The 62,269-nt window shown below is 35.8% G+C and overlaps 2 protein-coding genes across 2 annotated transcripts; both read left to right on the top strand.

The window, feature by feature from the left end:
- The first annotated feature begins 6,367 nt into the window (after positions 1-6,367).
- LOC113096469 (probable signal peptidase complex subunit 2) lies at positions 6,368-10,994 on the top strand. Its single transcript, XM_026261873.1, has 5 exons — positions 6,368-6,482; positions 7,139-7,222; positions 7,315-7,475; positions 7,593-7,727; positions 9,793-10,994. Exons 1-5 carry the CDS (start codon positions 6,444-6,446, stop codon positions 9,977-9,979), a joined length of 606 nt encoding a protein of 201 aa, XP_026117658.1. The 5' UTR covers positions 6,368-6,443; the 3' UTR covers positions 9,980-10,994.
- A 7,776-nt stretch (positions 10,995-18,770) lies between these two features.
- Positions 18,771-48,667, top strand: abcg1 (ATP-binding cassette, sub-family G (WHITE), member 1). Its single transcript, XM_026261876.1, has 15 exons — positions 18,771-19,261; positions 20,706-20,949; positions 34,704-34,821; positions 37,967-38,099; positions 38,920-38,970; positions 39,940-40,085; positions 41,889-42,012; positions 42,117-42,231; positions 43,011-43,159; positions 43,436-43,537; positions 44,217-44,385; positions 44,464-44,564; positions 45,079-45,237; positions 45,390-45,508; positions 47,956-48,667. Exons 1-15 carry the CDS (start codon positions 19,199-19,201, stop codon positions 48,182-48,184), a joined length of 2,022 nt encoding a protein of 673 aa, XP_026117661.1. The 5' UTR covers positions 18,771-19,198; the 3' UTR covers positions 48,185-48,667.
- The last annotated feature ends 13,602 nt before the right edge of the window (positions 48,668-62,269 follow it).

The following is a 62,269-nucleotide window of genomic DNA, read 5'->3' as shown; positions in this document are numbered from 1 at the left end:
ACCACAACAACAATATAAAATAAAAAATAAAAAAAAACTTGATTTGGCAACCAGCAAAAGAAGTATGAGAATTTTCTTTAATACAATAGTTTTCTGTCATTTTATTTTTTTATAGTTTACCCATATTTCACTTGATGTTCACACTAATCTTAAGGGCTACTTTCATTTCAGAACCTTATCTACATTGAACAAAATTATAAACGCCACACTTTTGTTTTTCCTCCATTTTTCATCAGCTGAACTCCAAGATCTAAGACTTTTTCTATGTACACAAAAGGCCTATTTCTCTCAAATATTGTTCACAAATCTGTCTAAATCGGTGTTAGTGAGCACTTCTCCTTTGCTGAAATAATCCATCCTCCTCACAGGTGTGACGTATCAAAATGCTCATTAGACAGCATGATTATTGCACAGGTGTCCCTTAGGCTGGCCACAATAAAAGGACAACCTAAACCTGCAACCATATACAGTATTGTTCAAAATAATAGCAGTACAATGTGACTAACCAGAATAATCAAGGTTTTTCGTATATTTTTTTATTGCTACGTGCAAACAAGTTACCAGTAGGTTCAGTAGATTCTCAGAAAACAAATGAGACCCAGCATTCATGATATGCACGCTCTTAAGGCTGTGCAATTGGGCAATTAGTTGAATTAGTTGAAAGGGGTGTGTTAAAAAAAATAGCAGTGTGGCATTCAATCACTGAGGTCATCAATTTTGTGAAGAAACAGGTGTGAATCAGGTGGCCCCTATTTAAGGATGAAGCCAACACTTGTTGAACATGCATTTGAAAGCTGAGGAAAATGGGTCGTTCAAGACATTGTTCAGAAGAACAGCGTACTTTGATTAAAAAGTTGATTAGAGAGGGGAAAACCTATAAAGAGGTGCAAAAAATGATAGGCTAAAATGATCTCCAATGCCTTAAAATGGAGAGCAAAACCAGAGAGACATGGAAGAAAACGGAAGACAACCATCAAAATGGATAGAAGAATAACCAGAATGGCAAAGGCTCAGCCAATGATCACCTCCAGGATGATCAAAGACAGTCTGGAGTTACCTGTAAGTACTGTGACAGTTAGAAGACGTCTGTGTGAAGCTAATCTATTTTCAAGAATCCCCCGCAAAGTCCCTCTGTTAAAAAAAAGGCATGTGCAGAAGAGGTTACAATTTGCCAAAGAACACATCAACTGGCCTAAAGAGAAATGGAGGAACATTTTGTGGACTGATGAGAGTAAAATTGTTCTTTTTGGGTCCAAGGGCCACAGGCAGTTTGTGAGACGACCCCCAAACTCTGAATTCAAGCCACAGTACACAGTGAAGACAGGGAAGCATGGAGGTGCAAGCATCATGATATGGGCATGTTTCTCCTACTATGGTGTTGGGCCTATTTATCGCATACCAGGGATCATGGATCAGTTTGCATATGTTAAAATACTTGAAGAGGTCATGTTGCCCTATGCTGAAGAGGACATGCCCTTGAAATGGTTGTTTCAACAAGACAATGACCCAAAACACACTAGTAAACGGGCAAAGTCTTGGTTCCAAACCAACAAAATTAATGTTATGGAGTGGCCAGCCCAATCTCCAGACCTTAATCCAATTGAGAACTTGTGGGGTGATATCAAAAATGCTGTTTCTGAAGCAAAACCAAGAAATGTGAATGAATTGTGGAATGTTGTTAAAGAATCATGGAGTGGAATAACAGCTGAGAGGTGCCACAAGTTGGTTGACTCCATGCCACACAGATGTCAAGCAGTTTTAAAAAACTGTGGTCGTACAACTAAATATTAGTTTAGTGATTCACAGGATTGCTAAATCCCAGAAAAAAAAAATGTTTGTACAAAATAGTTGCGAGTTTGTACAGTCAAAGGTAGACACTGCTATTTTTTTGAACACACCCCTTTCAACTAATTGCCCAATTGCACAGCCTTAAGAGCGTGCATATCATGAATGCTGGGTCTTGTTTGTTTTCTGACAATCTACTGAACCTACTGGTAACTTGTTTGCCACGTAGCAATAAAAAATATACTAAAAACCTTGATTATTCTGGTTAGTCACATTGTACTGCTATTATTTTGAACAAAACTGTACGTCTGCATTAATCCAAACACATTTGAAAATGGCCTTTTCATTTTAAAACGCTCTCTGTCCACAATAGCATTTTCAACCATTTTCCAAAAGTGTCTCATCCACACAGGAACATCAGAAAATGTTAAATTCACTTTCTGCGCATTTGTAAAGCCTCAAAAAGGCTCACTACAGATTATACACATGGAACAGACATGAGACGTTTTCATGCAGTTTTTCTGCCAGGAAATTTGATTCATTTTGTTTACGAAAAGAATTCACTATTCACTGACGTGTCCAGGTTGCTCACACTCACGGTTGTATGGTTGTACACGGTGTTTACGGTTGTAGCCTCATGTTTTGCCGCAAATAGCAATCGTGAGTAAATTTGCTTTCATCTTTTGCAGGACTGTGATATGAACAGTATACAAATTAACACATCTATAGCAATAGTGTGAAAGTGCATAGTGTGCACGATTGCAGTATAAACACAGATATCTATTTGTATAATATGTGCATCAGATGACTAAACTTTTATCATCGTTTTCAAAATCCTCCGTTTTCACAGTCGACGATACAATGCGAAAACCATGTTTTAAAATTTATCCACTTTAGAGAGCGTTTTCAAGAAGCTCAGTTTTCCTCGACTAAAAACGCCATCTTGGTGTGGACGAAAGGCTAAAATGGACAGAACAAGATGTGTTTTCAAACAAAAACATATTAGCGTGGACACGGCCTCGTACATGCAGTTTTATCACACAGCACAATGCAGATTTGTGAAAAATATTTGAGAGAAACAAAAAAAAGTCTTAGACCTTTGACGTCAGCTCATGAAAAATGGGGGCAAAACAAAAGTGTTGCATTTATAATTTTGTTCATTGTATTAAGCTTTGTTTAGTAGAGAGACCACATGCATATGCACAGACATTTAATCTTTTATCTTTATTGCAAATAGATACATTTCTATACTGTATACTTTGTAATGTGCCAATGGGTGATTTCTGCAAATCAAGGAATCTTTCCTTTTTTTATTATTTTTTTTAAATGTTACTGTACTATTTTGGAAACATGACTTGCCTATATTGATACAGATGCAAAGATGTTAATAGGAGCTGTTTCTGATGGGCTTTCAAAGCACTTGGATTGTCTTCCACTGTTGAAAGGAATTGCTGGATTTGCAAGAGAATGTTGCATATGTTTGGACTCTGTGGAGATGTAAAGCACACATTATATTTATTTGAACAGTACTTTGTAGTAATGTCGTCTTTTTAAATATTGCATTTAAAAAAAAAAAAAAAAACAGGATTTTTTTTTTTTGTTTCACTCAACAAAACACTATGAGGATTATAACTTGACAGGAGTTTATGTAGCATTCTTTCAGAATTGTTTTGTTTTGTTTAAATATTTAAATATTTTGTTTTGTTTTGACTCATCTTATTAGGTGCTCAGGGGGGTTATATACTTTTTGTTTTTAAGTATGCCTTGCTTCCTTATTACAGACATTTAGTCTATTCTGAAAGTATTATCAACTTTTTTTTTTTTTTACTTTTTTTTTACTTGATGCATTTAGTAATTGTTCTTTTCATATTTTGTCATGTTTACCTTGAAGGATTCATTGAAGAAAATCAAGATAAAAATAATAATAATAAAAATATAATATTAATAAAGGAAGACAAAAGTTAAATGTGGTCTAGTGGTCTTCGCCTTTATTTCATAACTTGGAAAATATACATCTGCAAATAAAGATGCTAAATCTACCTGAATGAAATCACTCCCTACAGGAATTAGTAATCTTGGAAACCCTGGATCAGCGTGGGATTGGTGACTGTTGGGACCCAAAAAAAGTGCAACAGGATTAATGTCTGTTTAGCAGATAAGAAGGAAGTTTATTTATATGAACTAATAAAATGTGAGATATTTCTATAAAAGTTTGTAATCATGACTGGAAACGGACAGACATAAGTCATTAGGTCCTAAAGTGGGCGGCGTATGTCAGATGGGGTGATGACATATAAAATGTTTTAGAAATATAAAATATTGTATGTGATAACGTCCAGAATTGAGGCTTTTATGTTGGGCGCAGAAAATCAATAAGTTTAGTTTATGGTTCGTAGCTATTTTAAAGAGTGCGCCCTTAAAATAATTCTCAGTTTTTATTTCAAAACATAATTTATTTAGTCTCTCTGCCATTTTTATTCAGTCTATGTATTTTTTATTTATTTTTTATTATTAAGAACATTATATAGACAAAGAAAAAACAGTTACAATGTATAACAAATAAACAAAAAGTATAAGTAAAGAGGAAAAATATAATAATAATTAAAAAAAAAACTACTACAAGACGGGGTACAACTAATTACAGAAGATTACATCAAATGGAAAGATAAAAAGTCTTACAAATTTCAATTTTTTTAAAGCCTTCTTGTTAAACGAGTTAAATGACCTGAAGATTTACATTTATGTACATAAAATTTTGTTAATGAAATATGATTAAGTATATTTTGTTTTCCAGTAAATGCTCTTTTTCCAATTCACAATTCCAAACAAAACATGTTCCCAGAGTAAAGAAACAACGTTATCAATGTTCTCAGTCACAAATAGGGAAATAACTAGAGTAATGGCAAAACCAAAATAAATGCACAATAGTCTCTGGGTGCTGTTTGGAAAAAGAACAATTTGTATCGATATCTTTTTTGAATTTATTTAAGAAATACGTGATGGATAATAAAAAAAGAAACTTCTCTTATTAGTAATTAAGGATCTATTTGGAATCAGCCAAATTTTCTTCTAGTTAATATCAAAAACAAAGGTATTCCAATATACTGTGACATTTGGAATTGAAACATTTTCCTTGAGAAATAATAAACGTATTGATTTATTAGAAGAAGTGGATTAAAAAAAGCAATATTTCCCAAACATTGTAACAGTAGGGTCTGCAGAAGGTAAAATAGCGGGGTAGGGGATATGTTGAAATAGTCTAATAACTCCAGATGGTATGGCATTGAATACAATAGTAAATTCTTTAGAGGTAATGGGAATGTTAAAACAATTAAGAAATTCCTCATAGTTTAATATAAGGCCATTTGCATTAAATAATTGATTTACAGGCAAAATATCTGCCTCAAACCAGCGCTGGAAGAAAAGTGATCTGTTTATATATAGAATATTTCTGTTATTCCATATAAAGTATTTATGAAGAGAAAATTTATTTTTGTATAGAAGAGAGCAGGTGAGAAGGAGCTTCTTATGAAATTTAGCTAATTTAGTTGGTATATTTTCAACATCATAATTACAAAGCAACATAAAAATAAATCCACCAAATTTGGAGAAAATATATTAAAATATTATATTATTCTATATATTATAGAACGGGACGCTGGTGCTGGACCAATATGAGAAATCTGTTTCAAAGCTTCATGATACACTGGCCACAGACAAGAAGACAAAGTAACGTTTAGTAGAAATGGGCAGAACTGGCCTTCAGTGACTCCGCACATGCAGTAACGGTGGCTTTAGAGAGTGTTATCAGAGTTTAGCTCGCAGCTATTACGTTACATAAGGTCAGCACAGTGTTCTATTGCTTCTGTTAAAAAAATGGTCCAGTTTTCCTTTTTTTTTTTTTTAATGCAAGTTCAGTTTATTCTGGTGTTTCATTTTAATGCACTTAATAAAAATTAAGAAATTGTTACAACATGCATAGATAAGAAAAAAACTGTGTTCTTCTATATCAGACGATTTTAGGTAAATTTAAACACTCACTTTAAAGAAATAGTTGACCCAAAAATGTTATTTTTTATTTTATTTTTTATTTTTTCAACATTATAATTACAAAGCAACACACACACACACACAAAAAAAAAAAAAAAAAAATCCACCAAATTTGGAGAAAATATATTGTGGAATAAAGTTCCAGACTGAGGTTGGATTTTTGAGAAAGTGTTTAGCCCAAATAATTTTAAGAGTATTATTAAATGTGCGATTAATCTAACACTGAAACAACAATTTCCATAAGTATTCCAAACAACACATTTCTTGATATAATGCATGCTATTTTTATAATTAAATAATATTTTGTCAATACTTTTGAGAACGTGGTTATCAACATGGAGAGACTGAGCAGCATATGATAATCTGGAGATTCCAAGAGATAAATCTCTCTGCAGCCATAAATAAAATTTTCGTTGTGTTGATAATTAATTATTACGTCACCGTATCTAGCCAATCAGAGAGCTCGTCCTAGTCACTGTAACCCGCCCACTCGTCGTAGCCACTACCGTTAAGTCGCTCTGTTTCAAACCGATTTCGATTGGTCGGTTATTGTGCGATTTTAGCCAATCACACTTACCCAGGTCACAGCAAACCAACAGGAAGAAAAGATGGCGGCGAGGAACGGGAAGAATGGACTGCTTGAAAAAGTAAGAAATCTTTATTGGCTGCGCATTTTTGGAGATACGATTATATTTGTGCAACTATACCCATAACACAACACAACACAATTAATTATTGTTTATACAATACATTGGTTAAAAAGATCTTTCGCATCTCTTAATCGGATGTGATGTTGATGCGACCATCGCTCTTGTTTGGTGCCAAAACGTATAATTGTATAACGTTAAGTGGCTTCATTTTATTCATTGTGCATATAGTTTCTGTCACTTGTAGCAAATGTATTCTAACTAAAATAGTTGTTAATATGTCCTAACATCCATTAAACCTTAAACCATTTATTTTTAGAGTCTGACGTATAATGAAAGTAATGCCTTGCTGATGTTTGGTGCCAGATGTTATTTCTTGAGTTGCTCAGACTCATTCAATGATGGATACTTTGGGCTGATGACTTGATTAGTAACTCAAGTCATACTGCACTAGTTGCAACCATATGTTTCGGAGTCCAGCCAGTGAAGACACTGTAATAGAAAAGTATTTTTATATCATCACATTTGATATAAACTGGCCAATCAAATGACTATAATTTACTTGCAAATGTGAAAGTTTTAAAAGTAACTGTTTGACAATGAGATCTGCTAAAATCATGTGCATCAGCTAATCTCAATGAATTCCTTGATTTCAGTGGAGGATTGACGAAAAGCCTGTGAAGATCGACAAATGGGACGGTGCAGCGGTGAAGAACTCTCTAGATGATGCAGCTAAAAAGGTGTGCACCTGTTTATAAATGAAATTAAGGTAGAATAATAATTACAATTGTAGAATATTTTGTGCAAAATAACTTTTCTTTTTCAACCGTAGGTTCTGATAGAAAAATACGGCTACATTGAGAACTTCAACTTAGTCGATGGACGTCTGGTCATTTGCACGGTCTCCTGCCTTTTTGCCATTGTAGCTTTAATTTGGGACTACCTGCACCCGTTCCCAGAGTCCAAGCCTGTACTGGCCTGCTGCGTCGTTTCATATCCTTCACCGAGCAAACTCCCAACAGAGTGGAGATCAACAATTCAGATTGGAGGTTTGAGTGTAAATGAATGTAAACTGGGCATTGGTCGGTTTTCTCCTTAATAGATCCACACATACTTCATCATGATGGGGATTTTGACCCTCTACACCTCTTACAAAGAGAAGAACATCTTCCTCGTGGCCATGCAGAAGGACCCAGCTGGCATGGACCCGGATCACACCTGGCAGCTGTCCTCTAGCCTAAAAAGGTGAATTTAGCATGTTTTGTTTTCTCCTTTTATTTATTTTATCTTTCTTTTCCAAACCCGTGAGACCTCCGTTTATCTTTGGAACACAGTTTAAGATATTTTATATTTAGTCCGAGAGCTCTCAGTCCCTCCATTGAAGCTGTGTGTACGGTATACTGTCCATGTCCAGAAAGGTGAGGAAAAATATCATCAAAGTAGTCCATGTGACATCAGAGGGTCCGTTAGAATTTTTTGAAGCATCGAAAATACATTTTGGTCCAAAAATAGCAAAAACTGCAACTTTATTCAGCATTGTCTTCTCTTCCGGGTCTGTTCCAATTTTTTTTATATATATTTTAGTATTTATTAAGGTTTTTAAGGCATCTAATATTTGGATACTTAATTTCCACAATCTAAATCTTCTCAAAAATTAAACGTTTGTTGTCATTTAGAAGGGTGTAGGCCTTCTTGCACTTTATGCTGTTACATTATGAATTTGTATTCAGTGGCATAAAACGGTCTTTAAAATTACAATAATATCGGTTATCACAATTATTTCTGGGGCAACATATTGCACAACAAAAAGTTATCGTGACCGGCCTAATTGTAACAGCCTTTTAAAAGGTAATCAATTAAGTCTACTATTAAAGTTATTATTATAAATGAGAATTACATTCTATTGTACGGTGATATATTTTTGTCACCATTTCAAGATTAACCTAATTTTTTAAGTATTTGAAGTGTTGTAGTGAAGACCTTTGTATATTTGTGTGTACATGATATAACAATAGTTTTTTGTGTGTGTGTGTCTCATGAAGTCAGACACTGAAAGCACCACGAGCATCAGCATGTGTACTGGCATGTATGTTTAGTAAATGAAACTATCACCCATTTACTTTGGAGACATGCAGAACGTGTAGATTTCTCATTTAAATGGCAGTCTTTCCGCGCTTCAACTTTTATAGACACTACTTCACATCACAATTTGATACTTTATTCATGTAATCTTGATTTTATACAAATACAACAGATCAATAAAGAAGTTAATAATATCGAGTTACATTTTGGATACAGTATTTTCTGTTTTTGCTATGTTTCACTGATGTGCCTCTCAGAGAAGCACTTGTGTTTCTTGCTTGAATCTTCGTTTAATTCTTAACGAATCATCAGAGTCAATGATTCAATCCGTCCACCTATTTTATGCGCGTTTTGGATTATTGCATAAAAAAACACTGGATGGAAATGCCAAGATGCGCATAAACTTATGCACACAACCGAGTAGGATGAAATTTGTATCCAATAAGAAAAAATTTGCATTAACGATGGAAACACATTTACCAAATAAATTCCACCATGTGCATTGTAAAAAAAGTAATGTGTCTTTGCACTATGAGACAGGTTAACTTGACCAACCAGCGGACTGATCTCATTCACTGCATCTGTATGTTGTTTTGATCGTTCTGAAATGCCTGAGGAAACTTTGTCATCAAACTATTTTTGTATATTTACTGTCTTACACGACTGCTTTCCCAAACAGCAGCATCCACATCTAAAAGCAATGGCCGCATTCATTGTTATTGTTTATTGTAAAGTAATTTATTACATATGAAAATTATTATATTCACTGGTTCTCCTAGTTTTATTCGCAAATGTATTATGCGATATTCCAGTTTGCGCATTAGTTACATTTACTTTCACAACTTTAGATGGAAACATAGCTAATGACCCATTTATAAAGATTGTTATTTGTTTTGTTTCTAAATGAACCGATTATTTTGAACAAATTTGAATGAATGATTAAATGAATCACTCATGAAGACAGGGTTGGGCTGCCACCTACTGGTGGATTTAGACAGGCTTAATACATAGGAAGGGCAATAAAACACACTTGCACAAAATATTGCCAAAAATTATCCAAAAAGACTTTTTGTTTAATATTGCACACCCGTAGGTTGTAGAACAAATCCCTCACCATAAATCTTTAATGACAGTACTGTACGAAACACCTGTTCACTGTATAGCAGTGCCATTCTTCAGAAAAATAAATATCTAAATTGATTGCAACTAACTGACTTGTTTCCAATAGGTTTGATGACCAGTATACTTTAAGAATGTGTTTCACTGATGGGAAAACCAAGCAGTCCAGGGAGACAGAGTTTACGAAGTCAGTCGGGGCATTCTTCGACGAGAACGGGACGCTGGTGATGGACCACTATGAGAAATCTGTTTCAAAGCTTCATGATACACTGGCCACAGACAAGAAGACAAAGTAACGTTTAGTAGAAATGGGCAGAACTGGCCTTCAGTGACTCCGCACATGCAGTAACGGTGGCTTTAGTGAGTGTTATCAGAGTTTAGCTCGCAGCTATTACGTTACATAAGGTCAGCACAGTGTTCTATTGCTTCTGTTAAAGAAATGGTCCAGTTTTTTTTTTTTGTTTTTTTTTTTATGCAAGTTCAGTTTATTCTGGTGTCTCATTTTAATGCTCTTAATAAAAATGAAGACATTGTTACAACATGCATGACATTTTTTTTGTAATAAATGTATTTTTTCATAAAGAGCAGTTACCATGAAGTTTTTAGGTGTTGGGAGGATATTTATATTTAAAAGCAAAATAAGTCCCTCCTTACTTTGGTAGTACTTTTGGAGGTGCTCCACAATAGTGTGCCCACATATACATACATACATGCATACATACATACATACACACACACACACACACACACACATACACACACACACACACACACACACACACACACCTTCACATGTATATCAAATGTATCTTTTCAATCTGCACTTTTTTTCTATTCTGAATTAAACTTGTTTTTTAGGCTTTGAAGGACCGTGGGAATCAAAAAAGGGACTCTGTCAATCTGTTGTGTTGTTCCCATCTTGCTTTGTTACTTTTATGTTTGGCCATTTAAGCTTAAACCAGGGATAATAGTTTTATGTTCCATTTAGTTTCTATTTTTGGAGCATTGGATCAGTTTTGACCTGTTTTTCACACTCAGGAGTGAATGGACCTGAATTTCCTGGTTTTCTTTCTGTGTTCTGTCAACAAATATTTTCAAGTAGATTATCTAGAATTTATTTTGAAAGAACCGTACATCTGGATGCAGTCTGTTTCTCTACATTGTGAAATATTTGGCATGCTGAATTCCTTGAAGGATTTTAAGCATTTTTTCTAATGATATTCAGCTTTAGCTACCCATATTGTATGTGCCTGTTATCAAACAAACAAAAATTAAATAAAAAAATAAAGTGATAAGGCATTTTTACATATCTATTCAGATGTCAATCTTTAATTTTAAGAACCGATTTCTTTTTCTTCTTCTTTTGACCAACTTTACTCATTTCCCAATTAATGTTACTTTTTTTTACATTTATATTTCATAACAACATTATTGCTATAGTAGTCACACTTATAAAAATAGGAATGCACCATGTAAATGGTTTCAACCTTTAGATTAAGCCACAAAAGTGCAATTGTTAGCTCAGTAAAGATGACTGTTATTTATTTATGATGTTTTCTTTATTTGCTTGAAGTTACACAACTATCATCACCCAAACATGCTTTCAGATAAACATATAGAATAAATAATATAAATAAACATTCAGAATAAGGTGTTTGTGATGGATTATGTAAAAGTGTATGTACACTATAGGCAGAAACTATGAACATCATTTACACTTGTGGAATGGACAGTAAAGTGCATAGAAAATATTTCAGTGTGCAAATGGATTACTCTGTATTCTGGATGAACAAACAGTAGTGCAAGTAATAACAAGTTTACTGTTTTTTTACTGCAGTTCCTTGCAGTAAGCCACTGAGCAGTTCCCATACCAGACTGTGATGCAATTGGTCAGGATGCTCTCGATTGCACAACAGTTTACCAGGATGGCTGAAGACAGCTGGTTCTTTTTCAGTGTCCTGAGTAGTCCAGGACAGGTCCTCCGAGATGGTAGTTCCCAGGAACTTGAGGCTAGAGACATGTTCAACAACCATCCCGTTAATGTGGATGGGGTCGTGCATGCTTCCTTTCTTATTCCTGTAGTCCAGAATAAGCTCCTTTGTCTTGCTGCTGTTAAGGAGCAGGTGGTTTTCAGCCCACCATGTGGGCAGGTGCTGTACCTCCTCCCTGTCGGCAGTCTCATCATTGTCTCTGATGAGGCCATTCACTGTGGTGTCATCTGCAAAATTAATGATGGAGTTGGATCCATGCACAGGCTTGCAGTCATGGGTGTAAAGGGAGTAAAGGAATGGGCTCAGCACAGAGCCCTGTGGTACGCCGCTGTTGAGTGTGATGGTAGTGGAGCAGGTGTGGCCTGACCTAACATGCTGAGGTCTGTTAGTCAGTCCATAATCCAGTTGCAGAAGGAGGTGTTAATGTCCAGGTCTCCAAGTTTTGTGGTCAGCTTAGAGGGAATGACAGTGTTAAATGCTGAACTGAAGTCAACAAACAATACGTGTTGTTATGGTCCAGGTTTGTGAGTGCAGAGTGCAGCACTGTGCATACTGCATCATCTGTGCTCCTATTTTTATGGTAGGCAAATTGGTGTGGGTCCAGTGTGGGTGGGAAGCAGTCTTTAAGGTGTGCTAGGACCAGTCGCTCGAAGCACTTCATAGTGATGAGTGTGAGTGCTACAGGGTGGTAGTCATTTAAGCACATCGTGGAGGAGTGTTTCGGTACTGGCACAATGGATGTGGACTTGCTGGCACAGTTACTTGGGTGAGGGACAGGTCGAAAATATCTGTGAAGACCCCTGCAAGCTGCTTTGCACATGCCCTAAGCAAACAACCAGGAATGCCATCCTGGTCAGCAGGTTTACCCGCGTCGATCCTGCTCAGTGCCGTGTGGACATCTGTGGAGTTGAGTTTGAGGGTTTGGTGGTCTGCTGAGGGTGTGATTTTGGTGGCCGTCTCCTTGCTGTCGCTGTTGAAGCAAGCATAAAAGCCATTTAGCTTGTTAAGGAAGGAATGTCTGTGACCGTTGGAATGGAGTTCTGCACTTGTAGTTGGTGATGACCTGGATGCCCTGCCACATGCGTGTGGGGTCAGAGTTGGAAATGTGTTCCTCTAACTTCAGCTTGTAGCAGTACTTATCCTTTTTGATGCCCCTTTTCTGGTTTGCCCTGGATTTGTTGTAGGCCCAAGCCTCATCTAACCTGAAGGCAGTGTTGTGGGCTTTCAGCAGAAGTCGCACCTCCTTGTTCTTCTAATTAGGGTATGTTTTTATGTTTTTCTGTTGTAACACTGTCAATGGTGGTGTTGATGTAATTCAGTACAGAGGAGGTGTAGATATCAATGTCCGTGTGAGAGCCACAGGCAGCCTGAGAAGCAAACATTCTCCAGTCAGTGTGTTGAAACCTGTCCTGAAGTAAAGAGTCTGCTCCAGTTGGCCACACTTTGATGGTCCTCACTGATGGCTTCACACAGTTGATGAGGGGTGAATACTTAGGGGCAGGGCCGGCGCTAGCCACTCAAATGCTCCTCCCCAACCAACCACCCACCCACCCACTAACCAAAGAAATAACTACCATTCAGAACTTATATCTGTATCTGGGCTAGGTGCTGTTGCAAAGTCTGATCTGGTTGGTGGCTGGTGTTGTTGGCTACAACTGCTGGTTGATGGTTCTTCCTCCTGGCCTTGAGTTGCTCCTTGCATGTATTTTAGCATTGACCCTGCATTCAGAAATACAAGACAAAATATTCAGGGATTCTACTGAAATGCATTTTTTGATTGAACCATGAACCATCATACAAAAATATTGCACATATTAGTCTTTTATATAGGCCTCTTTGTCACTGAAACATTTAAAATTCAAAACTCTATTTTACCTTTAAAAGAGGTCTGATGAGGCACAATATAATAATTCTGTACATAAAATTCTGTACATTGTAGGGCTGGGAAAAGATTAATCGCGATTAATCACATCCAAAATAACAGTTTGTCTACATGATATATGTTTGTGTACTGTGTATAATTATTTTGTATATATAATTTATATATACAAAATAATTATACACAGTACACACACATATATCATGTAGACACAAACTTTTATTTTGGATGCTATTAATCGAGATTCATCTTTTCCCAGCCCTAATAATTTGACAACTCTGTGAATATGAAAATATACAAACACTGAGATTGTGTTTTTTTTTTTTTTTATAATTGCAGTTTCACCAACAGATGTCGCCCTTGGCCGAACCTCTTGAAAATGACCGCATGCCATAGTACAACAACGAAAAATCTTTATCTAAGCGGTCTAGTTTGGCAAAATCACATCACGTTCAGTTTCAGGGTTTTTCTAAAGTTCTAAAAGAGGCAGATAGACATTGTATTGAAGCGAAGAAATTACAATGGGGAACGTTCTGCACTAATAGCTATATGCACACGTGACACATCTGTAACGTACAGGGAAAATTAGCTTTATTTGTCATTCAAATATGAAGATGAGGACCCAAACAATTGGCCTTCCTTTCCTTCTCAAACAAACTGCATCTTTAACAGCCCAAGTTTCACAATTTTCCCGGACCCCGTTAAAATAAAAGACTCAACCAGATTTTTTGGTGTCCCCCCAAGAGCACTTGGTTCCCTACGCGCAGTGCGTGATGTGCGTGTGTGGAGCGCCGGCCCTGCTTAGGGGTGAGAAACAAAGAAAGGTGATCAGACTGTCCAAGTTGGGGAGGGGGGTTGCGATTGTAAGCTCCATCAATGTTTGTGTAAACGTGATCCAAAGTTTTGTCTCCTCTGGTGTGGCAGGAAACATGGTGATGGAATTTGGGGAGCACTGCAGTGATTCAAATCACCCGCAACAATAAAAGCAGCCTCTGGGTGAGCAGTCTGTTGTTTACTAATGGCCACGTGAAGTTTGTTCAAAGCAAGCTTTGCATTAGCATCTGGTGGAATATAGACTGTGGTTATTATGGTGGAAGTGAACTCTGCTTTCTTGCAATTGACCGCAAGCACACATTCAGATCTGCCTCCAACCACTCAGCAATGAAGAGAACCCTATCCGCATCCATATTTTTCAACAATGCTTTTCTCTCAAATGATAATAATTTGGAAAAAAAGAAACTTTGCAACACTAAATTCAACTCTGTGAGGACAGCATGTTAGATCATATGTAATACCGAATACAATACTGTGAATAAGATTTTTAGCAGATTTTAAAAACTGTATTTTTAGCAGTGACTCATAGGCCTTATAACACTTGTACCCTTTGAAAGTCAGTCTGTGCCCTAGACATTATTGTGACTGCAGAGCCTGTGTAAACAGATCTGTGGGGGTTTGTTCCATTGTGCTTCTAACACGCTGATGCACGTAGATGGATTGACTCCCATTTGGCCCCATTCAATAAAGTGGATCTGTGAGTGTGATCACGCGCACGTTCCTCTACAACACTGCAAACAATACAACGCAATAATTACTTGAACTAGGTGGAAATGTATTGTATATTTAGATTTTATAACCGATTCAAAGTCTGACACATTTACATAACTTACACATTCCTTTTTCCCCCCTTCAGCTGGTCTATGGAAGCCTGTTTCCACCACTGAATAGAAAATTACTACTATTAGTAAGAGCCTTATAATAGTTATAATAATAATAATTATTATTAATTGCAACTTTTTATCACAAAATTGTTTACATCTCACAATTCTGATACTCTTCCCCCCTCACAATTTATAACACAATTGCACATTATAAAGTCAGAATTATGACATAGAAACTCACAACTGTAAGAAAACAAGAATTGTGAGCTCACTTTTTCATTCAGAACTGGACTTTACAACTTGCAATTATGAGTTTATAAAAAAAAAGTGCAGAATTGTAAGGGGGGGGGGGTGAGATAAAAACAAAACACTAATATATAAATGTATTTTAATTCTGTGGAAGGTCGACCTCCCCATGTAGAATAAATAAATTTTATTATACACTTTTATTCTGTAACGCAGTCAAAACAATTAGTTAATGCATCTTTATTTGGACACATAACTGACATTCTGAAGAAAAGAAATAATTAAACCTTCAAAAACATGTATTTTATTTAATTGAAACACCATAAATTACAAGACAAAGCATTCAGCAATCCAGCTGCTTCATGACCGAACTGTTTAAAGACGTCCAACTTCCATTTGCCCTTTATGTATTGGATGAGATCGTTGCCCTGTTACGAGAAATGTGGGTCAGCGAACTCTTGTTACTCAATGCAGGTCATACTGTGGAAACCAAAGTGGAGCTGCTTTCTCCATTAATCCAGTAAGAGCAAATACCAGACAAATATACTGCATACAGTAACCGGTCTAATAATTAACAATGGGTCAATATAAATTCTGAGTGCATATTGGCAGACACTTTTGACAATCAAAATGTGAATATATTGGTCTTAGGTGATTGTTTAAGAAGGTGACATTTTTCAGCATAAGTCATTCTTGAGGTGCGGTCACATTTACCACGGTGCCTTGCTGACCAATAGAAAGCTGCTTGGTTTGAAAGTGACTCCATACATCTCCACATTATTGACAATTTACGGCCCTTCCTGCATGCCACATTTGGCTGATGTGACCGCACCATTTATGCAAACATTCGTAAATCAGCGAAGCATTTCTAATTTTCGGTGAAAGAGGTTCTTCACGCTGTCTTGGTAAGCAGGAGCTTCTTCATGAAGGTTAAAATCGCAAAGCACAGCACCTACAAAAGAATAAAAAATATTGAGAAATGTAAAGTTTAGAAAAATATTTTGGCAAGATTTATTTGTGTAATTTAGGCAGGGATAATTAAACACAACTGACAGAATATCTATCTATCTATCTATCTATCTATCTAGTCAGTTGACAGACTTACAGTTGAAGTCTATGGTCCAACAAGTGAATTTCTGCAGATATACTTTTGTTCTATTTACAGTATAACGTAATTCACATCTGTATACAATTCGCCATAAATCAATAAAATGAAATGTAATCTTTGCAAACACATTCACTGAAGAACATATGAGTACCTGTATCTTCGAGGGCAACCATGGTAGCCAATCATGTACTCCTGCGCGTAGCAGTGCTTCCTGCACAGCCCTCGGTATCCGCAAGTCCAGCCCTGTACATCTGTGTCATCAGCTTTCAGGAAAAGTTCAAACTGAGTTAAAAACATAAGCAAAGACACACTCCATGCTTGTCCAGCAGTCACAACTGCTGTCTTTGTCAGTGAGTAGTAAATAATGCTCTTAACCAGCAAATGCACATCAGCAGCCAAACATTTCTTGGAATAATACTACCAATCAAGACTAGTTGCAAGGTGATATTCTATTGTTTAAGTGCACTTGTACCTTCACCCGCTGTCAGCAGCAGCAGAGTTATAAGAATCAGTCCCAGTGCCCTCATGTTGTAGCTCAGCATCTCTTGCCGGACGACTGACCAGCTCTCACATTTATATCGTTCAGAAGCTCTGGTGGAGGGAGGGAGGAAGGGTGGCTGGGGGCCCTGTCAATGCTACTGTAAATAACATAGCTTTCATTCCAGTGATGAGATTGTCTGTATTTTCTGTCTAATCACGGCATGTTTTGAAAAGGACTTGGTTTGCCCATAAGCCTAAATATTAAATACAAGAAGTACTTTTATTGGTTTATAAAATAATAATAATAATAATAAAAAAAAAACTGATCCTAAGTGTGATATTGTTAAAAACTGAAATTTGAAAAAGCCTGGTTATAATGTGTAATGATGTAACGCTGCATTGTGGTTGCAGGTCTTTCTTTCACTTATATGTACAGTTGAACTGTTAATCTGGCTTTTAATTTTTGCCTGTGTAAGTGCAATTGTTTAGGAAATATTTTGGTAACACTTTTATTTAAGGTGTCCTTGTTACATGTACTTACTATTATGCATAATAACATGCAAGTAACCTTAAACCAAATAATTACCATAACCACGTAGTAAGTACATGAAGTTTATTAATGTTACTCAGCACTTACATGTATAATTACACTGGAACAAGGACACCTTAAAATAAAGTGTAACCAATATTCTTTATCTACTTCAATCACAATATTACATGAAGGTACAGATGTATTTTTAGAGATACATGCTATTAGAGTTTTTATTTATTTATTTATAAGCTTGTTTTACTGTAGGTATTTGTTGAATCTGGATTAATTGGATATATTGGTTTTATTTATTTATATATATATTTTTTATTCTGATTTGTAACACAGTAAGCTATATTTACTTTAATTAGTTATTTTATTTGTATTGTTTTGTACAAGTTATGGGTAATTTCCCCTTACTGTATGCTAATACCTGATTCGAATAACATAATTGTTAATGTAAAAAGTAGGCTACTTCCAGCACCATTATGTTTAGAATTACCTCTTTTAAGACTTGTGTGCGTTTGTGTGTGCGTGTGTGTGTGATAGAGAGAGAGAGTGTGTATGTGTGTTTCTGCAGTGGAAAATTATTGATAAACAGGTAGTTGTGCAACTATGTTTGGGCAGGAATGTTGTCAGCAAAAATGCACTATTCAGGACCCACTGCAGCAGCAACAGCAGCTCACATGCAATGCCTTGTGACTAGGACTCTTTCCCTACACACACACACACGTTTGTATCTAAATGGGGACATTACAAAGACTTTATATATTGTTTTTATATAAAGATAGTTACACAATTTTTGACTTAAAACCCACCCAAAACTTTCTGCATTTTTACAATTTCAGAAAACTTTGTTTTTACACCAGTTTTACAAATGAGGACATCCCCAAATGGAGGCTTTTGACGATTTTGTCAGGGTTTGCTCATTTCTGGGTACAAATGTATCCACAAAACATGGTTAAGCGGGCACACACACACACACTCAGACTTGTTTCAAAACAGTCAGAAGTGTTGGGTAAGATCTTACCTAACGGAACATTCTCCATTGTTATTGACCGATTCATTTATTCATTAATTCTAGAACATACTAAAATGGACATAGGATGATGATTATGATCTGCAAATAAATATCATTTTTCAGTAATCAGCCAGCAGAGGGAGTGTGCATTAAACATGTTCTCAGTGCATTCTGCACTGGTAGAATAAACATTTAAGCAGTGCATTTGCTATTACCAATATTTAACTTCGGCTCGGGGTAATGAATTGATACACTCAGTAATTTACAGTATCACATATAAGCTATAAATTATACACTATAACATATATATTTATGATTTATTTGCGTTCTAGTGACTATAGATGTGTCGCGCTTTATGAAAGCAGCTCATCTTTTTAAAACGCGCCGCGAGACCTAGCCGGGGCGTTCTGTTTCGTGAGTTCCATTTCATCGAAAAAAAACGTCCTGCTCTGATGCCGCTGCTGGACGGCCAGTGACGTCACCCTCTAAATACCGAGCGCAGGTAAACAATAACAGACGCGAGGAGAGCGTGGAGGACCAGACAAATGCCACATCTCACTGCACTGGCCAGAAGCGGAGTCTGTCGCAGCACATTCCACAGGAATGGCATGTCTTATGGCAGCCTTTTCAGTCAACAACACTACAGTGACCAACTCCATCATAATGGTAAGATTTAAACATTTGAAACAATTTATGACTTTTCATTTCGTTATCAGATTGAATATTTTTAAAATTATTCTTAATAAGCTGCATTAAAGAAAAATAAATCAATAAAAAAAGTATGTTTAAAACACGCATCAGTGATGTGTGTATTTCAGATGAACCAGAGTAACCCTCACTGACTCCATGACTTTAATCATCTAAAATGCTGTGCACTTATATACTTTCCGGTTGACATAGACTGCTTGACTTAGATTAAATGCATATATATATATATATATATATATATATATATATATATATATATATATATATATATATATATATATATATATATACATATATATATGTGTGTGTGTGTGTGCGTGTGTGTGTGTGTGTGTGTATGTATATATTCTCTTCAAAATTTAATGGCTTTACTAAATTCTTTCAAATGGAATTAACTATTAAAATTTCATGATGATGATGTGTATTCTTTATCCTTTTATATTACATAACACAGTTTTAATATGAAAACACATTATACTGCATTAAACTGACATTAGGGCAGTAGCCTACTGTTTTCCCAGGGCTTAGAATAAGCTTTGTCTGATAGTAACCTCATCTGTCTTCTGTAGCCAGAGGGAGACGGATTAGGTCGCCTCTCTTTATATTTAGCCTGCATTTCACTGATGAACTATTAATATAGGCTACTAAAGCAACATTCCTCAAATGTACAACTCTAGTTTGTTTTCATGAAACAATCAAGTGTATTTACTGGTTAAAACTGCTGCATGGAGTAATGTTACAAAAAAAAAAAAAAAATGTCTTGTACCATGTTACAGTGATATTATTACAGAGCGATAGCATGGTCATTCGATGGTGCATTCGATCATAGTTAAACCACTTTGCTTACAGTGATACAATGAGATGAATAATTCATAGTTTATAAATATTATAAAATAGGATTCCATTATATACGCTAAATTTGGGTCAGTGAGATTTTTCTTTTTATAAACAAGTCTCTTATGCTCATCAAGGCTACATTATATATAATATACTTTAAAATACTCTGCATTCCTGGGGCTGCAAAGCTTTTTAACTTTTCATTTATAAAAGAATCCTGAAAAAAGTATCACAGGTTGCAATCAATCAATCAATCAAAATATTACTGTTTTTATTGTTTTTGTTATTTTATTAAAAATAAATGCAGCCTTGATGAACATTAGCCACTTTTGAACAGTAGTAATAGCATACTATTTTATAATATCTACAAACTACTAATTATTTATCTCAGTAGTCATCTTTTCATGGTTTGTGTGTGTCATTTGAATCGACGTCTTTATTAACCTCTGATAGAAATGCCTGATGACTTCTGGACATCTAATTTTTGTCCTCAGTACAAACTCCTGGGATCTTTTCCCTCAAGGCTGCAGTGTGTTACATAAGTGCTCTGTCTTTTCTCCCTCAGAACACAAATGGACCTCCCGACCTCATGCTAGACCCTAGAACCATGTGCGTGTCCATTGATGAACTGATGTCCAGTCACGTTGCCAGTCAGCAGACGCCGCTGTTTCACGGACACCTGAAGAAAGTAGAGAACAATCTGACCGAAGCCCAGCGCTTTTCATATCTGCCCCGCAGACCCGCAGTCAATATTGAATTCAAAGATCTCTCGTACTCAGTTCCTGAAGGACCATGGTGGAGAAAAAAAGGTAATGTGTGACCTCCAAGCCTCAAAGCACTGTAAATATCATCTGAAGTTAAATATCATAAAAGTTAGAACCATTAAAGAATTACTATTCAGGTTTTACTACAGAATCCAAATTAGTTCAGAGAGACCCTTGTGAATAAGAAGTGCAATTAATAGTGCTGAATGTGCATTTGTAGTGTACTTCAAATCTTAAAATGAATAAAAAAAAAAAGTACTGCACATAATATGAAAATACAGTTTAACTGTACATTACTAGAGCACACTTTCATTACTGTTTCTTAACACATAAGTACACTTACATTTTATAGTAATGTTAATTAAAATAATAGCTTTGTCAGTATATTTAGTAGTACACTTTTAATTATATTTAATTATATTAAAAAAATAATACAAGTAGTGATGAAATTACAAATAAATATGTTCAAAAATAGTATTCTGAAGTTCAGCTAATAGCATTTAAATTAAACTGAAACTATAACACATTGTCATTTATTCGCAATTAACATGCAGTTGAGTGTCCAAAAACATCACATTCAGTTCACATCTAAGTTAATAATATATTTTTAAGAACATGCACTTTTTTAAACAAAAATGCAAACAGCAAATATATGTCTAGAACAGTGGTTCCCAACCTTTTTCAACTCGCGGCCCACACCACCACACACATGTTTGCGCGGCCCACTTAAAAAAAATTAACTGACCCCTCTATTGTTGGGTTAATAATTTAGTACTCAGACGCTAGATTGTTAACTGTATTTATTGAATGAACTAGGGCTGTGCGATATGGACAAAAAACAAAACAAAAACTATCGCGATTTCTTTGATCAATTTTGCGATTGTGACACACCGATATGCTTTTACAGTCATAAATGCATTCAGGATTAATTTGAAACATATTTCCAAAAGAAAACCAATTAGAGCTTTATCAAAAAGTTGTAACGTCTCTAGAACAGACATAAGTCAAAATTATCACTATAGTAAAGGTGTTATAATGTATAGACTTATGGCAAAAAAAAGGGACTTTTTTTTTTGTTGGCATGCATTGTTCATAGAGCTCATTAATTGTAGCGGTGCCTCAGGTGTTTGCAGTGTGTATACAGTATGTGTATGCGATCAGCAGCGAAAGCGCATAATATAATGCAAAAGCACATTAAGATAATGCACAAAACCAGATGTAGCTACTTACTCAGATACACGCTGCTCTGAGTGTGCGCACTTAAAACGTGTCTCCTCTCAGTTAAACTGCGTCCTGTGCACTTACAATTCTCTATTTGCTCATGTGTTAGATATTAATTATTTTCGCACGTCTTTTATTTCTTTTATAGTCTGTTCTGTTCTCGCGCTAGGCGCACTGCATTCTGATTGGATCGGATAGCATACTACGGGAGGTCCGGGCCGCGGAAAATCGTGCTATAAAGCGATTTAGAAATCGCGCCCTAGAATGGACTGGAAATGAACAGAAAATAATTGGCGTCCCACCTGCCATACCACCGCAACCCACTAGGGGGCCGCGGACCACAGGTTGAAAACCACTGGTCTAGAAAATAGCATACTACAAACTAATTCTTATGAGAAGGTCCATGTCTGTACTAATCAAACATCTTGCTGTATATTTTAATTTCATTTACTTTTAGGGTATTTGTTGGTTTCTATTGGAAATATTCTGGGAATTGGATTGATTTCAGTTTTGTTTTGTAAACAGCTTGGCAAGGGAATGCAAGTGAATTGTCTAGTGATAGAATTTTTCAAAGAGCATCTTTAGTCTTTGGCTTCAAATATGTCCTTTCAAATGGATGTTCTCCTGAAATGCCTCCATGCATATGTCAGAAGAGAATTCATTAATTAGGTGCTATGCTATGACATAACAGTCCAGCTGTCTCTTCTTACATTTACCTTAGGGAACAGGGCTTTACTTATGGGCAGTGATGTCTTCATTAGGCTCACCATCTGGATTATAATTTGATTTTTAAATATGGACACAACAAATTTTAATCAGCTGAAGCTTTGTCACTGGCTTTAAATCCTGAACTGTCAGTCCTGTGCAGAATAATGTAAAATCATATAAGTGCATCTCAATAAATTAGAATGTCATGGAAAAGTTCATTTATTTCAGTACTTCAACTCAAATTGTGAAGCTTGTGTATTAAATTAATTCAGTGCACACAGACTGAAGTAGTTTAAGTCTTTGGATCTTTTAATTGTGATGATTTTGGCTCACATTTACAAAAACACACCAATTCATCTCAACAAATTAGAATATGGTGACATGCCAATCAGCTGATCAACTCAAAGGTTTCTTGAGCCTTCAAAATGGTCTCTCAGTTTGGTTTACTAGGCTACACAATCATTGGTAAGACTGCTGATCTGACAGTTGTCTAGAAGACAATCATTGACACCCTTCACAAGGAGGGTAAGCCACAAACATTCATTGCCAAAGAAACTGGCTGTTCACAGAGTGCTGTATCCAAGCATGTTAACAGAGAGTTGAGTGGAAGGAAGAAGTGGAAGAAAATAATGCACAACCAACCGAGAGAACCACAGCCTTATGAGGATTGTCAAGCAAAATCGATTCAAGAATTTGAGTGAACTTCACAAGGAATGGACTGAGGCTGGGGTCAAGGCATCAAGAGCCTCCACACACAGACGTGTCAAGGAATTTGCTGAACCACAGACAACATCAGAGGTGTCTTACCTGGGCTAAGGAGAAGAACTGTACTGTTGCCAAGTGGTCCAAAGTCCTCTTTTCAGATGAGAGCAAGATTTGTATTTCATTTGGAAACCAAGGTCCTAGAGTCTGGAGGAAGGGTGGTGAAGCTTATAGCCCAAGCTGCTTGAAGTCCAGTGTTAAGTTTCCACAGTCTGTGATGATTTGGGGTGCAATGTCATCTGCTGGTGTTGGTCCATTGTGTTTTCTGAAAACCAAAGTCACTGCACCCATTCACCAAGAAATTTTGGAGCACTTCATGCTTTCTTCTGCTGACCAGCTTTTAGAAGATTCTGATTTAATTTTACAGAAGGATTTGACACCTGCCCACACTGGCAAAAGCACCAAAAGTTGTTTAAATTACCATGGCGTTGGTGTGCTTGACTGGACAGCAAACTCTGCAGACTTGAACCCCATAGAGAATCTATGGGATATTGTCAAGAAGAAAATGAGAAACAACAGACCAAACAATGCAGATAAGCTGAAGGCCACTGTCAAAGAAACCTGGGCTCCATTCCACCTCAACAGTGCCACAAACTGATCACCTCCATACCATGCCAAATTGAGACAGTAATAAAAGCAAAAGGAGCCCCTATCAAGTACTGAGTACATGTACTGTAAATTAACATACTTTCCCTTTCCAGAAGGCCAACAATTCACTAAAAAGTTTTTTTTTTTTGTATTGGTCTTATAAAGTATTCTAATTTGTTGAGATAATAGTGAATTGTTATTATTTATTTAATTATTTATTTTTTGTAAATGTGAGCCGACATCATCACAATTAAAAGAACCAAAGTCTTAAACTACTTCAGTCTGTGTGCATTTGATTTACTTAATACACAAGTTTCACAATTTGAGTTGAATTACTGAAATAAATGAACTTTTCCATGACATTCTAATTAATTGAGATGCACCTGTATAATATAATATAATATAATATAATATAATATAATATAATATAATATAATATAATATAATATAATATAATATAATATAATATAATATAATATAATTATAACATTGAGATTGGTTTCTTAAACTTAATTAATATAATTCTTAACAATATATTTATTGATTTCTCTATGAAATTTTATGGCCCTTTGCCACCAAAATAATAATAATATTAATAATTATGCTATTTTGACATGATATGGACTACTATAATATGGCAATTTTATGGTGGCCTCCATAAATTACATTTATGGTGGCCTCCAAAATCCTTACCTAACAGTGTAAGTTCTCAAGTATGCATGAGAAAAAAAATAGAATAATAATAAATAGAATTTTCATATCTGTTTAAATTATTCCTCTTGAAGTCAGTTTGGAGTTCATTCACATTGTACTGCATTGTGAATAATTACAGTCTAAAAGACAGTGCCTGAAGTACAGAAGCACATTTCAATTAAACTTCAATGCCACACTCCAGTATCGCTTCGTGTCATGAAATATACATTAGTCCAAGTCCCATAGCCAACAGACTCATTGTTCTGGTGGCTCACTCATCAGCATTCTTTTTTTTTTTTTTTGGCCTTTTCCAAAAAGTACAGCATGCTCAACAAACCGAAATACCTTCATATCATGCATACAACATCAGAGACAGGCAGCAAATGCTCCGAACTGGCAAACAGCCAGGCATGGATAAAAAGTTTTAGGAATGTACATAGGACCAAGTTGTTTTCATGCTGATTTTAAGCCTGACATGCTATCAACTGCTTTGTTTTACCAAAATCAAGAGAGCGATGGGCACCTTCAGCTTGTGCATTATCACTTGACTGAAATAGAAACCAGGCCTTTGAGTTGAGTCTAACAAATCTTTGTAATCCATACTTAGTTAAAAGAGAGAGTGAGCACAGGCACTGCCAGTAGCCCAGCTCTGCTCTCACAGCAGGTTATTATCGGTCAGTAAACTCCAGTAACCTCTGCTGAGAGCTGAGGGTGTATGCTGGAACAGGATGAAACCTCCAGCTGGGCACTTGTAAAGATAAGGCTGCTTATGAGCAATGCTTGTGGAGGAGGCATGTTGCTCTTTCACTAGGTAATTTATGAATATCAGAATATCTTGGATGTAAATTGGTAAACAGTACATTTTCCTGTCTTCATCATTTATACACAGCACATATTCCCAGGTTCTATATGCACTTCATAAGCAACATCTAATGTGAAGAACAAAATTGACACTTTATCAAGAAATATTCAAGTTAATCAATTTATTGTTTAGCTCCAACCCTGTATGTCACAAATAAAAATCTTGAATCTTGAATCTTGAATCTTGAATTGAACCAGCTAATCAAGGACTTAAATAGGCATACTTGAAACTTCCAGGCAGGTATGTCAAGGCAAGTTGGAGCTAAACTCTGCAGGACACAGGCACTCCAGGATAGAGTGTGTAGACCCTTGATTGATTTATTTAACTGTGCTATGTTAAATTTGAACCCATTACGTTTTTAATCACATTTTATTTTTATGTCTTTGCTGCTGACCTTCGATGATTCAAATCAACCCAAATAATAAGCATAAATGGTAACACTTTATTTTAAGGACCAATTCGCAATATTAACTAGTTACTTATTAGCATGCATGTTACTAACATATTGGCTTTTTCTGTTATGGATGGCATGACAATGGAATAGGGGATCCAAATGCAAGGGGGTTGTCAAATTAAGCAGGGTCAAACAACAACAAAACAACAATATCCCAGGGCAAACAATAGATTAATCCAAAGAACAGGCGATGGTCAGGGCAGGCAGCAAACAGACAGAACCCGGATTCATAACAGATAATTAGTACTTATTAGGCACATTAATTCCTTATTCTGCATGACTATATTTTATATCCCTTATTCAATTCAATTCAGTTAATTCAATTCAAGTTTATTTGTATAGCGCTTTTTACAATACAAATAGTTACAAAGCAACTTTACAAAAAATTATGTTTCTACAATATTTAGTAGTAGCTTTTGGTGGTGACTGTCAGTTTGTGCACGTTTGACATGATTTTTAGAAAAAATTAATACAAGACATAGTCAGCTAGACGATGAACATTATTAATATTATTAAATAATAATTATTATATGATGCAGTCACACATGTAGCAATATTTGTTAGTTCTGTTTGTTGATTCAGGGTTAGCAACATCTGAGGTCCTCTGAGGGGTCAGCATCATCTCTTCTCAGGTGTTCTGGATCCAGACTGGAGCTTGTGTAAATCCTAGTAACATCCCGTGGCAAAACATAGAAACAAAATAGAGACATCATTAGCATAGCTGCAGATCCAACAAAGTAAAATTAGTTTAACCCAAGCTAATGAATTAGAATGCACATTTGATCCGATGACACTACACTAACAATTTAAAAGATACATTATTCGAATGCTTGGCGAAAGAGATGCGTTTTTAATCTAGATTTAAACAGAGAGAGTGTGTCTGAACCCAGAACATTATCAGGAAGGCTATTCCAGAGTTTAGGAGCCAAATGTGAGACCCCATACCTTGATTTAACAATAACCTCATTAACTATTAATAATCAGCGAATTAGGATTGTATTTAGAGGAAACTCTTAGTTAATAGTGAATATTTGTTCCCTAATTTAAAGTGTTACAGCAAAAATGACTTTAGTTAAAAATCACATTTGCATTTTATTGCTGAAGTAAGAGTGTTGAACTTTCTTTTCCTGCATCCTATCTTCTGCAATTCAGAATGGCAGCACAGCTGAAAGGTTTGTTTGAGTTGCACCCTTTACTCAAATCACTTTGGTGTGAAAGCACTTTTACATTTACCAAAAATATAACTTTTTATATTAAAAACTTAACAAGTTAGCCTTGTCCAGATGAGAAAAAGTAAATCAAAAGTAATGTAATGCATTGCTTTCCATAAAAAGTAAGTAAATAATGCAGTTAGTTACTTTTTATATCACGATACAGGTGCATCACAGTAAGTAATTCAACTCAAATTGTGAAACTCATCTGTTAAGTAATTTCAAGGCACACTCGTGTATTAAGTAGTTTACTGAAGTAGTTTAAGTCTTTGGTTCTTTTAATTGTGATGATTTTAGCTCACATTTAACTAAAACCCACCAATTCTCAACAAATTAGAATACTTTAAAAGACCAATAAATACAAATTTTGTGAATTGTTGGCCTTCTGGAAAGTATGTCCATTTACTGTACATGTATCAGGTTTTACCATTTACTGTAGGTGATCAGTTTGTGGCACTGCTCTGGTGGTATGAAAGTGAAAGTGATGTGACATACAGCCAAGTATGGTGACCCATACTCGGAATTCGTGCTCTGCTTTTAACCCATCCAAAGTGCGCGCGCACACACACACACACACACACACACACACGGAGCAGTGGGCAGCCATTTATGCTGCGGCGACCGGGGAGCAGTTGGGGGTTCGGTGCCTTACTCAAGGGCACCTCAGTTGTGGTATTGAGGGTGTAGAGAGCACTGCACTCCCCCAACCTACAATTCCGGCCGGCCCGAGGCTCAAACTCACAACCCTCCTATTGCGAGTCCGACGCTCTAACCATTAGGCCACGACTTCCCCATGGAATGGAAGCCCAGGTTTCTTTGACAATGGCCTTCAGCTCATTTGCATTTTTTGTTCTCTTGTTTCTCATTTTCCTCTTGAAAATAGCCCATATATTCTCTATAGCCGTGTTTCCACCGCAGGAACTTTAGCCAGGAACTAGGGACTTTGGCCTGGTACTCTGTGTGTTTCCACCGCAGGAACCAGGAACTAAATAAAAAGTTCCGGGTAAAAAAAATGCCCCTTAGAAAGTCCCTGCTGGCGAGGTGGTACTTTTTCAAAGTTCCGGAACTTTCAGGGGCGGGACTTTGGCGCTAAACATCCTGATTGGTTGATTTCATGCAGCATTGGTTGAGTTCAACCACCATTTATTTGGATCAACATTTTCAAAATATTACTGTTATTGTGTCATGAAATGTAATTTTAAAAGTATTTCAGGCGAGAATATAGTTGTTTAAAACTCAAATCTGTGGTTTATTTATAAAGACAGCGCCTATTTAAAAATGTGTTTCACCGATCTTGTAGACGGTGAGCTCCACTCGATCAGCGGGAGCTCAGTCCTCATGTATCCGCAGAGAGCATCCTCTCCTGGGATAGACCTTCTGATATGTGCCGCTGGCTCTGATGTCTCTTCAGTGGTTAAACATAAAATAAAATTCAGCTGCGGGGTAAATCTATCAGGTTTTCTTTGGTCTGTATTCAATTTATCTATAGGTTAAAAATGAAAATAAAAAAGGCAAATTTATATAATATTTTGTTTCATTGTAATGGCTGCATATACACATATCCCTGAACTAAGTATTTCTGCAGCTGTTATTATGCTTAAATGAAAACCAAAGGAGGCAGTGGTATTTGATATCCTATTTCGTTTTATTGTAAATATACAGTAAGGAAAATTGCAGTAGCCAAGACGAGCTGACTGATGTTATCAAGTACGCTGCTGTTTATAGATTTACCGGAATTGCGTCGTCGCGGACATCACACTCCCGAGACGAATGCACAAAGTCTGAACTAACTACCGAGGATGCACGTCCAAAATCAGCTTACTTTTTGTTTTTTGTTTTTATCAGCGGTACTTTGTATTGAGAAACGCGCGCAGACCTACATCACCAGCCTATTTTCCTAATCTTCCTGGTACTTTACACCGCGGTGGAAACGCAGAAAGCAACAGGTCTGGGGGGAAAAAAGTTCCTGGGAAAAAAAGTTCCTGGTAAAAATGTTCCGGGTAATTTCGGTGGAAACGCGGCATATGGGGTTCAGGTCTGGTGAGTTTGCTGGCCAGTCAAGCACACCAACACCATGGTCATTTAACCAACTTTTGGTGATTTTGGCAATGTGTGGGCAAGTGAAATCAGCATCTTCAAAAAGTTGATCAGCATAAGGACACGTGAAGTGCTTCAAAATTTATTGGAAAAGGGTGAATTGACTTTGGTAAAAAAAATAAAAAATAAAATAAAATAAAAAAACACACAAAAAACAATGGACTGACATCAGCAGATGACATTGCACCCTAAATCATGATAGACTGTGGAAACTTAACACAGGACTTTTAACAACTTGGTCTACAAGCTTCTCCATCCTTCCTTCAGACTCTAGGACCTTGGTTTCCAAATGAAATACAAAACATGCTCTCATCTGAAAAGATGACTTTGGACCACGGGGCAACAGTACAGTTCTTCTTCTCCTGAGCCCAGGTAAGATGCCTCTGACGTTGTCTGTGGTTCAACAAATTCCCTAACACGTCTGTGTGTGGAGGGTCTTGATGCCTTTACCCCAGCCTCAGTCCATTCCTTGTGAAGTTCACTCAAATTCTTGAATCGATTTTGATTGACAATCCTCATAAGTCTGTGGTTCTCTTGATTGGTTGTGCATCTTTTTCTTCCACACTTTTTCCTTCCACTAAACTTTCTGTTACAATGCTTGGATACAGCACTCTGTAAACAACCAGCTTCTTTGGAAATGAATGTTTGTGGCTTACCCTCCTTGTGAAGGTGTCAATGATTGTCTTCTGAACAACTGTCAGATCAGCAGTCTTCCTCATGATTGTGTGGCCTAGTGAACCAAACTGAGAGACCATTTTGAAGGCTCAGGAAACCTTTGCAGGTGATTTGAGTTTCTTATCTGATTGGTATGTCACCATATTCTAACTTGTTTGGTGAATTGTTGGGTTTTTGTTAAATGTGAGCCAAAATCATCACAATTAAAAGAACCAAAGACTTAAACTACTCCAGTAAACTACTTAATACACGAGGTTTACAATTTGAGTTGAATTACTGAAATAAATTAACTTTTCCACGGAATTCCAATTTATTGAGATGCACCTGTACTGTAATGCATTACTTTAAAAGTAACTTTCCCCAACACTGATCTTTACAAATGTGTAAAAATTTGTAATTTTAAATGATACACAATTTTCATTCAAATTACATTAAAGAATAATGTAGTTTACCATGAATGCTTGTCAGTACGTTCGACAGTACACTAACCATAATTAAAAGACTTTGGTCGAAAACATTACTGCGTTCAGCTAATTGCATTTAATGCAAATTTAAGTTATGATACTTTTTCATTTAATTGCAACTGACATGCAATTTAGTGTCTAAAACATTACATTTATTTCACAATTAAGCATTTTCTTTTAAAGTATATGCTGAAGTTTAAAATGTTATGCTTTGTACTTTACCATGCCTAAAAACTAAATTTTTCATAATGTTTGTATGGGTCAAGCTTTTTATTTCGAAGGCCTTGAAGAACCTCACTCATCCTTGAGTAAACCCCCCTGTATGAGTGAAAATGTCACAGAAAATAAAGTCTATGCCCAGCCTTCTGAAGCATGTAAAAGACCAAAGTGAACTCTGTGGTCCTTCTCCTCCTCCTCTTCTGGTATTTTTACCCCGGCTGATACATCGTGTTGTAGTAGTATCCCTTATATGTCATGCTGTAAGAGCTGCATGGGACAAAGCAAAGTGGATTTATAGCGTGATGGCTCCATTACCCAATGAGATTTCCTTTATAGGTCAAAAAGACCAAAAAAGCTGCCTGTTGATGACATTGGCATGGAATCAATGTTGTTTTGAATTGCACATTTGATCGGTCTTGAAATGAAGCAGTGAATGAGGTACCCAAGCTCTTTCCCACCCCACCCCTACCAAGGTTTTCTACACTGAGCTGTAACAAGTAGATAAGGAGTAACTGTAAATGATTATATGATAAATAGGAGCCAAGACATCTAGGCATAATTCAGATATGACTAACTGGTTGCATGAGAAGCAGCCCACACACCATACACATCATTCTGTTCTCATATTTTCAAGTGGAAAAAAAGATAAATGTATTACTGCAAAATTGGCAATTCTCAATCTTTTAGAAGACTTGATGTACAGAAACAACCTTTAAGGGCTAACATGATTGGTATGATTGTGATTTAGTGGAAAACAATGTGAGTGGAGGTCAGTGGCACAGAAAAAAAAAAAGTCAAACCAAATTTGACACAGTCAGAACTTCATCTGAGGCTACGATTTATTGCAAAGACTATTCATTTGCTGTTGGTGAACATATCACACTAGGCGATCATAGACTCATAATTGTATGACAATAGAAATCCTTTACATCCCAGAAATTTGTGTCAGCTGGCAAAATTGTGGTCAAAATCGTAAAAAATCTTCAAATATATATACAGTTTTAATATATACAGTAGTACTATATATACCATGGTACTGAATGATTAATATATTCCTGCACCTTGTATTTAGCTATGGTGTTAACATGATGCACATTTTTTTTAATGGTAATTGTGTAAACACAAAAAAATATCATTGCATTCTTTTTTTTTTTTTTTTTTTTTTTTTTTTTTTTTTTACATGGTACTTGTTAAAATACAATGGTAGTATCATGATCCCATTTACTCTATGTGAATTTTTTTTTTTTTTTTTTTTACATTATAGAATTAAAATCTGATAGCATGACCGTAGCATAGTACTGCAATAGGATTTTTTTTATGGAAAATGTATACACTTATATGTCTAAAGTAAACCATAGCCAAATCTAGAAATACAGTGGTACTTATTTGTTTGTGTAGCCATTATGATATGGTTCTGTTGTATACGTGTTTTTATATATTTTATAATTTGCTGTTAAATAATGTTGTGCGCCCGGTTCCAGCTTTCAAATAATTGCAGTAAACGGTAAAACTATTTGCACTACAATTCAGTTTGTCCTCTTAAATCATAATGAAGCTCTGCTATGTTCATTGTGGTACCTTTGCAGTCATAATCATGCACTGGTGGAAGGATATATGTAAAATAAACATCAATGTTAAGTACATTGCTCTAAATTAATTTGTTGTGTAGGATGTGAATGTGTTTGGGCACTTCATTTGACTAGTGGTCAAACCTACATCTAACCCCATGTCACAGGAATTTGTGTTTGCAAAGCAATGTGACTGTTGTGAGCATTTATACATACATATCCCTCATCTGATTAAACCCAGTGCACAATGAATACAGTATAAGAGTATTAGAGTTTTTGTTATATATATATATATATATATATATATATAAATAATGAAACTATGATTTAGTACCACGGGATGTGGTTTTTTAGTATTTCTGTTTTGATTTTTGTATTGACACAAAGTCAGCCTGGAGTCCCTCATGGCCTGGAATAACTCTCTCCTCTGTCACATGCAGCACATCAGGTGCACTAAGCAAAATCGGCTTCAACCAATTGGCTTCACCTAGAAACCGTACCACAGCAGAAATAGTTTGATCCAACCTTTTGTTGTTTTGGGGTTACTATAGTGCACACTCACAGGGAGAAGCCCTGGTATCCTCCATTTGAAAGAGGATGGAGAAGGACACATGTATTTGTGTATTGCTCTGACGGATTGTAAACACAATCCAATTAAGCTGGCAGCCACTGCAATCAACTGGATTAGCATCCTGTGGATGTTCTCTTTTCGCTGCATAAAAGAACAAGTTATCAGGGTAACACTTTAGATTAGGGAATACTATTCAATATTAAGTTGCTTATTAACATGCACATTACTTTCATGACCATATTGTAAAATAAAATACAACAACTAAAACAACAACTAGTTTACTATCAATAAGATTATTGAAGGGGGGAAATTTTAGTTAATAGTGTTACCGTTATGGAGCACCCAGTAGTTGTAGTAGGTAGCTTTCCACTTCCAAATTAAACAGCCAGTCACCAGTTGGTAAAGTCAATGCCTTTACAACTGTCTTCACCTCAGTTTTTTTTTTTTTTTTTTTTTTTTGCCCTCAATGTACTGCATCTTCTGTTAAAAGTTTCAGATACCATAGAAACAGCTGTGGAAATGTATTTTCTGTTCACTGTACGTGAGCATTGACTGGACCAAAATATACAAAAAATGTTTATGACACAACACCCGTTAGATTTTATTGCTGAAATAGATTATAAAATGTGAGCTTTGCAAGTAGCTCCCCCCCCCCCCCCTCATTTTAATACAAAATGTACTTGCTTGACTTATTTTATGTGAATCTCGGATTTCATATTTTGTTTGGAATAAATTTGCACACATAAGTTTCATGATTGATTTTCTATAGAAGGTCATTACCTTATCCCCATTGTATTCCCAATTCATGTAATGTGACAACATAACCTGATTTTCAGTATAAAAATGCATTTGGAAACTTTATTGGCATCAAACTCAGTTGCATAAATCCATCTTGTTGTCTAATGCAACAAAACAATTTGTTGAACCAATGGACTAATGAAGTTCATACATTTTAAATTGAATATGTAAATGCTCTTTGAGGCTACTGTACATGAAAGTGAAAAAAAAAAAAAATTGTTCCATACTTGGAATTGGTGCTCTGCATTTAACCCATCCAAGTGCACACACACAGCAGTGAACACACACAGAGCAGTTGGCAGCTACTTCCAGCACCCGGGGAACAACTGGGGGTTTAGTGCTCCAGTATTGAGGGTGGAAGAGAGCACTGTTCATTATCATTATCTCCCCCCTAACTGCAACTCCAGCTAGCACCAAGACTCGAACCGATGACCTTCGGGTAACTAGTCCAATACTCTTACCATTAGGCCACAGCTGCCCCTTAGCCATGTACCTAAAAAAGCTGCACACAAAGCTGTCATAAGATGGTGAAGAATGCATTGTACATCTTGACAAAAGATAATTGATGGATATTGGAGAAAGCGTTATAACATCACCTCTTTATTCTCTGAAAGTTAGAAACAAAAAGCTCAGATAAAGGTAAGAACAGGGTTTATCTAAAGATACGCACACAAGCAAATAGATTCATTCACCTGGAAAATTTCAGAAACCCAACGGTGAAGAAATAAATACTCCTTTTCATCTATAATCACAGACAGACCATTATGTAAGCAGGAGAATTTGAATGGGACTTTGGCAGGTACATTATGTAATTGTTCTGGACGGCTCAGGTTGTTCATTGTGTTTATTGTCCAGACTGTGGAAGGTTTCTCACAGTGGCTCCTCTTTTCTGTTCCACCCTGTGTCAGGTTACAAGACTCTTCTGAAAGGGATCTCTGGGAACTTCAACAGCGGTGCTTTGGTGGCCATCATGGGACCCTCAGGTGCTGGGAAGTCTACCTTAATGAACATTCTAGCAGGTTACAGGTTAGTGTGACCATAAAAATAGGATCATAAAATACTACATCAAACATGAAGCATGCCACAGCAAATTATTTTACATTTTTATGTGAATTGGTGGGTCATTTGTAAAAAATGACCTCTGAACTGTCAGTGGGGCACCCAATTTGCCACCGATCATCAAAAGGTAGTTTAGTAACAAATTATCATGGTAGTTTGACGACATAGCCATCAAACATTTTGCTTCTTTTTGTCTGTGTTCATTTTTTTTTTTTGGACACTTATATGCAAACATTTTACAGAAGAAGAATGACTGAAGCAATCTGTCAGAACAACACAATGGTCAAGTTGTGGCCTAATGGTTAGAGAGTTTGAGTCTTAAAGGGATAGTTCACTCTCAAATTAAATTTTGTTATGTTTTAGGTTACCTCAAGGACATCCAAGATGTAGGTTTCTTTGTTTCCGTAGTATTTCCCATTTTTATATTTTTAGGTCCAACCGTTTTTGTCTGTGACTCACATAATGGAGGTCTATGGTCACCACCTCAAAGACCAGGCACAGAGGAGTCCAAATTAAAAACAATTCCCCATCATAAGTGCACACTGATGAACTAAGACACGAAATGATCGGTTTGTGTAAGAAAATGAGGTATCGTTTTTACCTCTTGTACACAACCACGTCCAACTGATCTGAGTGCGCGAGGGCTTCCTGATGTGACGTGTGTGCATGCTCTGGCTTAGTCCGCGCAAGCGCGGAAAGTGCCGGAAGTGATCTCTTGCACGTGTACATCACTCATTATTTACACTTACTGTCTATGGTTTACACAGAGATTTCGGAAGTGTCACCTTTCACTGTGAAGATCTAAACATATTTAGACGTACAGGAAATTGCAATGGAAGACGATTTCAATATATCCATAGACAACGTTGAATTTTTTTCACAACCATATTAATTTGAACCAGAATACACAGACCAAGTACTCAGGAGCAATCCGCTGCAGCAACACGTCTTCAAGCCCCAGAGAGACAGAGATATCTTCAAAATTGGTGGTGTTTTAGTAGCAAGTGTTGTGAGATGCCAACAGAAGTTGAGAGCATATGTTGTCATGAATGGAACAACTACAAGACGACGACGAGGACATTGACAGTATCGCATCACACACCTGCCTGACTGAAGTTCCTGAGTTTTCTCCGCTGTTGAGACGCAGCGTTTTGCACGTTGTGTTTAGTATGCCACGTATAAACTGGAGGCGACGTCCAATGCCAGAGGGACCCAATGCCACGCTGTCAATAGAGTGAGTAATGTGTTGTATTTTTATTATAATCGCAACGATTATAGGGTGCATTATAAACAAATTAATTAATTACAATTACTGCTTTATATTTCAGACAGTGCAGATTGATGGTGTATCGTGTGGTAAATAGTAAACAATGAGTGACGTTCACACGCGAGAGATCCCTTCCGGCGCTTGCGCAGACTAAGCCAGAGCGCGCGCGCACACACGTCACATCAGGAAGCCCTCGCGCACTCAGATCAGTTGTTTAATTGTTTAATTTGGACTCCTCTGTGCCTGCTCTTTGAGGTGGTGACCATAGACCTCCATTATGTAAGTCACAGACAAGAATGGTTGAACCTAAAAATATCAAAATGGGAAACAAGGAAACCTACATCTTGAATGTCCTTGAGGTAAGCTTAAACATACCAAAATTTAATTTGAGAGTGAACTATCCCTTTAACCCTGATGCTGTGTTCACACCAAACGTGAATAGAGCGTCTGGCGCGAATTATTTCAATGTTAAGTCAATGCAAAGGCGCGTTAACACACGTCTGGAGGTTTCGCAGCGCGAATGAGGCATTTAGCACAGCGCGGAAGACGCGAATATCTCGCTTTTGTGCATGTAAGCGTTTGATGTGAAGACGCCAAATTTGAACTTTGACGTCAATTCGCACTGCGTTAACCAACCAGGAGCCTGCTAGGAGTCACTCATTCAACATGGAGGAACAACTGATGTTGTCAGTGAGCAGTCAACCGGAGCTATATGACAAAAGTTAATTTTTCTATAGAGACAGGAATAAAAAGGACCTATATATATATATATATATATATATATATATATATATATATATATATATATATATATATATATAAAACATATTACTAGATTAATTGAATAAAGTCCAAAGATAACAAACATTTCGTTTTACCCCAAACAGATTATATTTGATCTTGAACCACTAAAGAGACATCAGAGCCAGCGGCAAATATCAGAAGGTCTAGCCGAGGTGAGGCTGCTCTCGGCGGATACATGAGGACTGAGCTCCCGCTGATCGCATGGAGCTCATCTCTGAAATCGGCGAAACACATTTTTAAATAGACGCTATCTTTATAAATAAACCGCATATTTGAGTTTAAAACAACTACATTCTCACCCGAAATACTTTTAAAACTACATTTCATGACATGATAACAGTAATATTTTGAAAATTATCTGAATAAGATGGCGGTTGAAAATGCTGCGTGAACTCAGCTGGCAGAAGCCCCCCATGACGCGAATTCGCGTCTGTTTTTAAGTTAATTTCACGCGTGAATGAAGCAAATGATCTCAAAATGGTCAAGCGGCAAACTAGAAGGGATAGACGCGAATTTGATGCTCTATTCGCGTTTGGTGTGAACACAGCATAAGGCTGTGGGTTTGAGTCTTGGGCCGTCAATACCACAACTGAGGTCCCTTAAGGCAAGGCATTGAACCTAAACATAAATGGCTTCCCACTGCTCTGAGTGTGTGTTCATTGCTGTATGCACTTTGGATGGGTTAAATGCAGAGCACAAATTTTGAGTATGGGTCAACATACTTGGCTGTATTTTACTTCACTTATCCACTGTACAGTAGCTTTAAGCTTTGAATGAACATAACAATGAAATGTTGTGATCCTTTATCAGGGAATAATTTATCAGGGAGCATTGTGCAATGAAACGCAAGGTTGGGGGTTCGATTCCCCGGGAACACATGATAGGTAAAAATTGATAGCCTGAATGCACTGTACAGTAAGTCGCTGTGGATAAAAGCATCTGCTAAATGCATAAATTGAATTAAATTGTTTTAATTTAATTTAAGTGTAATAAATGTGAGAAAAAAAATTAAGAAATTATATCTGAAGATGTGCTATGCAGGGAAACAGGCATGAAGGGGGAGATCCTGATAAACGGGCAGTCCAGAGATCTGCGATCTTTCAGGAAAGTGTCCTGCTACATCATGCAGGATGACATGTTACTGCCACACCTCACCATACAGGAAGCCATGATGGTACGTGCCTGCTGAAATGTTATTATTGGGCTGCATTAGTGTCACTCAGCAGTTGTTATAATGAAGCACCCGACAATAGAGTATCCAGGAAACAGTCTTGTAATAGATAAAGCCAACAGGAACAGAGGAAAAGAACTCAAGAGTAGGCAACCACAACCACATATAACGCTGATGAGATCAGACACTGAACAAAGAGAACCAAGTGCTTAAATACACAGACTGAATAATCAACTACAACGTTATTAATTTAGGGACCATGGAAATCACAAAAAAATTATATATATATATATATATATATATGATATAATGTAAGTATATAAGTGACTTTTCACCAACTTTACAGGATAGCCAAAACAAAAATGTATCCTAGTTTGATCTGACTTTGTGTACTGATTTCAGCTGTTTATAAGAAAATTTTTTACACTAATGGATGACAGTACTTTTGCCAGTAGAAAAAGCTCATTAAGAGCTTTCGTTTGTTATAGATATCTCAATTTCACCAAAAATGTCACCTACGCTCTTCTCAACCCTCGAAATTACCCTAAGTGGTTAAAATTATTAATTTACAGACCTTGTTGCATATAGCCTCCGTATATACTTGATATTTAACCAATAAAAACAAATTACTGATAGCAAGCACACTACTTCATCATGGTAACAGAAAACATATAATCATCTCTGACTGCTAGTTTCACTGGATATGTCTGAAGCAGTCTAATTTCAGTTGCTTTGTTAGTGAGTTCATGCAAATCCCTCAGTTAGCTTTAGTTGTTCCCGCTTATGCTCTTCATGATCTAAATTGCTCACTCTCCCTGCTCAGGTATCAGCTAATCTCAAACTCCAGGAAAAGGATGAAGGCAGACGTGAAATGGTAAGTTTCCCAACAGGTAATGTATGTACGGCCTAATCTTTGAGACCTTTGGTAAAGATCAATCAAAACAACTCACCTGTCGAGTAAAACACAAGCGAGATCGGCATCTCTTTCTAGTTGAAGTTTGTCGCGAAGCTACTTCCGCATTTGTCCGTGACACTGTTGTCATGTGGCTTCTACATCAGTAAAGGCGGTAACAAAGGGGAACTAAAGTCATTGACATGCGACTACACTGCCCCATGTCAGTTTAGAATGGGAATGCTCTCATGATTTACAAGCAGTTGAAAACATTAGAGATATTGTTAGTAATCAGCTGAACAACATAAATAACACAAGCCTAGTGGTTTTTGGATATTTTACTGCAAAAATCTTACAATTTGTAACTTTAAGTCTAGTCAAGTCAGCTTTTTTATATAGTGCTTTTAACAATACAGATTATGACAAAGCAACTGAACAGCATTAAATAGGAAAATAGTGTTAATAATGCAAAAAGGCAGTTCATCACTGAATTCATTGATGTCATCATCAAGCTCAGTTCAGTTTAAATAGTATCCGTGCAAAAAAGTCGACGATATCACTGGAAATTAAGTGTCCTTAATCCTACATGTCCTAATAAGTGAAATCACAGTAAATTTTTCAAAGCATTTTAAACACTTGGAGTCAGTAAGTTAATACAAAGTTATCACAAAAATATTAAGCAGCACAGTTGTTTTCCACACATGCAAATCAGCATTTTAGAATGATTTCTGAAGGATCATGTGACACTGAGGACTGGAGTAAAATTCAGCTTTGCATCACAGGAATAAATTACATAATTTAAAATGCATTGAAATGCATTATTCTTTTTTTATTTTTTTAATCAAAATACAAAAAAATTGTTCCAACCACAAATGTTTGAACTGTATTGTAGATATGGCATGTAATTTCCTTATTCCACTGCTTAATGATGCACACATGCTGTTGTTGTAGGTTCGGGAAATCCTGACCGCTCTCGGTTTGTTAGAATGTGCCAAAACACGCACATGCAACCTGTCAGGGGGCCAGAGGAAGCGTTTGGCCATCGCCTTGGAGCTTGTCAACAACCCACCAGTCATGTTTTTTGATGAACCCACAAGGTGAGCCTCCTCCGTACTTAAGAACAATGGTATAGAATTTACTTTGAAACTATTTTCACTCAGAAACTGCTAGTGACTATCGCAAATGATTACACAGAAATGGAACGTATAACACATTGAATTTCACATTAATTTTTTTAAGCAGAAAGACTGAAATTGTAGTTTCTTATAAAACATATTCCAGTAAACTTTGTTTTATTTACAACTCATTTATTTATGTTTTTTATTTTTATTTTTTATTTTTTTTTTACAGTGCATGTGAACGTTATAAAATGCATAGCTGTAAAGGTGATGATTCACTGGGCAACTTTTTGAGCAATGATGCTGGGCAACCAGGTGAGGCACATGTCCCACTACAGATCTAAAGTATCCAGATCTTCAAAAAGTGCCCTGCTCAAAAAAGTTCCCCCATGTATCATCAACTTGATCGACATTCCTGATTCAAATATATCTCTTGTGAAAAGCTGTTACCCATTGGGTTTCTCTGTTAAAGGTGCTGTAGGGAACTTTTGTAAAAAAATATTTTTTACATATTTATTAAACCTGTCATTATGTCCTGACAGTAGAATATGAGACAGATAATCTGTGAAAAAATCAAGCTCCTCTGGCTCCTCCCAGTGGTCCTATTGCCATTTGCAGAAACTCAATCGCTCCCGGTAAAAAATAACCAATCAGAGCTGCGGTCCGTAAATTTGTTTGTGTTCAAAATGTAGAAAAATGTATATAATAAGCGAGTAAACCATGAATCCATTTTCCAAACCGTGTTTTTAGTTTGTCCTGAATCATTAGGGTGCACCTATAATAAGTGTTTATATTCGGACTATTTTAGATTGTGATTCTTCATAGACATAAACAGAGAGGAGTAGTTCTGGCTACGATGTTCTTCTGCAAGACGCAAGCAGTTCTGTTTATTAACCGCTAGAGCGTCAAAAGTTCCCTACTGCAGCTTTAAGTCCTTATACTGTGTAAATGCAGTTTCATTGCATATTTACTTACAGATTTTGCCCAGATGAGATACTGTTGGGGTTGCCTTCCCAAAAGAATTGTTAGCTATCTATGGTCAACAGAACTTGTGACTATAGTTGCTTTCTGGTCTCTGTGGGCTCTATTAAGCTCTTCATTCCTCTCGGGGTTACCCGCTAAGAACAAAAACGACTCTCTGATTCTCTGGAGAGCGGCAAACTAAATTCTTTCTGGCATAAAATGATATTTTCGTAAAACGGATTTATACATTTAACATGCTTATCCAAGGATAGACAGATTCTCCTTCATGACTTCAGCTCGCTTCTAATACTAGGTTGCATTAATATGATGTCCCAGAGTTGTGTTTGGTTAAACAGGGCACATTCAAGACTCAAAGATATTGAGCATCCTATCAGAAACCTGTGTGTAGCACGTGCAGTGATGTCATGGTGTTTTGAATGTGCTGCTGTACTGAAAACTAAAACTGTCCTTTAAGATAAGACACTTCCACTTTATCCAGCGGTGTCTTTGTCATCTGTGATATTAATATGGCCCTGATAGAGTGAGGTCAAAATTATAAACTAATCTCATCTCATCTGGCCCACTGGTACGCTCACTTGAGCAGCATCATAGTAATATTGCATCTTGATTATATTATAATTTATTGCAAAGACCACCATACTGATATCATAATATATAATATAATAATGGAAATCACTGATAGACAGGATTTTTTGGGTAGAGGAATCAATATGTAATGCAGGTCATACTTAAACCTTGTCTGCATTGGAGCACTGCAGCTTATTCATGTTAAAAAAGCTGTGTTTTTTCTCTCTGAAGTGGACTGGACAGCTCTTCCTGCTTCCAGGTGGTCTCTCTGATGAAGGCTCTTGCTCAGGGTGGTCGAACAGTCATATGCACAATTCACCAGCCCAGCGCTAAAGTGTTTGAACTCTTTGATAAGGTGAGCACTGTTTCATATTCATGCTTGAATATTTCTAAATACATGCTTTTATGTGAGATGCTGCCTCTCACACCTCATTCTTGGTGTTTTTTTTTTTTTTTCAGCTGTATGTCCTCAGTCAAGGCCAGTGTATTTACAGAGGAAAAGTTTCAAGCTTAATCCCGTATCTCAGAGAACTGGGACTCAACTGTCCCACCTATCACAACCCTGCAGACTTCAGTAAGAAAATACCGCTCTCAGTACACAGAGGTCCAAATGTAACAAATCACGAAGCACCAAATTAGATTACTTTATTGTCTTTGAATCTATCTAATCTGATTTGATGTCAAAAGCAAAACATGCTAATTTAAAATACCTTTTAGGAATAAACAGGACCCTTGATTACATTCATTACAAATTTCAATAAATGATTTAATTGTTTACTCTTGCTTCAATGCATATTTGCAGTCAATTAAATCATTAAAGACTTCATAAAAGTTTTGAGTCCGTAAGATTCGTTAATGTTTTTTTAAAAATGTCTCTTGTTCACCAAGGCAGCATTTATTTGACCAAAGGTAACAGTAAAATCAGACGTATTGTGAAATACTACAATTTAAAATTGTTTTCTATATGAATATATTTTAACATGTAATTTATTCCTGTGATCGAAGCCAAATTTTCAGCATAGTTACTCCAGTCTTAAGTGTCACATGATCCTTCAGAAATAACTCTAATATTCTGATTATTATCAATGTTGAAAACAGTTGTGCTGCATAATGTTTACAGGCACTAATATATATTTCATGCCTGTTAGTGTATTATTAATTCACATTAATTCGCCTTTTTGAATGCTATCTATACATGGATAAATAATCTACAGAGAATTATAGAGAGAGTAAAAATAATACACATCTAAATTCTCAGTACACTACTGGTATTTCATTTCCAAAGTCTCAATGCATTTGTTTTTTTTTTGGGGCTACTCGGCAGTCTGAGAGTGTTTTTATTCTTTCCTCCAGTAATGGAGGTGGCCTCTGGTGAATACGGTGACCAAACAGCTTGGCTGGTGAAGGCTGTTCAGGAGTGCAAATGTGAGAAAGACTACAAAAGTGAAATGAATGGTAACGGGGTCCATAATCCCTTCCTGTGGCACAGACCATCCGACGAGGTACAGTATGTACAGTATATAGAATAATATAAAGCCTTTATGTAACATGATGCATTGGGTTTTGTATGAGAGCTGTAGTATCTCTGTACAACACTCTTTTAGAAAAAATAAATAAATAATTTAATTCTACCTTTAGGGGTACAACAGCTTGTAACTATACCTGTGAAGGTACTGCCCCAGTGACAAATTGTTGTTCCCCAAAAGCTTGCACTTTTGCACTTTTTTTTCTGACATTGAATAATAAAATGTATACTAAAATCAATCTATTTTCTTTAGGACTCTTCGTCATCAGAGGGTTGCCATAGTTTTTCTGCCAGCTGCCTGACACAGTTTTGCATCCTTTTCAAAAGAACTTTTCTTAGCATCATGAGAGATTCGGTAAGCAGCACTGTCACCTGGTGGGGAGGTTTAGTAACACACACAGCAGAGCCACAATTGCCATTAGGAGCATCAGGCATTATGCAAAAAAAAAATGTAAATTAAAACCTGTGAGTTTACCTTATCCTATAATAATATAATACTAATTACGTTTTAATATTAGTAGGGAGGTCATGGATTTAAATTGACTGAAAATTACAGAATTGTATATCAACGATATTTAATATTTATTTTTCTCTTTCATTTAATGTATAGTGTTTTCGAACATGATCAGTAAAATTGTTAAATGATTTTTAAATATAATGAATTATGCATAAATTGAAGGATTTTTTTTTTTTTTTAAATCCCTCAATGTGCATGAATATTAAAAAACTTTCATATTTTGTCATATATATTAAATGATCATGATATGTTGAAACTTTAACTGAAATGACATATTAGAAAATTCAAATAGTTTTTTTTTTTTTCAGCAGAATATTATATTTTAAATTTAATTTAAATACTAATTAGAATGAGAAGAAATGCATCCTGTTTGCTCCTTAAATTCTTATTATTTTCAAATTCAGTAACTAAGCTGCAGTTCAGAAGCCATTCTCAGTTTAGTACTGATGGTCACATGAAAGAGGGTAAAAACAGAAGGAACATAAGTTTGATTTGAAAATGATTTTTCTTCTTTTAGGTGCTGACTCACTTGCGTATCATGTCTCATCTTGGGATTGGAATTCTGATCGGTCTTTTATACCTGGGCATTGGCAACGATGCCAAGAAAGTCCTTAGCAATTCCGGGTTTCTGTTCTTTTCAATGTTGTTCCTCATGTTCGCCGCTTTGATGCCCACCGTCCTCACCTGTAAGTCTCACACTTCCACTAACTTGATGATAACATGCTATCCTTGCTCATCTGTTCTTTCTGATTGTCATTATACAGTTCCTCTTGAGATGGGCGTCTTTTTGAGAGAACATCTAAATTACTGGTACAGCCTAAAGGCATACTACTTGGCCAAAACAATGGCGGATGTCCCATTTCAGGTAACATGGAACAAAAGAAAATATGGTTTCCTCCTGAAAGGCAGCTTGCTTGGTTGTTGTGCTCAACAAGATGATTCACAAAGTGTATAAAAATCAGATTTACAGTGGGATTTCCTCAGAGTACAAACACATGACAGGGTAAAAATGGAACAAAAAGCAGAAAATGGGGAACACTAAGATGGTTATGACATAAACATGTTATTGGAGCTCGAAGTGGATTTGCTTTTCAGGTCAAATTACTGTTCGCCCAATTTAGAAAAATCCTGCTGCAACATTACATAAGCCTTTGGTCATAATCGGTAATATCCTCTAGTGTCTCTTCAAGAATTATTCTCCAGTTAGGTAAAAAAAAAAAAATTTGATTGATTGAAGAGAACTTCCAATTCCAATGTCATTAATCAAATAAGCAAACTGACTGCAACACTGACTGTTAAGGACAAAGAGTACGATTGTCAGTATACTCTCTAAAAGATATTCAAAATCAAAAATCTGAGCAGTCTTTTCATCCACACAGATCGTGTTCCCAGTGGCCTACTGCAGTATAGTGTACTGGATGACATCTCAACCTTCAGATGCAGTTCGTTTCATACTTTTCCTGGCTTTAGGGACCCTCACGTCACTGGTTGCACAGTCATTGGGACTGCTAATAGGAGCGGCATCCACATCCTTACAAGTAAATTCCTCAAAACATGTGTCTCGTCCTGTATTGTTCTGTCATACATATAAGAATTTGCCTCTGTCAATCAATCTTCAACGCCATTTACAGAAAAGATACACTTTTTGCCTAATGATGTGTAATGATGCAGTATTGTGATTCTTCGACAGGTAGCAACTTTTGTTGGTCCTGTGACGGCAATCCCTGTGCTGCTGTTTTCAGGCTTCTTTGTCAGTTTTGACACTATTCCTAAATACCTCCAATGGATATCATACATTTCCTATGTCAGGTAAACCAAATAAAGGAAAATGTTTATTGTAGCTTAAACTTAGGCTGTGATAGATATTGTATGGGCCAAATTCTGGATTTGAAATTAGGAACAGCAGTTACCTTTAATATGTGTCATCTGAAATTATTTTTTACTTTTTTACTTCAGTTATTTTTACCTGAAGGAAATTAAAATTACTGATCAGCATCATATCACAGCATCTAAGGTGCCCTTATGTGAAAAAAAAAAAATATATATTATATATATATATATTGCATAGAAAATAGTACTTTTTATGGGAATAATATACTTTAAAAAATATACTTAAAGTGTAAACTGAATGTAATGATTTTAGATACTTTATTGCATGCTATTTACAAGAATTAATGTATTATATAGTTTAAGATTGCTTTTTTTTGACCCACTTAAGACTTCAGTACAACTTTATATTTAATTTCATAATTTCTTCTATCATCTTTTAATTATGCTTAAAGTGTATAGCCGAAAGTACTGTCAACCATTTGTGGAAACTAAAATTGAAATCTCTATTAAAATGTGCATGTCTTCTATTTAAATCTATTTATAATAAAACATTTATAATGACTTTAAATGTAATATCAAAACACACTGCAGTTGAAATTCTAATCAAATACTTAGAAATACAAAACAAATGCACATCTTTGAAACTTGACCAAATATTATTAAAACAGTTATTTAAAATGTATTTAAGTAAAACTTTTAAATTGGCATTATTACAAGCAGACTTTTTAAATGTGTGCTTAAGTGTGTTAAGAAACAGTCATGAATTGACTTAATGTAAGTACAGTAGCTTTTAATTTCAATAATGCACCATTCCTCCATCCATATTCATAAACGCTCACACCTAATGTTTGCGGCTGAACATTCATAATTGATAGTGGACATCTATGCCCGGTTAAAAGACATCAGCAATCCAACGCAGACATAACAAAAAGAAAGAAAGTAAAAATTGTTTAAAAAAATGCATAAAGTTGACTTGACGTTAGACGTTCGATATTTGCAAATTTAGGGACCGTCTCTAAAGTTACATGCGATATTGGTATACACTTTTCTAACGTCAATAGCATTTGAGGAGAATGACTTAGTCATAAAAACAACTGTAATTGTTCATCTAGGTGTCTGCTATAATGCACAATTTTATATTTTTGATATTTATTAAAATAAACTGTAAATAATATATAAATTATACTACTTTGAAGCTCAATAGTATTTGAGGAGAAAGACTTACAGTCATAAAAATAACTGTAATGTGTTAATTTAGGTGTCAACTACAATGCACACCTTATAAATTTTTAATATATGTATTTATATATATATATATATATATATATATATATATATATATATATATATATATATATATATATATATATATATATATATATATATATATATATTAAAATAAAATAAAGATTTAGGTAAAAACGAGGCCCGTTTATTTCTTTTTTCTCTCAGGTTTTTCAAATTAGCCATGGTTTTAACGATAGTCTTTAAAATTACTTAAAATGCATTATATAAAAAACGATGCAATAATGATTGGTTAATAAAAACACTGTTAAAATACATAATGTAGGCAAATGCAAAATAAAAATGTATTTACATAACATGTTAATACAAATGCCTGCAATGGGAGCCAAATGCCATGTAATTGCTGCTTTTACACTTACAGGACAATACAATCCTTGTTTAGGCTACTGACCAAACATTTAATTCAAATATTCACTTAATCTTTTATTTTTGGCCACATTTTTGCTATAAAGGACACATCCTTTATAATTTCTTCAACAAAAAACAACTCTTATGAAAATAAACCAAGATTTTTTCAAGATTTCTTAATGCTTGAGACTATGAAATAAATTAGTCATAATAAAGTTATAGCCATAGGTAAATGTCAAGAGCTACAGTTGTAATTGGTAAATAATAAAATTTATTAATTTACTTTTTTATTTGATTAAAGTTCTATTTTCACCCCTATAGTAGGTGTTTTTTTCTTTTTTCATCATCATATTTGAGGAAGGGAGGCACAACAATACAATCTTGCTTAGAGCACCCATTTGGCCAACAGTGGCCCTGTATAAATGGGATTATTGTTGTCTTTAAATATGTAAGGTACAATGTACAGTTGCCATGAAAAGGTTTATAATAATAATTAATTGACAAATAAATAAATAAATGATAATGATATATTGATCTGAATTTAAATAGTTTGATTATGCCATCAGAAAGAGGTTCTGGGGTGATATGAAAGAAATTAACATTGTAGGAAAAATGTAGTGGTTAAAATATAAAATATGTGACCGCACATTTGTCCAATCACATTAGCTGCATTTTACCAATCATAATCAAGTATTGCAGAAACTTGTATAATACAAGTATTCCAGTGTATCTTAAGTGGTAATCTTTTAAATCAGTTGTGCTCTGACTTTCAGATATGGTTTTGAAGGAGTCATTCTGTCCATCTATGGTCTTGACCGTGAGGACCTGCACTGTGACAAAGATGAGACGTGCCACTTCCAGAAATCAGAAGCCATTTTGAAGGAGCTGGGTGTTGAAGATGCAAAACTCTACATGGACTTTATTGTGTTGGGCATCTTCTTTGTATCACTTCGTCTGATTGCTTACTTCGTCCTGCGATACAAGATCAGTGCTGAGAGGTAAACCTGTTGAAGAAGGGCTGGAGAGAGTACTGTCAAGACTTTCATGCAAAGGAGAGCTAAGCTGAGGAAGCCAAAGCAGAGAGGGTTTGTTCCCTCCAAACGGACCATCGCCAGTTTTCCCACACTAGACAGAAACCTGGGTTCAACTTGACGACACAGTATGTAGATGCTCAGCTTTTGTGTGCTTTTATAAGAAAGCAAAGAGCTTAGAAAACAACAGTTTTGAGGCTCAACCAAATGTCTGTACAAATAGACAGAGAAACATGGGTGCACTGAAGAACATTTGTAGAAGCTGATGAAAGTCTTTCACAGGAGCAGTTCTGATTTTGACTGAAAAAGTCATTCTGTATTGCGTGATCATACTGGAGAACTGGAATCTGGCCCGAATGAAAGAGAAGTGTGTTTAATTGTACTAAATGTGCACTTTTACTGCACTTCAAATCTAAAAAAGTACATAAAAATTGTAGATGCAGATAATATATTATTTCATGATTTTTTCTTAATATATTTAAGTACACTTTTAAAAGATATTGATTATAATTGAAAGTGTAGTTTCTTACTTGATATTACATTTAATAACATTAATATATTTGAAATCTGCTTTAACATAAACTTAAAAATTACTATATATATATATATATATATATATATATATATATATATATATATATTAGGGGTGTAACGATACGCGTATTCGTATTGAACCGTTCGGTACGACGCTTTCGGTTCGGTACGCGGTACGCATTATGTATACCGAACGGTTCGTTGGAGTAATTAATTATATTTGAAAAAAAAAAAAAAAAAGAGAGAGATAGAAATATAATGATATGCGTTCAACAAGGTAGCCCAATAACCCAAACAACGTAACAGGCAACGCCCCTGACACTCCCGAAGAAGAAAAAAACACCATCTTATATGTTTATGTTAGGCTACTCAGCAGGCGCTCGCTCACTCAGTACGCGCTGAAGGCTCGTTGCAAAATAGCCAATGCGTTTAACAGACTAGAAATGAGAAGATCCTCCAATAACCAACAGGTCTGGTGTTTGGGTGCACTTTGGATTCCCTTTAAGCTATAATGGTGATGGCAAGAGAGTGGTGGATAAAAAAACAACGGTATGTCGCATCTGCAACATGACAGGGTACACCAGCGGGAATAAAAAAAAAAAAAAAAAAAAAAAAAAAAACACCAGCGGGAATATCTGGGATATATGCGTCAGTACTATCTGGGAAAAGACGAAAAAAAGGAGAAACATGCACGCAGCAAACTATCCCTGCAGCATTTAGACACTATAGCTTACAGGGAATCCAACCCAAACACCAGACCTGTTGGTTATTTTAGGATCTTATATTTCTGGTCTGTTAAATGCATTAGACATTTTGCAACGAGCCTTCAGCGCGTGCTGAGTGAGCGAGCGCCTTAGGGGCCGTTCACATATCGCTCCTAAAAACGCGTGGAAAACGCTAAGCACGTCTTTCTCCTCCTTTCCAAAGCGCTCGGGCAGAAGCGCTCATGAGGCGTCTGTCTTTGCTAAGCAACAATGACGTGCTCTCTCCATGAGACGCGGAAATTTCAGCGAAGGATAAATGGATTTGCAGCTCTAAAAATCGCTTGCAGTAGCTCTGCTACTAAATTTATTTCAAAATTGCAATCCATATACAACTATGATCAGCTGTTCCTTCATCTTGGCTGAGCTCTCAACGTTGTTACGGGAAAGGATGAAGCTGATTGGTTGGTTCTTGTCACATGACCCGCGGTGCGCTTGCGGCATTCTGAAAAGTTGAGATGTTTTTACATTTTGCTGTATCTAAAACGTATCGAACCGAACCGTGACATCAGTGTATCGTATCGAACCGAACCGTGAATTTTGTGAACCGTTACACCCCTAATATATATATATATATATATATATATATATATATATATATATATATATATATATATATATATATATATATATATATAATATTAGTGGTGGCCCATTATCGTTGTTAACGTGCTGCGTTATCGTGAGACTCTTATCCTGTGCTTTCAAACAGGATGCATTTGCAGTCCGCTACTCGGTACGTAAACGATCGCAGCACTGCTGCAGACGCACCGCTCCTGGAATGCACTGAGGGACTGCAACCACGTGAATACTGGAATCCGTTAACATGGGTGTAAAAAAATATGAAACGCATACGCACTGCAGACGGATTATGTGTGGAACAGGCGTAAGGTTGTTTGCACCTTGTGCAATGTGGAATTAGTTTACAGCTTTCTCAAGCAGTTTGTGATGCATTTTGGAACCAGGAGATGAGCCCCTGGTCTAATGCACCACCTGTTTTCAGAAATCCGTTCTCAAAGACTTAACGTTACTTTTAGTAATTATTTTATTTGGGTAGCACACATATTCTGAATGCCTTTGTCAGAATTCAAATGAGCAATTGAGTTCAAATTAATTCAAATTAATAGATTAATCTAGATGAAAAAAAAATAAAAAATCTATGCCCACCGCTAATATATATATATATATATATATATAGTACAGACCAAAAGTTTGGACACACCTTCTCATTCAAAGAGTTTTCTTTATTTTCATGACTATGAAAATTGTAGATTCACACTGAAGGCATCAAAACTATGAATGAACACATGTGGAATTATATATGGAATTATATACATCACAAAAAAGTGTGAAACAACTGAAAATATGTCATATTGTAGGTTCTTCAAAGGAGCCACCTTTTGCTTTGATTACTGCTTTGCACACTCTTGGCGTTCTCTTGATGAGCTTCAAGAGGTAGTCACCTGAAATGGTCTTCCAACAGTCTTGAAGGAGTTCTCCGAGAGATGCTTAGCACTTGTTGGCCCTTTTGCCTTCTGTCTGCGGTCCAGTTCACCCCTAAACCATCTCGATTGGGTTCAGGTCCGGTGACTGTGGAGGCCAGGTCATCTGGCGCAGCACCCCATCACTCTCCTTCTTGGTCAAATAGCCCTTGATGCCTTCAGTGTGACTCTACAATTTTCATAGTCATGAAAATAAAGAATATATATATATATATATATATATATATATATATATATATATATAGCTTTTATGGTAAAACTAAATATGCGTGACATGAAAGTTTGAATCAAATCCACATTAAAACATATTTAGTTTTTCCATAAATGCTTGACAGTACATTCAGGATTACACTTTAATCATATTTCATTGACAACAAAATTGATTACATATAATGTTATGTTAATGTCATATAATGTACTTAAGTTAAAGCACTCTAAATCTTGGCTAATTACATTTAATAGAAATGTACACAAATACCCTTTTAGTTTAACTGCAGTTAATATGAGATTAAGTAAAAAAAAAAAAAAAACATGGAATTGTTTTAGCAGTATATCCCTATGCGAGCTATGATGAGCATTATTTCCTCAAGTTCTATTTTTAAAAGTAAGCTAAATCATGCTTCTTTTTTACAAGGGTGTCCAAGTTGAGTGCATAGATGTAGATTGTTCCTATCCTATTGATCTGATGTAAATGACAATTATTTGCTGGTCTACCTGTCATTCCTTCTACAAAACTGGAAAGCTTCCATTCTGTTGGAAATGGCTGCTGCTCTTGTAGTGGAATGATAACTTGAAAAACTTGTTTGTTCCCACATAGCAACATTTTGTCGGCCCAGATCTGGCCCACATCTGGCACCCGTGGAAAGATGATCTGGCCCACATGCAGCGTGGAATGATGGCACTTGGGCGGACCGCTCCTGTTTGCCAGATTTGAGCTAAAGCCCTGCATTTCAGCCCGAGCCCGACGGGCCCCGACTTATTTATGCCCCTCGGGCCGGGCTTCGGGACAATTTTCACATTATAGCTGACATGCGGGCCGGGCCTCGGGCCTTTTTGGGTTATCCTTCTATTTATATTTTTAGACATTAATAAAAATAAAAAAATAGAAGTTGACGTCAACAATAGAAAAACAAATATAGAAAGACATTTCATAACCTCATAACTTTCATAATCTGATAATTCAACCCGTTATAATTAAACTGACATACTGACATGACAGTCTCACGCACGCGCTCGCTTTTCCATCAGCGCGACCCACGATTATACTTCACTCATATCCACTTATTGTAGTAGTAGCTATTACATGCCTCTAAATTAATGTATTAATAATAGCCTAGTTGGCCAACTAATAATTATAAAATGATGAGTCATGTAGCGGCGAGCATGCATTTCTGCGTCTGCACCTGTTGCTGCGGGCCACGCAGCAAAGAAGAGAGCGCTGGCCGAGTTTGAAAACATTGTGGAGCAGGACGAGGATGACGACGATGATGTACAGCAATATATGCGCCTCAATCACAACATGGAAGGTGATAGACGAGATGTCAAGGCTGGCTCGCTCTGTGTTTAGTGTCCCGCCAGCAGCAGCAGCGAACATGTCTTCAGTGCCACGGGAATAGAGGAGGAAGGGGTTAAAACCTTCCACTCTGGAGCCTATTCTTTTTCTCCACGATGCTCTGTAAGAGACTGTTCTAACTTTTCATTTGACTGGACTTTATTTTCGTTTACCTGTTGTAAACTAATGGAAAAAAGAATGGACATTTTCTGTGGTGCATTTTTGAGTTAAGATAACCTGCAAGTTTGTTTTTAATTAATTGAATTTGTTTAGATTGTAGGCTTTTTTCTCATTTCGTTTGCGAGCGCTGTTGCGAGCCTGCCTCAGTATTTATTTATTTTTTATTTTATTTTACTCACTGTGGTTTAATAAATAAACATTTATTAAACTAACTGTATGTGTGATATGCTTGAAGTGTTTTATATCTATGGATTTTATTGTAGCCAAGTAAAGTATTAGCGTTCATTTGAGAGGCTTAATTGATTAAATATGTTTTAGGCTGTCGGCTCAGCTGTTTAACGTTAATCGTCATTTTTTAAAAAAATGCTTCAAACATTTTTCTAAACTAACTTGATAAAGAAATGAAAAGAAACATAACACAAAACTGACCCCTTTTTTAATTGCTGCAAATAGGTCAGGCTTCCGCTGTGTAATAAAATAAATAAATAAATAAATAAAAACACGGGCTCGGGCCGGACTCGGGCTGATAATTCTGATGAGCTGTCGGACACGGGTCGGGCTAGGGCCTGAGCGTCTCGGGCCAGGGCCGGGCTCGGGCCTAGATTTGAGGCCCGTGCAGGGCTCTAATTTGAGCCACAAGCAGGCCATAGCAATAACACATGTCAGCCAAGAGTAAAAAAAATTACCAGAGCTGGACCTTATCTGAGCCACAAAATCTGTGTATATTAAATATGAAGTAATTTCAGCCTTAATAAGCCTGTTAACAAGCAGAATCAATGAAGAAAAGAAGAGAACATAAAGAGAGATATGCAGAAACACAAGAACTACAACTGATTTCAGCCACAACCTTAGATGAAATCAATTGAAGATAAAGGAATAGATTAAATATCTGGATATCTCACCAGGATTAAACAACTCCTCAAACAGTTTTACCAACTTCACTTATTACTAACCAGACTGATTTTATTTCTGTTAGACATCTACAAAAGGTTTTATTGAGAATAAACAGAGGTTTAACTCTAATATGTGTCACCATAACAGTGATTAGTGTTTCCATTAGTTGCGCTCTTAACTCTTATTTTATCTTTTGTCTTTTTTTGTTGCTGTGACAGTGTGTTTGTTAAACACATTTGCGGCATCAAAAAAAGCTAAAACGAATTTAGGTGATGGCGGTTATCTGTTGATGGTTTTATAATCATCATGAAACAGGCTGATTTGCTTTTTTATCTAACAGTTGTTTCATTAATATATTCACATCACAAACCATGTGTTTCTGCAGCATGAGAACCAGCAATATTACAACAATCAGTTAGGAGATTTTAACAAGCATAAAAAACTTAATCTATGATGACACACAGACATCAACAGTCAGCACATGAATCTCAACAATGGTGACAATCAAATGTACCTTGCTGCAATGCATGCTTGGTACTAGCATAGTACAAAACTCTCAGCATGCATTTCAACATGAATAAATTATGCAGCTGAATTGTCCTATTATTTCATTTAATTCTTAATATTTTCTTATATTTTTTGCTGTTGTTTTGTTGTGACTGTAGCTTTTCAGTGAAGTTCTGAATTGATCAGTTTATCTTAATATTTTTGATTGTCACCATTATCGAGATTCATGTGCTGATTTTTTATATATGTGTGCGGCAGCATAGTTTAAGCTTTTTTTTTTTTAGCTCATATTTGATAAGATTTTAACTGATTGTTATAGTACTGCTGGATTTCATGCAGAAGAAACACAGGGTTTGTAATATGAATGTATCATTTATCAATCAAACAGGTTTTATTCACATTTAAGGGTCATTGATTTATGCTTTATTCTTTGTTGACATCTAGGTACAGATTTTAAGCTTTCTGGTTATAGTACAATCAAAAAAAAAGTAATTGCAAAATCAATATAAAAGGGAAAATGTGACAAAAATGAAGAAGAATGTTATTTATTATCTGTGTTATTTGTATCAATGTCTATATTGCATATGTTTAGTGACCTCTGAGACGTAGGTTCCAAGAGCTTTATTCACTAAACATTGCAGGCACAATGTGAATGCTGAGCTTTAACTCAAGTGTTATGACAATTATAAGCATACCAAACCTTTGCTGTGGACTTTGATGTGGAAATTATGCAATCTGTATTTTGAAGCATCTTCTATTGAAATATTACCTCTGTTCTGTTGGTATGTTTTCTTAGAATGTACCGATATATATATATAAAATCAAAATGAAAGTGGTTGCTGTAGACATTCAATAGCCCTGTTTTAAAAGTTATTTCTGAATTGGTCTACTGATTACAATATTACAATGTTTCTGTTAAACAAATTCATATTAGATATAATAATTAAAATGTATTGGTTTCAATCTGTTTGCACTTGTTCTGCTTTGTTTTATGGATCTGAATGCTCTACAATTAACTGGATTTCAAGCACATGGACAAAGTTTATGAATTTTCTATACTGATTGGTTGGCAGGCTTGCATTAAGCAAGCAATTAGGAATGAGAAGCCATGCTGTATTGAGAATAAGTCACGGCTGAAGGTGTGTGTTTGTATGTGTGTGTGTGTCTTTGTTTTTGAAATGTTATCCTGCTTGTCCAGCCCTTAAATTTCCACCCTGTTAGGCTATATTATGGATAATGTTTTGTCCTATCAAAATTTTATTTTAAACAAATCTGACTAGTTATAAAAGTTCTGTTAATCTGTATAAGGTTAGCTAGCTAAATGTTGATTACTCGATGAGCTATGGTTAACTTAGCTCAAAATTTTCCACCCTGTTAGAAATTCTAATAGAATAAATCCAGCGCAGCGTTAGTTCAGTCAGACCATGGCGGCAAGGCTGTGAACAGCTGATGCGGACAGGCGTCAAATCGCTCCAAACACCACCTCTCTCCTATTAGACAAGGGACATATATATACGTGGCACTACTGCTCGGTAGTGATGGGAAGTTCGGATCATTTTACCGACTCGGACTTTTGAGTCTCGTTCAGCAAAATGAACGAATCTTTTTTCGAGTCATTTCGTTAATTTTAGCAAAATGTTATTAAAATATTAAGTGCTACCTCCCCAACACATCTAGTACTTATGCAAACGTTGATCACACAACAAACAATACAAAAATAAAATGTTATAAGTTACAGAAAAAAATATTCATTCTTTACCTGGGTCTTCAGTCTGTGATTAGCTCATCTCACCTCTTATCTGACAAGAAGTCTTCGGGTTTAAGTCATTCCTTAATAACATGACAGACCCATACGCAAAACTAAAGCGGTCTTGAGTCGGAAAGAGAATTGATTAGTTCATCTCATGAGTCTTTCGGGTCGAGTTTGACTCGTTCCTTAATCATGTGACAGACCCATGCGCTATTTCTGACATTTCTGTCACTGTGTTTTTGTTACTGTTTGTTGAGGATCTATGGTTTGTTATTATTTTATAAATAAATAAAACCCTGTTACAAATAACATATTGATTAATTTGTCTTCTTGACTGTCTATCGGTAAATAAACACTAGGCTATATAATAATATAATAATCCTAGTTTACAATAAAAAGTATTTATAGACTAGTTTGTTCATTTTTACTCCAATTTTGAGTTTGCTGGTATAATAATTGCTTTTCCTAGGCAGACTTGACAGATTGGTGTAATATATGTATAAGACGATTTCTCAAAAAAGGACATAATGACATACATTAAAAGCAAATAACATTTTGAATTTGAATTATTAATGTTAAAGACAAATGTTAAAGACATTAAGGTTATGATAACTTCAGCTTTAACAGTTTTAACCCAGCTCAGAGTGAGGAGTTTCAGATCCTGGTGCACTGCCAGTGCAGGGGCCATGTTTTGGGAAGACTTTGACGAAAGGGTAGCAAGTCTGAGGCCTTCTGCTACCTCTTCTAAGACCTCAGATGCTATGATGGACATGCGGGCCAACCTTGCAGAGCCACTCTGCTTGGTGGAGGAGATGTTCACCAGTATACAAAAGCCTTTCTGAAGTCACAAAGACAAGACTTTGCATTGTGGCCACATCCGTGCCATCTGAAATGTTTTTTTCTAAAACTGGGCAGATTATCTCAGACGAACTCACAGACTCAGCCCATCCAAGTTCAGGGAGCTTGTTTTTTTATTAAAATACAAACATGAATAAAAAGCAAGTCCTAAAAATATAACCACTGTGTTTTTTATTTTAAAGCTTATTTATTTTTATTTATTTAGAAAAAGACTAGCTTGTTGTGCAATATTTTTGTTTTTGTGATTTTAAAGGTAATTTGTTATTGTTATAAGGCTCTGTAGCTTTAGTATCTCTTAATTTTCATTTATTTTTTATTCAAATGGTTTATAATTATTTTGGGAATAGTTATCCTCTTTGATATAAAGTTTTTATTTTGGCACAAAAGTGTTATTTATTTTAAAACACATTCATTTAAAATTATTATGTAAAAAAAGCAAAGCTTGTTGTGCAATATTTAGTTTTTCTTTTTTTTATATTGTACTTTTAAAGTTAATTTGTTAAGGTTATTAGACTCTGTGGCTTTGTTATCTTTTAATTTTTATTTCATTTTTAATTATTTACATTTTTATTATTTTAATTTATTTTGGAATAGTTGTCCTCTTTGTTACAAAGCTTTTCTGACACAAAAATAAACAATAATCAACAATTCAAATGTATGTACACAGTGTTTTTTAATGTTCATAAAGTGTCATATGTCACAAAAGTATGGTTTACACAGACAATCTGATTTAATAACTGCACAACTAAACAAAAACAAACAAACAGACAGAAAAAGATCAACATTTTAAGCATAACCAACTTTTTATTTCCACATTCAGTGTTATGGAAAAGTACCACCATGACAGAAATTAAAAGCAACAATTTGAAAACAGAAATGCATCACGTTACCGTAAGAGTAAATAATACTAATAATAACTAAGTACTACACCCATTTTGTAAGGAAAGTTGTAAATTAACTAATTACTCTAGCCAATGTTGTCACATCACAGAACAAAAGAACGAAAAACCCGAAGAACCGAAAGATGAACTATTCAAGTCTCTGCATTCTTTTACTGTCTATGGTTTAAGCGTATGGGTCTGTCACGTGATTAAGGAATGACTCGACCCGAAGACTCGTGAGATTAACTAATCAATTCTCTTTCCGGCTCATATTGCATTGGGTTTAGCGTATTGGGCTGTCACGTGATTAAGGAACGAGTCAAAAACCCGATAGACCCGAACTATGAACTAATCAATTCTCTTTCCGGCTCAAGACTGCATTGACTGACAGGTGAATTACTACGACTAGAACAGAACCTATGGAATAATGCGCATGTGCGACTGAACGAATCACTCCCCGAGACGATTCATTCTTCCCGAGTCACATTAAAGATTTGTTCAAAATGAACGAATCGTTCAAGAACGACACATCACTACTGCTCGGTAGTGTTGGAAATTATGATTACTCTCATTCATTTCGTTCACGAATGAGGTAAGTTATGTACCAGTTCATATCATTCACGAACGAGATTTAACAGCTCATTCAACTCATTCACGAACGACATGTGTGCCAGTTTAGTCATTTCATTACCCGGATCACTGAGCTGCACATGCGCTGCTAATAGCGCCGAGCTGCTGTGGAGTGAGGAATTTCAGTGAACGAGAAATATGAGTCAGTGGATTGCGTGAATGAGAACGATTTGTTCACCTAAAAGATTAGTTCAAAAAGAACGATTCGTTCACGAACGACACATCACTACTGCTCGGTAAGTATGCTCAATGGCTCGCAAGGCTCTAACTGCTCATGAGAGCCTTGCTCGCTGAAAAATTTCAGACAGCAAATCTATCTCCATAGGAAGCGTTAAATCAGGTTTTGGCAGGATTCCCACAGAGTATCTCATCAGATTTCAGTCGTGAACTTAAGCGAATTCAAGGTGTTGTTTGTCAAGCAACAGACTGAATTGATATGAGCCAGCTCATGATATAGATACTTCGTATGCGATTCATCGTCAGAGTGTACTAATACGACTGACTCACAACTTTACACGAGATCTGCTCCCCGCTGGAAGAAGCTATATATTCAACAAAATCAAAGCATCCACGAACAACTGGCATTTCAGTTTAATTAATCTCTGGACGTCTTCACAAAGCTAAGCAAAATTATTTCATTTTTACTGCCTAGTGCTATTTGGCCAATATGCTTCAGACATTGCTTATTGTAAAAGCTATTGTCCAGTTACGTTGCGAGGCATGCTATCATATTACCACACCTGTAACACAATACAATGTTATATATTTTACAATGCTAAATATACCACCACAGCCTCGTTAATCTGTGGTCAAGGCTGTCGATATTAACTGCTGCTGCTTCAGGCTCATCTATTGGGGATGCTTTCATCAAACTTATCTGACTACTCCAACACACTGGGTTTAATCAGTGATCTGCTGTTGCTCAAACACGATCAAGTGCTTGATACAGTGTATAGATGTACACTACATGTACAGATTGTAATTTTGCTTGTATCAATGCTAAAACGTATCCAACATGGGCTTACCCTTACGAAAAAGAAGTTTATTCAAGTGTGCTATTAGTATACATCTTTTAAACTTAAAATAGGAAAGTATACTTTTAGTTTACTTTTTATGTACTTCTCAGAAATGCTCTTTGTGTACTTCTCAGAAATATACTTAAAATTATGTTTAAGTATACTTGACTTATACTTACAAGTCTAAATATATTTGAGCTATACTCCTAGAATCTGTGTTTTCATTGTTTTATGGTAGAGGGCGCTAGTATGCATCTTCTGTACAAAATTTTCAAAAATACACAAGTGAAGAAAAATGCATATTACAAACCCAGGCACAGTACATCAATGTGACATCAGGAAGACGTTGGACTCCAACTAATCCAACGTCAGTCAGACGTCACATTTTGGTTGAAAATTAAAGTCAGGTTGACGTCTAAACCCAAATTTGTTTGACGTCAAACTCTGACATCAGACAGACGTTGAATTTTGGTTGGAATAAGCACCACACTGCAACAAAGGGTGAAATGCATGGCAGCACATTAAATATCTCAAGATCTCAGCAGAGGAGGATTAAACAACTCCACAAACAGCATTACCAGCTTCACTTATTACTAACCAGACTGACTTTATTTCTGTCAGACGTCTACAAAAGCTCTTATTGAAAATTAACAGAGGTTTAACTCTAATGTGTTTAATTTCCATAACAGCATAACAACCGAACAATTAAGTTCAATCAGTTGAAATGACAATATGTTACAATCAGTATGACAATCAGTTAAAATCTTTTAACAAATGAGTTTTTTAAAAAACTTAACCTATGCTGACACGCACAGACATCAACAATCAGCGTATGAATCTCAACAATGGTGACATGCTTCATGCAGCAATACATGCTGGGAGCCATGCGTTTTATACTATCACTGTAAAAAATTGTGCCGTTAAATAACAGTAATTTCTGGCAGCAGGGGCGCCAGTAAAGTACTGTTAATTTACAGCTTTCAACCATTAATTTACCACTCTTATTTTTTTTATTTTTTTTTACAATATTTTACCGTAAATTATACCATGGAAATTAACTCCACTCCCACTGCTTCAAACAGTTCAAGTTTAAAAGCTAGCATTCCTATGATGTTAGTACTATGAACTTATTCCATTTGAGTCCACTGAGAAGGAATATTTCTTAATATAAAAATGCCAACACTTAATGTGTAGTAGTAAAGAAACTAAATGCATTACTTTAACTTAAATCACCGCAGTTAATTGTCAGCTATAGCACACATGTATGTGCTGAAGTACTTAACACAGAGATCACCACTGTATCAGCATCTTTATATAAAGCAGCAGAAAATCAGAGATTGTGGCTCATCATTGACTGAAGCACAGGCTCTACTCTCCAGAACAATGGTGAACAACAAAACTGCATTAAACTAACAGATCTCTCTTGTGAAAACACATTAATACAGTTAAGTTCAGTATTTACTCTCATTATCAGTGTATGACTTTGCATACATTTTTTTCTATGGATGTTCACAAATATTTTTGTTAATTTTTTTTTTTTTTTTTCAATTGGTAAATCTGACATTTACATTTAACAGTATATTACTGTTTTTCCTTGACTTAACGGCAACAAACTGTAGAAAAACACTTTTTTTGCTGGCAACCATTAATTTACGGCAACAAACTGTAGAAAAACAGTTATTTACTGGCAGCAGGGGTGCCAGTAAAAAACTGTTTTTCTACAGTTTGTTTCCTGTAAATTAATTACAGTTTATTACTGTTAAATTATGTTTCATGCTGTTTTTTCTTCATATTAAATTTCTAACCCTTTAAACCCCACAACAAAATCCTCAGTTTTAAATGAAGACTTATAATGTATGCACACTACAGAGTGTTTGAGTAACACTGAATTAGTGAAGTTAATGAGATAATTATGTGATTAATTGATGATTGAGCATGAGTGATGAACACCTGCTATTAACAAACAAAATTACTAAAGGAAAGAGAAACACAAGGAATACAACTGACTTGAGCCACTGCCTTAGATGAAATCAACTGAAATAAAATAATTCATAAAATCTCTCAAGATCTGATTAAACAACTCATAAAACAGCTTCACCAGATTCACATTACTAACCAGACTGACTTTATTTCTGTCAGATGTCTACAGAAGATCTTATTGAGAGTTAAATAGGTTTAGGTGTTTTTTTTTTTTCACTACCATGATGGAAAACAGTGTTTACTTTAGTTGGGCCCTTAAACGTGACTTTAAAACAACTATGTTTTATTTTACATGCTGTAACAATGCATTTTTGGAACCAGCGGGAAAAAAAGAAAAAAAAGTAAACAGAAGAAAAAAAAATCTGGTATTGCTGTTCATAGATTGACAACAACAAACACTCTATTATTTCTGATCCAATCCCGTGTCCCTTCTCTTATTGAATATTAATACTACAGCAAAATAAGAAACACTGCTTAGCCTTAAGTTATGAAAGACTGTTAAGAAAATTTCACTCATAAAAAAAAAAAAAACCTGTGCTGATATTTAGACAGAAACATCAATAATCAGTGTATGAATCACAACAATGGTGACAATCCACAAAATAAATAAACAGATAGGTTCTGAACTTCACAAAACATGCTACTAAAACTTAAGACAAAAGCAAAATTATAAGTACATAAGAATTCAAGAAAATAAGTGAACAATTCAGCATCATAATTTATTCATGCCGCAATGCATGCTGGGAGTCATGGATGAGTTTTATCCTGTGCTGGTACCCAGCATGCTTTGCATCATAAACCTTTTGATTATCACCATTTTTGAGATTCATATGCTGATTGTTGATTTAAATAAAGAAATAAAGTCAGTCTGGTTAGTAATGAGTGAAGTTGGTAAAGCTGTTTGTTGATTGTATACATCTTCGGTTGATATCGTTTTAAGCTGTGGCTGAAGTCAGTTGTAGTTCTTGTGTTTGTCTTGTTTCTCTTTTCTTCAGTGATTCTAATGGTTAA

The sequence above is a fragment of the Carassius auratus genome, unplaced genomic scaffold, assembly GCF_003368295.1.
Source record: "Carassius auratus strain Wakin unplaced genomic scaffold, ASM336829v1 scaf_tig00215941, whole genome shotgun sequence".
NCBI lineage: Eukaryota > Metazoa > Chordata > Actinopteri > Cypriniformes > Cyprinidae > Carassius > Carassius auratus.
This window is presented reverse-complemented; position numbering and strand designations above follow the sequence as displayed.

Coding starts and splice junctions, on each gene's coding strand:
- LOC113096469 (XM_026261873.1), top strand. CDS start 6,444: ATGGCGGCGAGGAACGGGAAGAATGGACTGCTTGAAAAA. Junction 7,223..7,314: donor TAGATGATGCAGCTAAAAAG/GTGTGCACCTGT, acceptor TTTCAACCGTAG/GTTCTGATAGAAAAATACGG. Junction 7,476..7,592: donor CTGGCCTGCTGCGTCGTTTC/ATATCCTTCACC, acceptor ATAGATCCACAC/ATACTTCATCATGATGGGGA.
- abcg1 (XM_026261876.1), top strand. CDS start 19,199: ATGGCATGTCTTATGGCAGCCTTTTCAGTCAACAACACTACAGTGACC. Junction 40,086..41,888: donor TTTTTTGATGAACCCACAAG/GTGAGCCTCCTC, acceptor TTCTCTCTGAAG/TGGACTGGACAGCTCTTCCT. Junction 44,565..45,078: donor TGGCGGATGTCCCATTTCAG/GTAACATGGAAC, acceptor TCATCCACACAG/ATCGTGTTCCCAGTGGCCTA.